The 72,089-nt window shown below is 38.9% G+C and overlaps 1 protein-coding gene and 1 long non-coding RNA gene across 20 annotated transcripts in view; both read right to left on the reverse strand.

The window, feature by feature from the left end:
- Positions 1-32,742: 32,742 nt before the first annotated feature.
- LOC109431094 (uncharacterized) lies at positions 32,743-33,575 on the reverse strand. The gene is made up of 3 exons (XR_003897887.2): positions 33,326-33,575; positions 33,052-33,265; positions 32,743-32,988 (listed from the first exon to the last, which is right to left on the reverse strand). It is a non-coding gene; the product is annotated as an uncharacterized LOC109431094 (long non-coding RNA).
- Positions 33,576-54,289: 20,714 nt separating this feature from the next.
- Positions 54,290-72,089, reverse strand: part of LOC115268722 (voltage-dependent calcium channel type A subunit alpha-1) — a 561,442-nt gene continuing 543,642 nt past the window's right edge. For 17 of the 19 annotated variants that reach the window (XM_062858464.1, XM_029876909.2, XM_029876907.2 and 14 more), the window contains 4 exons: positions 63,933-64,163; positions 63,295-63,449; positions 62,957-63,228; positions 54,290-57,361 (listed from right to left, as the gene is read on the reverse strand). In XM_062858464.1, the coding sequence (XP_062714448.1) occupies positions 57,205-57,361; positions 62,957-63,228; positions 63,295-63,449; positions 63,933-64,163 (815 nt within the window). In that variant the 3' untranslated portion in view covers positions 54,290-57,204. The remainder of the gene's footprint in view (positions 57,362-62,956; positions 63,229-63,294; positions 63,450-63,932; positions 64,164-72,089) is intronic. The other 2 variants (XM_062858471.1, XM_062858470.1) reach the window with 1 other exon arrangement.

Consider the following 72,089-nt stretch of genomic DNA (forward strand, 5'->3'; position numbering starts at 1 on the left):
CACTCATTCTTGGAAATTGTTGAAGCAGGTTTTATGAACGGGCTCCAAAAGGGTCTCTCGGTCGAGCCCATTACATTCTTGAAAGCTTCAGTGTGCTACATTTTGTGATCCAAAGCAAAAAAAACTGATTAAGATTTGGATACGTATATAGGGTATCTTCTTCTTTTTCTTCTTCTGTATGACACAACGTTCCCACTGAAACTTGGCCTGCCTCTTTTTTTCTTTGAGCACTTCAATAGTTATTAATTGAAGGGCTTTCTTTGCCTGTCATTGTATGAATTTAGCCATTCCATAGAAAAACGATATTGTGCAACTCCGATTGTCGTGAACCTTTGTGGGTTTGTAGTCCTTCGAAAATAATTAGACCCGTATTTTTTTTATTTCGTCATTAGGGTGACAAATTTTCAGATAGGGTGGTCCTAAAAATCAAGGTTTTTAAAAACTTTTGAACCAGTTGACCGATTCCAAACTTCTTTTTTTTTGTTTGAAAGCTAATTGTAATTTTCAGCCTAGTGGTTAAGGCGGGTTCCATCCCGATTCCGGTTGGGAAAATTTTTTCGACTCCCTGGGTATAGTGTATCATTGTACTCGCCTCACAATATACAAATTCATGCAATATCAGGCAAAGAAAGCCCTTCAATTAATAACTGTGGAAGTGCTCAAAGAACACTAAGTTGAAGCGAGGCAGGCCAAGTCCTAGTGGGGACGTCGAGTCATAAAGAAGAAGAAGAAGAAAAAGAAGAAGAAGAAGAAGATGATGATGAAGAAGAAGATGAAGAAGAAGAAGAAGAAGAAGAAGAAGAAGAAGAAGAAGAAGAAGAAGAAGAAGAAGAAAAGGAAGAAGAAGAGTTTAGCAGATAATCTTCCTTTCTTTAACAGATTCTATTGTTTGAATGACAACCTTCCATTTGTCCACAGTGTGCCTAGAAAAATCATTCACATTAGGACCGCTATACAGGAGCCAGCTTTCCTGCCTGAAGAAGTAATGGAGTCCCTTCCTTCAGCATCGCTGTATGAGTTCTTCGTGCGGCGATTGAAAGATGCGAAAATGCTGAGAATCCATCCACAGCGGGATCGGAAATCTATTCTACAAAATCTGCATTCTAAATACATTAATTCTGAAGTTCCTTGTGGTATCGCATCGCTCATGAAAAAAATATATCCAATAGTATACTTTTCCATCAACAACGGCGACAGGATCCAAATTGTGAACAATGTAATTTGGAAATCGTCGATACAGAATCTTTAAGTGTTCAACAAGCAGAATATATGGCATTACCAACGACAACTAAACAGCAAAAATTTCTGAAAATTGCACCCGACGTAAAAAAATGGCGTTTAAATTTCTATTCTATTCCACTGAGCTTTACATTAAATAATTTCTTGTATGGAATGTTGAATGCGAGTTTCATACTGAGAGGAAGCTGTAAATTTATAAACTGATGAAAAAATGTGTGCGATATGACGGAGTCTTTTTTATCTGTATTAACGAGATTTTTAGCTCTAGGCTGGTTCATCTTGGGACTTCTTGGGACCCACGTTTTACTTCCCTTCTGAAGGAAGAACCCACGTGAGATTGTCGGGAGTGGGATTCGATCCCAGGTCCTCGGCGTGATAGTCAAGTGTTCTATCCATCACACCAGATCCGCTTCACATGACGGGGTCTTTTTGTTACAGGTTATATGATGTTACACTTTTTAACTGTGTACATAAACATAAAGCTATAAAAAAGAAAAAAACAGGATTTTTCAAAAAAAAAAAAAATGAACCCTCCAAAAGTTTTGTTGAATAACAAAGTTAGATTAAATTTGCACAAGGAAAATTCTTAGATTTTTCCCCAATTTTTTTTTAAATTTGCCAATGTTTTTTTTTTTTTATAATGAAGAAACACTATAAAATTATTCGATTTCTTCCAGGGTTAAGCTGATTCTTTTTTAAGCATTTCTTTCTACAATTTAGACATTAAATAGATATTTAAATGAATTTTATTCCTGCAGCAATTCCAGCAAAAACAAATTTGGAAATTTCATTGAAAAAATGCTTAAAGTAGTTCGCAATGGTATCTCTGGAAAAAAATAAAAAAAAAAAACACTCAGAGGACTTGCTGAAATCCTGGAAAATACTTGCACAGAGGTATTTTTATAGAAACTTTTGAAGAAATCCCTGAAAATATTTTTGGAGTAGTCTCCAGTGAAATTGCCAGGAGAAATATTGTAAAAACTACTTGAAAATCTTCTATAGAAGAGTCGAGAGAAGGATGTGAGGCACTCGTAACAAAATCCTCGAACAATCCTCAGAGAAAATTTCTAAAAACGTCCTCTCAGGAATTCCAGAAAGATCTTCAGAGTAATATAATGGAAAAATCCTTGAATCCACCATAAGGATTTCTTGTGAAATCATCCGAAAAAGTCTCATGTGGAAGTTCTGGGGAAATTTAAGGATGACTCCTCGGGGCAAAATCTGGAGTTCTTTTGGAGGATTTGTTTGAACACTACCAGAAACCTTCGCTTGTCGAACACAGCACGAACACTTGTAGCTACAGCTGTAAAGGTGTGGGTATCCGGAATAACCAGGTGATGGGTTCGATTCTTGGTCGAACCAGGAGCTTTTCGTAAAGGAAATTTTCTTGACTTCCTTCGAGAGATTCTTCGTGTCTGTCACACGATATACACATACAAAACTGCCATTGGAAGAGAAAGCTCTCAGTTAATAAGTGTGGAAGTGCTCGTAGAACATTACGCTGAAAAGCAGGCTTTGTCCTAGTGGGGACGATATGCCAAGGAAAATAAGGAGAAGAAAATGAAGATCGTAACAAAATCTATGAGCAATCCTCAGAGAAATTTCTGGAAAGGTTTTCTTAGAAACTTCAGATGAAAAGTTAGTGTAATCTTCTGGAATAATCTTTGGAATCACCATAAGAATTTCTAAGGGGATCATTGCAAAGTTTCAAGTGGAACTTTGGCAGAAATTTAAGGAGGACTTCTGGGTACAAACAAGTTTTGTGAAATCCTCTGAATAACTTCGGATGGAATTTTAAGGGGAATCCGGGTTTTTGAGTAAATACCATTTGGCCAAATGCTGTTTGATCGAAAGAAGAATGGTGAACTTGATTCAAAGAAGAGAAAATCGCTAGTAAAATATTGACAGTTTAAACGTCGACTAATCTCACCATTGTTAAACTAGGAAAAATAGCCAATAATTAAAAAAAATATGATGATCATATTAGCAGCTAGAATATCATAATGCTCTTCAGAATTCTTTTGAACATAATTTGGCTGAACGACCCATTCCGCCATATGTCATTCGGCGAAATGGCGTTTGGCCAAATAGCCAGATACCCCAGACAACCAGGAATCGCATAAGGATGCACGCTGTACATCGTATAAAGTACTATTTTAAGTCAACATCGCATATATGTACGGCTGAGGGACAACTTTCATCGCATATGATGTTATTTTTTGAACTTACTGCGATGTATCTGGTAAAATCATATAAGAGTACAAATTAACTCTTATAATGCATGACTACATCGTAGTAGACGACATTCCGATGTTTTGTTGCGACAAACTTTGCTTATTCGCAAAAGCGTTCGAGTAAACTCGCAAAGTGTCAATTGAATTCGCATGATTGCGTACTGCGATGATTATACGACTTCACTTGGTGCTTTTCTAATTATGGCAGTTTGACTCGCATTGGTGTACAAATTAAATCGCATAAAAGTGAAAATAAACTCGTTCAAATGTACATACAAACTCGCATAAGCTAGAATCGTTAACGTTAGCATATTGCGATGTGATATGTGATAACAATGAAAGAGGTGCTGTTAGAGTGCCAAAAAGTTAAAAGATAGTGAAAAGTCATCATTATGGTTACAAAACAAGTTACAAAGTCATCATTTTTGTTTTATTGACCTTATAATTAACAATGGGTGGTGCTAGCAAGAGAGGAGTTGTGGTAACTGTGCGGGAAATCATGCTACATCATTTTGATTTCCAAAGAGCCTGCCGCACATGTACAGCGCACGGAAACCAAGTGCATTCCAACAAGCACTGAGGTGAGTTAGAATGTCATGACATTTAATCAGTGTGCTTCATAAGTAGTGTTTGGTGCTAAGTGTGAAGTGCGGCTCGATGATCCAAAGGTTATTAGTTCGATGCTCAGGTGACAAGATTTTTTTATTTCAAATATTTTAAGTCGCTTAAGGTGCTATATTACGTCGCAATAGTGCATACCGTACATCGCATAAGATATCGCTTCTAGCTATATAGCGTCATTATTTTCCCGTCAGTGCACGTATAGCACCTCCACTTTTGTACGCATAAGGCACTTTTACTGCATCTTATGCGATGTAACTTTACCGTATAAAAGTATGTATAACATGAACATAAACTTCATTATACGTGCAAATTGGTTGTCTGGGACCGCTTCTGTAATAATTTCAGGAGGAACCCTCGTTTGAAGATCTGAAGGAGAGATTTTTTATGTGGTTGTCGTAAAAATTTCCTATGTTCGAGAAGTTTCAGGGATGCATTTTTTGATAATTCTTGGAATAAATTTAAGGACGATTTTTTTTAATTGAATTTCTTGGGAAATTCTCAAAAATTGGTGAAGAAATATTTGCAATAATTTTAAGAAAAATCTTCGGAGCTGTGTCTAAAAGAATGTATGGAAGATTTCGCGGAAGTATTTATAAAGATACTCTGTCACAGAATCTTCGCAAGAATTTCTCAAGGAAATTTAAGATGATTTTTTAAGAGAAATCCTCAGATGAATTCTTAGAGAAATTTATAAATGTATATCCTTGGAGAAATTTGTGCAGGGTCCGTTGAAAGAAATTCTGAGCAGATCCCTACAGGAACCTTCTAGGAGGTACGAATCATCACAGAAACATTAAATAGATTCCTAACATTAATTCCATTAACAGAATCTCACATACAATTTAAAAAAGGAATTGTTGAAGAAATCCCTCGGAATATCTGAAGGACAAGGACATTTCTGGAGGATTCTTCGGAGAAACTTATGGAGAATTTTATGAATTTAATGGAGCAATTCTTGAATAAATTTCTGAACGAATTCTTGAAAATTTTTCAGATTAATGTTTGGACAAATACTCGGTGATTTTTTTTTTTTAAATTATTTTGTGGAAGAACTCACGGTGGAATTTCTAAAGAAACCCTATAAATAATTCCTGAAAACATTTCTGGATAGTTCATTGGAAGAACGTCTGAAATAGTTTCTCGAAAAAGCACCAGACAAAGTTCTTACAATACCATCTGGAAGTTTCCGCATATTTTTTTAAGTATATTCCGGAGAAAACCATTTGTTGAGAACAGAGCATGTATGGGCACCGACCTTTTAGCGGGGCAAATAAAACGCTAAGTTGTACCATTTGCCACATGCTACAAAGTTATAATTATGCTTTATTATTATCTAAAAACATAAAAACATTTAAAACACTTACAACTTCGGGGACTTCTCCACATAGCAACTCTAACAATCTATACGCGCCCATTCTGTGCCTTGTTTTCACTGATTCCATTGTGTGACATATCTGACAGAACGGGACTGATAGAAAACACGAAGTATAAAACAATACACATGTATAGACAATCAACTCCGACACTGCACAAGTGCACAGGGGTTCGCAAGCTACATTCTCACGTAACACCATTGATAATTTTTTTTCTGAAATTTTTAGACAAATCTTTGAAGAAACTCGTAAAACAAATCTATAGATAAGTTGCCAAAAATATTTTCTGGACATTTCCTTGCGAAAACCTTAATGTATATTTTCTCGTGACAGTTTCAGGAGACATCTTTAAACGAAATTTGGAAGAATGCGGTTCAAAAGCATGTGGACAAGTTCTTTGAGAATTCTAAACCCTCCTTTGGCATTAGGTTAATTTTTTACCCAAACGATACACTACTTCAGGGATCTGTTGCCAACGTGATGCAAAACAAAGGTTAAAGGAATTGAAAAATAAAAGGCGCGGCCAGAGTATCTTTTAGAGGAATACGTGAATGTGTTCTCGAAGATTTTTTTTTGTAAAAACCTGGTAAGAACCCCGCAGTAATCTGAACAGGCATTCCTGGGCAAATGTTCGGTCGATTTAGCGAGAAATATTGGGTATTTAATTACTCCTGAAATAATTCTTGGAGGGAATCCAGGAGAGTTCCTGATAGAAATTTCAGAAAAAAACCTCTTTGAAAATTTTAAAGAGAACTTCTGTGAATTTCTTGGAAGGATCCTCGAAAAGTTAATGGGAGAATACTCAGACAAATTCCTCTACGAGAACTCAACATTTTTGTTAAGAATGTCTGTAACTAGGTCTGTAATGTTTTTAATGGAATAACAAAGCTTTCACAAAACTTTTAGAATATTTACTTACAAATTGATTCTTAGGTCAATATTATTATTTTCTGAAATATCTTTTCAAATTTTCAGAATTGCTGATGAAAAAAAAAAAATTAAATATTATATTCCAATTGAATTTCCTCAAGATGTTTTTCTTTTAATCCGGGGAAAATCCCTTTGAAAATTAACAATGTTCACGACGTGTTTTGGGCATTTGCTGATATAATTCCCTATTTTTTTACCATTTTACTTGATTTTTGGCATACGCCCAAGTAACACACTTGTCACAGAAGAGTCACGGCGGCGCAGGTTTATGTTTTGCAGAAGTCACTGTGACTAACTTCTAACAAATAAATACTTACTTGCTAGGAGTAAATCACAGTGACTTTTGCGCAACAAAAACCTGCGCCGCCGTGACTTTTCGGTGACAAGTGTGTTACTTGGGCGGCGAGATACGTGCTGTATCTACCTACATATATACAAAAAAAACCTAATTAATCTGCTAGGTGTGGTGGCGCCTTTCTCGTGCTTTCAAAAACCAATTTCAATAAAACTCAAGTGGGCCTTAAACTCTTAAAAAAAGTCGCAATTTTGAATTTAGAGCCGCCATTTTGAATCTTAGGCCGCCATATTGGATACTCTGGTCGCCATTTTTGGACTTCGGACATCTTCCCCATATCAAATATATCCATATTGCATGGTTTTAGAGTCTAAAACGTCATTAAACAGACGCCATCTAGAATTTAGGCCACCATTTTGAATATTCTCGTCGCCATTTTTGACTTCGAACATCTTGCCCATACCAATTATATCCATATTGCATGGTTTTGGAGCAAAAAACTCTATTACACAGCCGCCTATTTTAATTTGGAGCCGCCATCTTGAATATTAGGCTGCCATCTTGAATTTTGGACCGAAATCCTGGAATTTCTGGTCTCCAGTGTTGATTTGCACACAAAATTTGTCAACCATGATAAAGGTTACCAAAATCGCCACAGTTTGATGTGTCACATGATAAGGCTTGATTCAGTTTTATATACGGCTGGTCCGGATCACTGAAACGGCCATAACTCCGGAACGCCTTGACCGATCCGAACCATTTTTAATAGCAAATAATGCGATGAAATTCTGGCTCGATGTGTGCTAAAATTCTAAAAATCGGCCAATCGGAAGTGCTATAAAAGTGAATAAACTTTTTTTTTGTGCACAGACATACATACACACATACACTATACAGTTCCATAACAACATGTTCTGTGAAATGGCGTATACAATTTTCCAATATTATCCGCCCTACTTGTATAGAATAAAAATCTCTCAAAGTTTAATTCAGATTCCTTAATCCTAAATTTGTTGTGTTTGTTCACAAATTTAACTACAGAATCCAACAAGAATAATTTCAAAGGCTAAAACTTTCGTGAAGCAATACAAGCAACGTCATCACATTAACTACACATCACATTCACATCCGTCCGTGATAAACGTACCTATATATCGTGAAAGTCTGCTACCAGGGACGAGAACTGATTCCCATGCCAGTTGTTGTGAAGGTGAAGGTAGAATTGTTTGAAAGTTGCTCCGTCATTGCCGTTAAAGGGAGGGGGAGGTTGGCATTGTTCGTAGACAGACACGGGTTAACACTTATTTTATTGAGGAATGATAAAGCGGTTATTGCTTTTTTCCTGGTCGATGAATATGTGTGCTGCTGGGATGTGGATTATGGGACTTTCACGTTGGGACTGTTCTGTGTATTCATGTCTGTAGAAGAGGTCAACTATGCTTGTAGATTTAATTAAGCATTGTGGTTCTAGTTAAAGCCATGCTAAAGGTAATAAAGCATCTTTTTGTACAGGAAATATTCTAGACTTCTTTGGACATAGAGTAGGGTATCGCGCCACTTGGGCGGTGGCTTCTATATTCGTCTGTTTTCCACTATAACTCAGTCAATTTTGAACCAATTGATTTGAAATGTTGTACACGGGTAGATACTATACCTAGCTCACCACATTCCAAAAGTTGTGTCAATTGGTTCAAATTTGACTGAGTTATAGTGGAAAACAGACGAATATAGAAGCCACCGCCCAAGTGGCGCGATTCCCTATCTTCGTACCTGCCACCACACGTTATACGCAAACAAAATAGTCATTGGCAGACAAAGCTCTCATTCAACAACTGTTGGAAATTTCCAATTGTTAGAAGGATATTTTACCAATAAAAGTAATTACAATTTGATACTTCGAAAGATCAGACCACCAGGAAGGTCATCAATTGAACCACGTCCAAGGTTGAATGAATAGCTACGGCTGTGTACCCGGCACAACTCAACACGATAATCTCACTCTCCATCCGCAATGCTATCGCTTGATTACATCTTGAAGCTCAGCGTATGCTCCCTCCTCTTCTTATCCTCTCACACGTGCAGCAGGAGCAACAGCAGCAACAGATAATCGCTGACCTGCAGATGCCTTTATTGGTGTTAATGATACGGAACGATGATCCACAGGATACAACAGGCAGGCAGCTAGCCGAACCCGCCCGATTGGGGACCCATTAATCATTTGCTCCCTTTGGCACCGCAAAGCTTCGGTTAACGGTTCAAGTTACTCACTCACCGTGCAGTGTGTGGGAGAGAGTGAGGTAAAATGTGCCTATTGCCTGCATATTGCGAAAAATGTACGTCGTTCTGTCCCGTCCATCAAAGACAAATCCTTCAAATACAATTGAGACCACCAGTGCGCGAATATGGCATAGCTCCACTTTCAATGCGTCGTAATAAACGACCGGTGCAAAAATTGGTGGATTGGGGAGCTAGAACTCGATTACCACACATTATTTTTCTTTTTTCTCTTCTTCTCTTTGGCGTAAAGTCCCAAGTGGGGCAAAACCTGCTTCCTAGCTTGGTGTTCTATGAGCACTTCCACAGTTACTACAGTGGTACAAATTCGTTTAAACGCACATACTTCTCAAAACATTATCTTTATGTTACTGCATAATAAAATTTATGATAATGACGCTCTAACTATCACTAGTAATAGTACTTATTGAAATATATATTGATATCAAAAATTGTGAAATAGTTTGCCAATAACGAATATGGAAAAACCGAAAAAAGTGCGTTTAAACGAATTTACCTCCAACAATTAGACAGTTATTCCCTGATAAAAGTAAATCGAATTGAAAAGAATTCTTCGTCGCTAGTGCAGATAGTACATAGCGTGAGTGCCTATCCAAATATATATCAATAAAACACAGATGACCTTAAAGTAAAGTTTTCCGTTCAAAAATCAAGTACGTTTAAACGAACTTGTACCACTGTATATGAGAGCTTCCTCTGCCTACCTTTTTGCATTTGTATATCGTGTATACACTAAGACCGCTCAACACCTAGAATGTGTAAGACCTACTCATAAGTGCATAATTTCCAGACCACACCAAAAATGTGTAACAGTTACACATTCACAAAAACAGCTCGTACACTAGTATGGGACACGCTTGTATGGAAAAATAAATCCTCGCTCCAGTCGACTTTTTAGATCCCATTTAGGTCCCATATGAACTGTACAAAATTTCAGCGCAATCGGCGAAACTATAATTTAGAGCAAGCGGTTCAAAGCTTGTATAGGATTTACTATGGGAAAAGTTACACTTTCAAATAAAAAACCACAGAGCTCGCCCTTTGTCTCCTTAATTCAAATCGATCAACGCTTCTTGTAGAAAAATTATTAATGAAACTTTCCTTCGAAGACCTCAAAGCGATTGGATGCTTGTGGAAAAAGTTATTGATTTATTACCGATTAGTGATCCAACGAACGGCTTTTTGTTTTGTTTTATCAGCAGCACTGCTGCTGCCGTTGTTGCATGGGGTGGCGGGAGGCATCACCACCCCCAGAAACAGCAGCAGCCAAGGCAGCAGCTGCAGTGCTGCTAATTGAACAAAAGAAAAAGCCGTTCGTTGGTTCACTAATCGGTAATAAAAAACATAACTTTTTCCACAAGCATCCAATTGTTTTGCGGTCTTCGAAGGAAAGATTCATAAATGATTAATCTACAAGAAGCGTTGATCGATTTGAATTAAGGAGATAAGGGGCGACCTCTGGGATTTTTAACCTGAAGGAGTAACTTTTCCCATAGTAAATCCTATGCAAACTTTGAACCGCTTGCTCTAAATTATAGTTTCACCGATTGTGCTGAAATTTTGCACAGTTCATATGGGACCTAAATGGAATTCAAAAAGTTGACTGGAGCGAGAATTTGTTGTTTGTCCCATACTACTCGTACACTCTTCTAGATGCGAAACGTCAATATTTTTTGTTTACCAAGGACATTAAGGGGCTGTCCATAAACCACGTGGTCATTGTTTTGGGACTTCAAACCCCCTCCCCCCCCCGTGGTCATTAGTCCATACAAAATTTTTTATTCGTTCATACACAATGGTCATTGGCCGAACACCCCCTCCCCCCTCATGACCACGTGGTTTATGGACAGCCCCTTAGTAAACCGAACATTGCCGAACATTTTTTTACTTCGACTTTCACGGTTTTGTGGACGCAGGAGCTGAGCCTGAAAATTGTGCACTTTACTGCTGAGCGGTTTTAGCGTGTAGTAGGCACGAAGATACTCTATGGTCAAGAAAGTCAAGGTGATTTTCTTTACGAAAATTGTCTGGGCAGACCGGGAATCAAACTAGCACCCCCAGCATGGTCATGCTGTATACCTACGCATTTACAGCTGGTGCTATACGGGCCCTCACTACTTCTAACTTCCAGGAACTTGAAAGTTTCGACAAAATTAAGCCATATTGGCGCTTCTATGAGAAGTTCCTGCAAGGCTTATTGTTGTCATTTTAAGGACAAACGTCTTGAAAACCCGCTCCAACAGCGCATGATAACTTCAAGCGCACAAATCTCAAGAAGCAAGCTTCAAACAGTAGTGCATTTTTATTATGTTCTAGCTCATTTGTAATGAGCTATGTAATAAGAGGAATAGGTGCGCACTGCGCAGGTTTTGATTACGAAGAAATTATTTGCGCTCAAAATCGTGAGTGTGTGCCAAACTTGGCCATTGTAGTAGCCACTTTGTGGTCAGTTGGGAACAGGCCTGCTAAATATCAGTGTCAGTGCCTGTTTTTCAGCCGAAAATGAATGACTGCGGCGGTCGTTTTCAGTTCCTCGATGTGAGAACTGAGAAAGTCCGAGAGCTCCATTCGTGAGCGGCCCAACAACATCAATTCCCAATCATCCACACACTACTCATGCTGACAGGCCATTCGTCTCAAGCGGGAGCTTGTGAGAGTGAGTGCCCTATACGCTACCACGGGTGAAAACACTCAACTACAGAAAATTGAATGGAAATTTAGCCCTGTCAGCTCTCGCTTTCAGCACGCTGCGTGCGAGTGTGAGACCTATTTCATTTCGCTCCCGTGTTGCTGATCGGAAAGCAACAATGACAGGGAAACCAAAAAGGAGAAAATAAAAAAGCAAAATATCGCTATCATAAAGGCCTGTCGTAAAATTGCAGCACTGGTTGGGAGGGTCTTTCAGGAGAGCATCAAGGGACTTGCAGTCCAGAGGGGTTTTAAGGACATAGTTCATTCATCCAAAAAAGGCCGTCATAATGGTTGCCTTTCAAATGCCAAAATCATGAATCTTGAGTTGAAATTTCATGTTAATGCAGTTTGTGGATGGTGAGATCCGTGCTCTAGAAAATGCGAGTCAAATATGCATCTGAACGAGTTCCCATTGCACCCACAGGCGTTTCAATTTATCGGAGAGGTCCTTAGAGTTCCAAAGGGGGTTCCTCATCCCGTTTAAACGAGCCATTCATTATGACTTTAATACTTATAGTGTTAGGGCACCTTTAATGGTTTTCCTTCCGGAATTTCTTCCAGGATGTCCATCTGGATATTCCTCCTAGAACTTTCTTCTGGAGATTCTTGTAGAATTTTAATCTGGGATTTACATTCAGAGATTTCATCTTTCGATCACTTTTTTTCAGTAACTCTTACTGGGGATTCCCCCTTGTACGCCTTCTGTTGTGGGTTTCTTCAGATTTTTCTATGGGTTTCTTCTGAGAACTTCTCTAGGAAATACTGCAGAGACTCCTTTTGCAAGTCGGTTAGGAACTAGTTCCACTAGGGAACAGAAGTTTATTTAGGGATTTCTGCTGAGGCTCTGAAGGATTCCCTGAAGTAACTAAGAATTCCAAGCAGGAACTCCCTAAGAAATCCCATCAATCCTGACAGTTTTCCACAATCAACTCTTGAACAGTTTTTAAAACAACTGCTGCACGATTTCCAACCCTCTTTTGGCATTAGGGTCATTTTTAACCCAAAACATACACTACGTCAGCGAGCTGCTACCAACATGATGCAAGGATAAATTAAGTTTCTGAAGGATTCCCACAGGGAACTTCTCGAGGATTTTCAGAAGAAACTTTTGGTTGATTTCCAGAAATAACTCCTGGAAAATTTTCTCTAAGGAACTCCAGAAGGGCATCTAGAAAAAAAAACTTCTAAGAAATTTGTAGAAGCAACTCGTGGAGGATTCCCAAGTAACCATGCCGTTGAAGCTATACGTATTTCATATTTAAAGTGCATATATACCGTATGCGTGATAATGTTTGCACCATCGTGAAATAAAATTCCAGTTTTACTTGTGAAGACAATGTATTGTTTTTATTTGCAGGCATTTAAGCTATAACTCATATCATAGTAGGCTGTGAATAAAAAGTGTTGATTTTTTTAGTTTAACACTTGCATAATGACTAAGTGGCAACCTAGCTCGTGATTTGTCCACGCGCAAATGTCGAAAAGTATCTGTGGTAGTGTCAAAGTCAAGATTAACAATTTTTGAATTTATTTTTTTATTTTGACATTGCCTAATGGTGTAGACATTGACACACAAACAAAAGTTATAATAACTATTGATTCTGGAATTTGGTACGGATCGATAGTTTTTCGGAAATCGAGAAAAACGGAGGTTGCGTTCGGGCAAATTCAAGACGTTCTTATATGGCGCTACTCGTAGCTCCTGGATGCCATTGGTAATAATGTAAGTTTTTTTTTTCTATGGTCGAAGGATCATAAAGGCCACCGTAATTTTCCTTTTCGATATGCCATGCCGTTAAGTCACTGATTTCGCGTTTCTTTGCCATTTTTCTCATTGAGCGCATATAATTCACCCAAATCTTATTTTTGGTGGCAGCGATAGCTTTCTTAATCCATGTTAACCTTGGACGACCAGTGGACACCTTCGGGAATAGTTACCCTTGCTTTTTTGCGGTCTAAGACTGTTTTGCGGTTCTCCTGAACACTCCTGAAATGTATTTTTTAACATTTGCGCGTGGACAAATCAAGACTTCCGCTGCTACCCCTTCATGGTGCAAATTTTAAACTAAAGAAATCGGATTTTTTTACCCGCAACCTACTGTGATATGAGTTAGAGCTTACGTGCATGCAATAAAAACCAAGACATTGTGTGTACAGGTGATATGGGTACCTTATATGTACGATGGTGCAAACATTATCACGCATACGGTATTGGCATGCATTACCCTACAATAACCATTAAAGTTGAATTAAAGTGTCAAGTGGCGCCACTATTGCTGACTTACGATTATACTGGTATGGGGCTGTCCATAAACCACGTGGTCATAAGGGGGGGGGGGGGGGGGGGTTCGGCCAATGACCATTTTGTATGGACGAAAAAAAAAAATTTGTATGGACTAATGACCACGCAGGGGGGGGGGGGGTTGAGAAGTCCGAAAAAAATGACCACGTGGTTTATGGACAGCCCCTATAATCGTAATTCAACAATAGTGGCGCCACTTCCCACTTTAATTTAACTTTAATGGGTTATATAGAGTAATGCATGTCAACATAAGTGCGTTATTTATGCAATACGTACAGCTTCAACAGTGTGGTTACTTGGGTTCCATCCCCTGCAAAATTTCACTAAGGATCCCCATGTGGGCTCTCAGATGCAACTCCTGAAGGATTACTTAAATAAACTTCTGGAGGATTCCCAAAATGAACTCTCACAGGAAACGCAGTAAGCATGCCTGAAGAAATTTCAAAGAAGATTTAAGCCAGAATCTAGAAAAATCTCTTAATAGTATTGAATCATAGTTGCAGAAGGAGCTCTACAAGGTATTGTTGGAGAAATTTTCGGATGAGTGCAAGAAAGTTTTCCTGAAAAAAAAACCGTAAGAAACTCTTTGAAGAATGCCAGAAGGAACTCACGGATGAATGCTCCTTGAGAAACTTTTGAAGGAATCCTAGAAAAAAAAATTTGGAGGAACCTAAGAAAAAAAAAATCCTGGAGGAAAAATCTGATATGATATGATATGATATGAAGCCACCACCAGTGCAGGACTTGCCATGTCGTACGGCAAGATCAAGATGCTGAGTAATAAAATATTTCAAAACCTTTGAATAGAGGTCCAAACTAGGGAGTCAGTTCCTAAGTACTAGATCTATATACAATCCACTACAAGCAGTGAAACTCCTACAAACTTAGGTTCATATCTTACCCCTCAGCTACTTGCATGCATGTTAAGATTTCCGTCTGGTGGTTTGTGACAAAAGTGTTATTCTATAGGGTGCGTCAAACGTATAGCAGAAGAAAAAAAAATCCTGGAGGAAAAATCTGAGGGATTTAAAAAAAAAAGCTTCGAAGATTTTCCGTGGAAAATTCTGAAGAATCGTAGGAACTCCAGTAGCATTTTCGGAAGAAATATGCTGATGAATCTCAATGGCAATTCTTAGGTGAATTTCAAGAGTATGTCTTGGTTAGAAAGCAGAATAGTTTTCTTAATGAAAGGTACCCCGTGGTAAGTTGAAACAGCGGATGAACATGATGTTATCTAATCAAGACAAACAATTTGAATGTCATAACACATAGTTTGTAAATCAAACAATAATTTAGCTAAGGAAAATTTTCCAAATTATATTGAACTCTTTTTCAAAACTTCGCATTTCATCTTGCCCCACCCGTTTTAACCGGTGTACATAATTGCTGAAAGAATCTTCGAAAAAATACCAGAAGGAATTAAAAAAGAGCCATCTGGGTTAATCCGAGACGGAACTCCTAAAAAAATACCAGAGGCCCAAAAAGTCTTTCTTTTCGAAAAATTCTGATCGTATTTCAAGAGATATGCGATATGGCACAAGATAACCAGGAGGAATCCTAAAGAGAACTTTTTGAGGAAACCTAAATGAAGCTCTGGAGAAGTTCCATATGATTGCATAGAAAAAATCGTTGAAACTTTGAAAAGTATCCCATACGAAACTTGTACAGAAATCTGTGAAGGAATATCTGGAGGATAAGAAGATACTCGTGGAGGAAAGTCTGCTAAGAGGAAGAAAACATATCTTTCTTTAATAAGATATAGAAATCGTGTTCCGGGAGATTAGTCATTTGGGAAAGTATGTATTTCTTGAAAGCGTCGATCCGAGTACTAGAACTGTAATGTGCGTTAATCTGGCGTTCAACAAAAATAGACGGATATATGAATGCAAGCGTGACGTTTGAAAAGGGTCTATCTGCTTTGTCTTTCTCGTACACCGAAGTGTACTGAAAGGCTATATGTTCACTCAAAAATCGAATTTCCGATAGAAAGCTCGGAGGGTCAAGCCACATATACCAATCAACTCAGTTCGACGAAATAAGATGATGTCTGTATGTAAGTATGCCTGTGCGCAAAAAACGTCCACTCACTTTTAAGACACTTCCCATTAGCCGATTTTTCGGATTATAGCTCGAATCGAACCGCATTATTTGCTATTGAAAATGGTCCGGATCGGGTAAGCCGTTCCGAATTTATGACCATTTCAGTGATTCGGACCAGCACCGGTATAACTGGCCGTATACATCTTACGACACATCAAACTGCGGCAATTTCTGTTACCTTTAGCATGGTTGAAGAATTTTGTGCAGAAATCAACACTAGAGACCCGAAATTCCACGATGTCAGCCCGAAATTCAAGATGGCAGTCGAATATTCAAGTTGGCATCTGTTTAATTGAGTTTTAGGTTCTAAAAGCATGTAATATGGGTATATATGGTATAAAGAAGTCTGGACTCCAAAAATGGCGTCCAGAATATCCAAGATGGTGGTCTAAAATCCAAGATGGTGGCTCAAAATTCAAGATGCCGGTTGTTTAATGGACTTTTAGGTTCTTCAATCATGCAATATGGGTATATTTGGTATTGGAAAGATATCTGAAGTTTAAAAATGACGATTAAAAAATCTAAGACGGTGACCAAAATATCCAAGATGGCGTCTTAAAATTCAACATAGCGACTGTTTAATGAAGTTCTAGGACCTAAACCGTGAAATATGGGTATATTTGGTATGGGGAAGAAGCAAGGGAAGAGGTCTAGACTCCAAAAATGGTGACCAGAATAATCAAGATGGCGGTCTAAAATCCAATATGATGGCTTGAAATTCAAGATGATGACTGTTTAATGATGTTATAGGCTCTAAAACCATGTTATATAAACATATATGGTGAAACAACATCCATGAAGGTAGAAACCCAAGATGGCGACTCCAGATTCAAAATGGCGGTTTTTTAGACTCTAAAATCATGCACTATGGGTATATTAGGTATGGGGAAGATGTCTGGATTCCTAAAATGGTGACCAGAATATACAAGATGGTGGTCTAAAATCGAAGATGGCAGATCCTTATTCAAAATGGCGGCTGTTTAATGGAGTTTTAGGCGCTCAAATCATATGGGTATACTTGGTATGAGGAAGAGGAAGATGTCCGGGGCTCAAAAATGGCGACCAGAATATCCAAGATGGTGACAGAAAATCCAAGATGGCGGCTGTTTAGTTTATTCTTTGAAATCATTCAATATGGGTATATTTGGTATTGGGAAGATGTAAGGAGTCCAAAAATTACGATTAAAATATCCAAGATGACGACCAACATATCTAAGATGGCGTCTCAAAATTTAATATGGCGGCTCAATATTCAATATGGCGGCTGTTTAATGGAGAAATAAGCTCTAAAACTAATCAATATAGGTATATTTGGTAGGGGAAAGACAACCGGAGTTCAAAAAGGGCGACCAGAATACTCAAGATGGCGTATCAAAATTCATCATTGCGTCTGTTTAATTGAGTTTTGGGCATCCTAAGCGATCCTAGAGTGATAGATTTTTTTTATTAATTTTTAATTCTATGTATTTTAACTTATGCTAATTCTACACTGTATGAGAAAAAAGTCTGGAGTCCAAAAATGGCGACCAGGATTTCTAAGATGCCGGACTTAAATCCAAAATGGCGGCTCAAAATTCAAGATCGCGCCTTTTTTAAAGAGTTTAAGGCTCAAATATTGAGAACCAGAAAAACGATTTAATTTCTGGTGCCATAAAATGGATATCTGTCAAACGTATTCAACTACATGTCACTTGACTTTTGTTGAAATGGGTTTTCGAAGGCACGAGAAAGGCGCCATCACCGCTAGGTGGATTAATTAGGGTTTTTTAGTAAACAAACATGTTTCTGCATTTGCAGGCCTATATGCATACATCCACTCACGCACATCAACACCTTACATTAACAATCAGATAGATAGCTAGACAAGAAGATTTGTTTGATTTTTCCTTGATGATGGTATCAGCTGATTTTAAGAATTAAAATTTAAACAAGTGACCTCAATCAAACAAGTTTTATCCAAAGCTAGTAAATACAATTTAAAAATTCAAACTGACACTGAGGAAGATTACAAGTGGTAGTCGAAATACGCGTATCTGTCAAAGGATAAACAACATAGGGGGCTGTCCATAAAGCACGTGGTCACTGGGGGGGGGGGGGGGATTCGGCCAATGACCATTGTGTATGGACAAATAAAAGAATTTGTATGGACTAATGACCACGGGGGGGGGGGGGGGGGGGGGGTTGAAAAGTCCCTAAAAAATGACCACGTGGTTTATGGACAGCCCCTAGGGCGGAATTAAAAGGTACGAAACTGATTACACTCATTCGAAGAAAAAGAAACGTATTAGAGGCCAGCGAGGTTGCGACAGTGAAGACCAAACAATCCGGTTCCATAAGGTTAAGTCAATCATTGCTATGATAACCTGGATTTGAGAAAGGTTGCATATATGAAACGTTTGTTTGATAAAGTAAGTACTTGATTTTTAATGTCTTCGTTTATTTCCATCGCATATTAGCTTTACTAATAACCGAATTTCAACACTTCGGGAGAGATTTCTCAGTACCGAAAGTACCGGTACTGAAGTTCAACCAGTACCGGTATTTCGATACCAAAAATTGGTCGGTAATACCAGGATTTTCGGTTCCGGTACTATCGGTACTACATCCCTACTCCAGAGGCAATTTAAGGGATTTTAAGGTTTTTCGAGGGGCTTTGGGGGAGTTGACGAGTTTGCGATTTTTGATGAGTTTCAAGACATTTTAAGGTGTATCAAGGGGCTTCATGAGGTTCCATTGGCATGAGGAAGCTTCAAGTGAAATTTATTTGGATCTTATGGTGGTTTCACAGTGGTTTTAAGTTATTTTAAGTCATAAAAAAATAAAATAAAAAAAAAACAAAGAAACACTTTTAGGCATTTTAAGAGATTTGAAGTGGTTTCAATTAGTGAATTTAGGGGATTCAAGATCAGGAGAGAAGCCATAGGTTGAATCTCAAAATGATTTCAGAGCGGTTTAAATGCCTCCCGTGAGATTTATGGAGTTTCATGGATATCAGGGACCTTCGGAAGATTCTCGAGAGTTGCAGGGGTGGCTTTTGAGGGTTTAAGAGAAGTTGGTATGGGTCTCAAAATGGTTTTAGATGTGTTTCAATGCTTTTGAGATGGTTACGAATTCGAGGGTGTTTTAGCGGGATTCAGGAGAGAAGTCTATGGTGGAGTTATTTGCAGGAATATTTTATGGGGTTATAAAGAGTTTTCTGGGGGGTTCGAAAGTTTTCATAAGGTGTCAGGGAATTTTAGGGTGTTTCAGGGAGGTTTCAGTAAGATGCAAAAGAGTATAAGAGAATTATTGGGGTGTCAAGTGGTTTTAAGCGGTTTCGAATGTTTCGTGGGGAATACAGACATAGTTTCCGATTCAATGTTATACACACTTAATTTGAAATACCGTGTTCGGTAAATTTTTGACGAAAATAGAACAGCTGAATACAGCTATACTGCATTGTTTACCTTTTGCTCCCGGTTTTGACAGGTGGTGTACTGAACCTCAGTAAAATCGATTACCGAAGCTACCAAAATAGTTCTTCTTCTTCTTCTCTGGCTCGACGTTCCAATTGGAACTTGGCCTGCCTCTCTCCAACTTAGTGTTCTTTGAGCACTTCTACAGTTATTAATTGGAGGGCTTTCTTTGTCAGCCATTGCATGAATAAGTATATTGTGATGCAAGCACAATGATACACTATGCCCAGGGAGTCGAGAAAATTTTCCCGACCGGAACGGGAATCGAACCCGCCGTCTCCGGATTGGCGATCCAGAGCCTTAACCACTAGGTTAACTGGAGACCCCACCGAAATAGTTCTTCTAGCATTTTCGTCAAAAGGTGCTGAACAGGCAATTCATGATTGAGTGTGTATATTGCCCTTTACTGGAATTAATCAGATTTGCACATAAATACTGCTAATTGACAAATTAAGGGATGAATGTGTGAAAAATGTCACGTTCTGGAGGGATTTGAACCCTTGACTCCGTATACACTAGACTAGCGCTTTAACCAACTGAGCCACAGAACAGATAACGACTCTACAGAATAGAAAGCCAAACTGACTCCTAGCCAAGACCATGAACACTCATTTTTCACAAATCCATCTCTCTTTTGACTTAAATGCCAATCCACAACACACTCGCGATTGTGCCCACTAACTACAAGTGAGAGCGAATTGTTTTATGAAGCCGAGACTTACTCTCGCGCTCCGCATACCTAGCCACCATTAGCAATCTGTTTGCTGATGCTTGCTGTTTCAAACATAACAGCAAATCTGGTAAATGACAGTAAAGGGTAATTTATAATATTTTACCCTTGCTTGAATTGCATTAGCGTAGTTGGTCGTCAAGCGTGCTCTCATGCCGAGCTCACGACACCAGCAAACATAATATGGATGCTTGGTGGCTATCTAAGCCGAAAAAGATATGCATTTGTGAAAAAGAGATTGTTCATGGTGTGGGCTCAGAGTCAGTTTGGCTTTTTATACCGCAGAATTTGTGCCTGTTATGTGGCTTTAGTTAATTCAAGCGCCAGTCAAGCGAGTACAGAGTCGTTGGTTCGAATCCCACCAGAACGCGCTTTTTTACTAATTCGTCGAGCAATTTGTTAACATTCTATCCCTTCTATTTACAAGTTGGTCTAGAAAACTTGCTGATGTTTATATTCGTGAAGAAATTAACCCTAAAAGGGATACCTGGGGTCCATTGGACCCCAGGCACCATTCAGAGCTCGTCTTTGATGGAACACACTCAGCGAGGTGACGAAACTGAGGCCATGAAGGTATCCCTTTTAGGGTTAAAAATGCTTTATAATTTCATGAGAAAATTATTATAACACTTATATATGTATGAATTAATATAACAATATGTAAATCAGCGTGAGATCTCCAGTTACACTTTTAGATTCGAAGGGGTTACGTAATCTCCAGTAATTATGTAGATTTAAAGTCCTTAAACATTCGATTTCAGTAGAATAGCGTTTTTTGAAATTATGAAATTATCAAAAATTGTAAAAAGTTTAAACAATTGAGGGACCACTTAGTCTTGAGATGCGGATCTAAAATTTTTATATGAGCATTTCTTAGCCAGAACGATCATTTTCCAGCAACGAACTTTTAATATTTCTATTTTTTTTGCAAAATGAGGGACGGCCTAATGAGCACTCTCCAAAATACGAGAAAAAAAAATTATAGAAGAGGACCCTTTTTCGTCCTGATCTTTTTCATGCTTATCAAGGAGAATGAGAGAGGAAAACAAAAAAAGGTGCGCACACCGTATGAGGCTGAATAAGCATAAAAATTGTTCGTAGTGCAATCAGTAGTTATGCTTGTAGTTCTTGGATACTCTTGGACAGTTCAATAAGATCTCCATTTCCTCTACCTCCCTCCATTATAAACTCACCACAAACACGCTTGAACTTTCTTATTCACTCCTTTCTCAGCAACCCTGAGGCTCACACATTTCCCAAATTGAGGAGAACGTGCCTCGACCTACTCTTACCTGAAGTACTCTAACTGTTCTAAACAAAAATCAATTTTACTTAAGTAATATTACCCGTCCCAAACAGAGATTAGGTAGAATTCTCTTAAATGCATTCTAAATAATCTAATGGAAATTCTAGTGTACATCATAACCTCTTCTTTGCCGCTTGCTAAAATAATATTTGAGTGAGTTTTATATGATGGTGCATTTGTTCCAGTTCTCCTACCATATCCCACCAGCTCTAATCGCAATCTCCCTGACAAGCCCTCCCCAGTCGTAGAAATAGAAGAAATAAAATGTGATTGAAGCAGTTACCTTAAACCAGATACACATTCATCTATCAACGGACGAGGATGGAAACTGCAGGCCGTTCGTTGTATCCACAGCCACTACTGCCACTGCTTTCGATATTGTTGATTCGAATCACGATGGGAGATACTCGTCGACGTTCCACTGAACTAGTGCGATCCATTACTAACGGCAGTACCGATGGCGAGGGTGGATGCTGTCATAACGATTATACTACCCATCAACCCCCTAAGTAATTCCGAACTCCACACGTTTCCAATGCTCCTTCGGGCTCTAGCGCTAGGCTGCAGCTGTGGTCATCGATGGCCTGTACTGGAATTATCCTGTATTGCTGGCGAGCAGCCAACTAAAATTAATTTTTAATCCTTTTCTCGCTCTTCGGATAGGTACTCCGGTGCCACTTTTTCTTCTTCCCACGATTGGATAGCACTTCCTCCAAAATGCCGCACTTCCCACCCCCTCCCTCGAGGGCACACGATTGCTCCTATTTTATTAGCACATAACCTTTCTGCTCTCGTGCTCTTTCAAGCCTCTTGGTCTGCCTTCGCCTTCGCTTCAAACAACACAGACGGCACAGCTCAACTCAAACGGAAAGGACTCGACCACGGCAGCACGGCAGCATTCACTTATTTTGTAGGACACACTCACTCACACCGACGCAATTTGGCGTAATACAGCACGACCAGGCACACGTACAGAGACACCACCGTTGTGCTGGGAATGGGAAAATTCTTGAAAATTGGATAATTTTCCCAGGATCCTTTTTTTTCGATTGGACTTGAAGGATTCGTTTCGCGCTTTTCCCTTTTCCTTAGCACTAATTTCACGTAACTAAAGCCAATTATACATCACACGACTGATTACGCTTCGCTTACGCACATCTAACACCCAAAAGAACTCCACAAATCCTTGGAAGAATTTTTCTTCGCCACCTCAACGTTCTGAAGGATCCTAGCGCTTTTCCCTGTTCTGCAGAGATCCTCTTCAAACTCCTTTCCTTTTATTCTGATTTTCTCGTTTTCCACCTCGTTCGCACACGTTCTACTCGATCACGATCGAATCCCGTTCGCTAACGATCCCGTTTTGCACAATTTTCCTCCACATTTCAGGTTTTCCAACTGGGGCAGGAAAATTTTTCTTCACTTCACACTGTGCTGCTGCAGGATCGACCGTCCCGAGTAAAATCAATTCTGCATGTTCCGATGTGTGCCGTGTTCCTGCTAGCTGCTGCTGCTGCTGGCTGGCTGGTGGCCGTTCTGCCGTTTCAGCACTCGCGCTCTCGCTGTGCTGGCCTGACCTGGCTCTGGGATTTCTTGGTCGGTCGCTTGCTGTAGGAAAGGAAAAAATGGGTGAGAATTTTCCAGCCAGCACACGTGTCCCTACCGTGAGCGCGAGTGGGACGACCATACACGGTTGACGGAGTGCTGATGGAGTGCTCCCACACACAAGCCACAGCGCCGGAGCTGGGCTGCTCACCGTGATTCGCTGTGGGGTAGTACCAGCAGCACTCTCCCACTATGGGGCTGGGTGGTTATTATGAGTGGCGTGGTGCAGGTCGGAGGGATGACGGTTGGTCCCTTTCTTCCATTATTCGACGTGGTGGATGTGACTAGACTTGAAAGCTAATTCTTTGTGCTGTTTGGACTTGACTCAAGAACCGCGAAAAGTTTGACCTCACTAGCGAAGTGTTGCCAGAATGTGGGAAAAGCACAATGCAGGTGTTTTTTCTCCAGATTGTTTGCTTTAACTAAGTGTTGTTCATATTAAAGAATGGACACTAGTAAAATTATTATTATTATTAGGCGCCATCCACAAATTACGTAACGCTCTAAGGGGAGGGGGGGAGTACGACCAAGCGTTACGGCCCTTACAAAAATTTAAGGATTTTCATACAAAAAAGCGTTACGGAGGGGGGAGGGGGGGGGGTCAAAAATGTCGATTTTAGCGTTACGTAATAAATGGATGCTGCCTTATCATTATTATCTTTATAAGGGGATTTCAATCCCTAGTATAATTCCATAAAATGAAATATTTACGCAGTTAATTCTAATGAACCTAGCTCATCCATACAGTACAGCTTAACTCTGACAATAATTGTTTTTTTTTTGTAGATATATGATTTTAAGGACAAACGTCTTAAAATCCCGGTTCAACAGTGCATCCAAACTTCAGGCGCACAAATCTCAAGAAGCAAGCTTCAAACAACAATGCATTTTATTATTCTCTTCTTGCTCACCTGTAATAAGCTTAAAATAAGAAGCTCAGGTGCGCTGGTTTTGTTCACGAAGAGATTTATGCCCTCAAAATCATGAGTAGGTGCCAAAGTCGGCCATTGTGGCGGCCATGTTGGGATTCTAACAAGTCTGTCCTTAAAACAACTACTTATTTAACAATAACGAGCTCCACTCAAGTAGACCGTAATGACTTAAACAACAATTATTTTGAGCTGGAGATAGAAAGATGATAGATAGGGTATGTGTTCCATCAGTAATCTCACGCTCCCATGTTCATCCTATTCGAAAACAAGCGATTACGGCACCGATTGATTCCATTCTTTTTGTTTTCATGGGTGCTCACTTCTAACAAAAAATACAAAAAAAGAAACAGAGCAAACAGCGCTTTAATCCTTTGTTTTTCTCTCTCTCTCTTCTTGGCGTAACGTCCTCACTGGGACAAAGCCTGCTTCTCAGCTTAGTGTTCTATGAGCACTTCCACAGTTATTAACTGAGAGCTTCCTCTGCCAATGACCATTTTGCATGTGTATATCGTGTGGCAGGCACGCAGATACTCTATGCCCAAGAAAGTCAAGGAAATTTCCTTTTACGAAAAGATCCTGGACCGACCGGGAATCGAACCCGTCACCCTCAGCATGGTCATGCTGAATACCCGTGCGTTTACCGCCTCGGCTATATGGGCCCTCCTTTGTTTTTCGTAGGATGAAAATGGGAGCCACATGCCTAATAAGGGAACCAATACCCTAGATAGAAAAAAAAAGAAGAAATGAAATCAAATTTCAAATGACACGCTTTTCTTCCAACACTGCACTGGAACGTTCTACTTTTCGTACGAGACAGTAGTGCGGGTGAGTAAAATATCAAATGAGCAGATAGCAATGGGAAGTTCACAGTGAGGGAAAGCCGGAAAAGCATTTTACCTCTGAAGTATGGTGACTATGTACAAGAGATTCTAAGGGACACGTTCACCGAACAACATAAGCAAAACTGTTGAGAGAGCTCCGCGGAGAGATACCCACTATGGGTGGGAGCATTTTAGATAAACTCAATATTTTAATAGTTCTGCTGGATGATTGCCAACCGTCTGCTTCATCGCCAACGACGGATGTTGATGGCGTAGGTGGTTCTGTCTAATTAATCCCCATATCAGAAGAATCAATAGCAGATCTTCTTCTTCTTCTTCTTATTTTTCTTCTTCTTCTTCTTCTTCTTCTCCTTCTTCTTCTTCTTCTTCTTTATGGCTTTACGTTTCCACTGGGACTTCGCCTGCCTTGCTTTAGCACTTCCACAGCACTTCCACAGTTATTAATTGAAGGGCTTTCTTTGCCCTACCGTTGCATGAATTTGTATATTTTTCCGTAAAGTTCAGCGAGTTCATGGTTCAATCTTCTCAGCCACACAACGCCGAAGATCGTCCGGCGCTCCAGCACGCGTTGCGTCCTCGTCGATCAAGGTCCATGTCTCGTGTCCGTAGAGAACCACCGGCCCTTATTAGCGTTTTGTACATGGTGCATTTGGTGCGTGGGTGAATCTTTTTAGACCACAGTTTCTTCTGGAGCCCGTAGTAGGCCTGGCTTTTACTGATGTTGCGCCTTCGAATTTCACAATTCACATTGTTGTCAGCTGTCAGTAAGGATCCGAGGTAGACGAACTCCTCCGCCACCTCGAAGGTATTTCCGTGTATCGTAATATTGGACGCTGTGGCGTAATTTCACCAACAAAAGATGAAAAAAAAAAATCGTAACATTACTGCCCAGACGTATCCGGTGCAACCGCCCCAAATTCAAGCGATTGTACTGAAATATTTAATATACTTTTTTCGGATGTGATATTGTGTGCTGAAAAAAAATTAGGTTATCTTTTAATATTATTATTTTTTTTATACTTAGCTCTAGCCGTGAAGCGATGTCAGTTTCAGGAGAATACAAATTTCTAGTTGGAATTCACAAACACACACTACTTCGCACCCTACTCTACTCTACTGTTCTGCTAACTCCAGCACTACTTACTTTGCTTCACTTCACTTACTCACTCACTAAATAACTTCCCTGAACTCTCGAAATAAATTCCTAATAACTTCTTAATAACTTCTTCATAACTTCTTAATAACTTCTCTCGAATAAATTCCTAAGCAGCACTTCCTCGATCAAGGGTCCGGCAGCGGTTTTTATATCCTGAGATTTCAACCTACACATCAACTCTCATTACAATACATATGCACTACACTTTTCAATCATCCCCACTCTGGAATCAGAAAAGAATCCTGGAGTTCCTGAGCTGGAAAGAGATGTGCATATATCCTTCTTTAATTTGTGCTGTTTCCCCATATGATGTCTTTTTGAATCAAAGAGATTCATTTGACCAATCATATTCATCATATTTCCCCTTTTGGTTGAACTCAAACGGATCATTTGACCAATCGCATTCCAAAATTTCCCCCCCGAACTTGCATGCGTTTCAGCCCCTGCGCCTAGAAAAAATCTTGAGCTCGGGATAAACTTTGATTTTTCATGGCGAGTTAAAAAACAAACATTGAATCTAATGTAAACTTCGATTCTATTGGAACCCAACCCGTTTCTACACACCAAAAGTATATTTTCAAACCGATAGTTTTTCTCGTCCTTAAAAACTAAACATCATTCCATATCAGTTGTGTTCCCATAAAAATCGAACCCATCATTTTATAATTTGAAGGCAAACCATCCTCATGAAGTCCGACCCTAAAGGGGCCTTTTCTATTTTTCAATCTGACCACGTCCGAGATAATTATCCATGACAAAAAAAAGTTTTCGTTCAGCATCGGGATAATTCGGGTCCCTAAAAAAATGGTGGGGAGAGATCGGGTCAACATCGGAATATTTATCCGTGACGAATGGAAGGGAGAGATCGGGTTCATATTCGTTCAACTTCGGAATATTTATCCGTGATAAATGGAAGGGAGAGATCGGATCTGTATTCGTTAAACTTCGGAATATTTATCCGTGATGAATGGATGGGAGACATCGAGTTCATATTCGTTCATGTTCGTTATAGTTATTCATGAAATATGGTGGGGTATTCTAGTCCATATTTGCAACCCCTACCCATAAATAAAATTCCACTACAAATAAAATAAGTGTGGACCCAAACACTATTAATACAAAGTGATGGGGATAAGATCTAATCCGTGATGTAAATGATGTTTCCCAATTGACTGATTCGTATTCAAATATATGAAGAAAATGTCTCGTACTCAAATTCGTTCGAGAACCTCTGTAGCACGAATAGTCATAATCACAGTCGGACCGATTGTTCCTTACCCCAGGTTCTCGCCTTGAACGAGTGGCTAAATCTATGCCTTAAATGAATCAGTAGATGGATTCCTGTCTTTATCCATCGATACATAGGCCACGTTCCGTAAGAGGTAATCTGTTCTAAATGGAAGAAAAAAAAGAAAACCCAAGACGGACTGTCGCTTGCAACACGCATTGCGTTTTGATCGCGCGTCCGATCGATATTTCTCCAAACATAAACAACTCTCAGCTAAACGCCAAACTATCGGTGATCGTTCTAGAGGAAGAGTGTTTATAAATATTGTCGCATAAGGTGTATGCAAAGTTTTCTCCCCTTGAACTTGAAAATTATTCAATGTCAGGGCTATATGTGGCTTGTTATGCTCGCAGTGGCGAGTGGATCTAGGCCAAATCGATTCAATGCTAATTGATTGACCAAAGTTAATTTGGACACTCAAAAACATTCAACTGCTGCTTTTAATCGAATATGCCAACTTGTAACAAACTGCCTTTTTACAATGGGCAGTTTGTTGCATATGTTGTGAATCTTTTTAGACCACAGTTTCTTCTGGAGCCCGTAGCAGGCCTGGCTTTTACTGATGTTGCGCCTTCGAATTTCACAACTCACATTGTTGTCAGCTGTCACTAAGGATCCGAGGTTGACGAACTCCTCCGCCACCTCGAAGGTATTTCCGTGTATCGTAATATTGGACGCTGTGGCGTAATTTCACCAACAAAAGATGAAAAAAAAATCGTAACATTACTGCCCATACGTATCCGGTCTTGTTCGGTTCCGCCTTAAAAGGTACCGTAAACCGGGGTCAAATTGATCTTCGGGTCGAAATTGATCACACGTTTTTCGGTTAGGTTTAGCATATGGGTCATTCCATATGAAGTGACCGAGAAAATGTGAAAACTTGCAACCGACCATCACGGATTTGAACCAAATTTGGTTGAAACATTTGTTTAGATGGAAAAAGAAAAAATCCAAATTTTGGTGCCGATCGGATCACCCCTCGGCCCGTGGCAGCACCCCTCGTTTTGGCCGATATGAAAATTATCCTCTCTTTCTTTTATTTTTATCATTGAAACGATTGCACCTACACATTTTCGACCTTCGGCTTTTTTAAAGGAAATCGTTCAGGAAATCCAGAAAAAATATTATTTTTTTGGTACAGTGTTGCCAGATATCATATTTTCCAATTTTAAAACTAAAAATCGATTTTTCTCAAAATACGTATATTTTGATTTTAAAAATTTTGATTCCATCGTGTTTATCAGACGTTTTTCTATCGAAAAAGCTTAACTCCCCAAAGTAATTTGCGTCGTTCCTGAGATATAGCGTTTTTAAGAAAAAATATTCATTTTTTTCATATAAAGTATCATATAAAATCAGGTGCAGTTTATGAATTTCGCAAAAAAAAAATTGTTCGATGCCATACAAAGACGTTTTGTGTTGATTTGAAAAATATCAAGTATAAAAAGGATTAAAAAATGTTACAGTGTTGCCAGTTCATCAATTATGAGTCTATCGTAATGGACTAGCATAACCTGTTGAACTAAAAAAATGTATCTGAGATTGAGATCATCAATTCTAAACAAATTTCATATATTTTAACATTATCTGAACAGAAGTGCTGCCAAATATGTAATATTTATTGTAGAAATCTTAATTTTACTAGTACATTAGTATGAAATCTAATTAACAAGCCAAAAGTATTTTTTTATTTAGGTTTAGTACATTTGGCAACATCGACGTAAAATATATTCAGGAAAACATTTGATGAGTGTATTTATAAGCAACAGTGCTGAAAATGTAATTTCGAAATAACTACATTCAATGACCCACAGCTAATTTCAGAAGCTGAACCTGAAAATATGGAATATGATAAAATATAAAGTATGATATCCTTTGGAATTAGATAATATTAGATACTACGCATCGTCGCACAACTGGTAGCTCAGACTTCAGTACCCAAGCAACACACATGTTATATATTAGTTACGACAGCGCATGTTTTGGTTGTATAGAAGTTTATTTGACGTTATTCCAACACAATGTTAAAATTACGTAAAATTAACTTCAATACAGCCAAAACTTGCGCTGTCGTAACTCTTATATAACACGTGTGTTGCTTGAGTATTTTTATTTTATATTCGAAGGTCCAACTCCTTATAAAAATCCCTGTAAAAATATCTTTTGATTGATTTTTACGGCAGTGTTGCCAAGTATGCTAGTATTTAGCGGAAACGCAAACAATAGGTGCGGGTGGTGCTCTTACTGGATTGCCGAATAATAGATCATGTCTTTTATTGTCCCAAGCAGAGAAGTGAAGAACAGTGTTGGGTATTGTGTTGTCTATTGATGTGATTGCATATGGTATGAGTTTTTGTTTGTTCTTCGTGGCGAAGAATGAACAACAATTTCTGAGTGAAATGGATTAGTGACGTTTGCTCCCTAGAGCCTACTTTTCCTAGGCTTTTTTTGCATGGAAAAGAGATCGGTTGTACGCGAATGTTAATTCCGATAAATCAAATCGATTGTTCGATCAATTATAGATGACTCCCAGATCGACAATGTATAGTATCATATTAAAGATCGGTATATTCGCCTCACTCCATTCATATTCACTCCTTTTTGCTGAATCGAATCGAGAAAGATGCAGCAAACGGATTGTCGTGATCAAGCACGTAACCCCATCACCAGTGGAAAGCCATGCGCAAGTTGCTTGACATGGATATTCATTGCCGTTCATCGCAGTTTTGATCGCAAGCGAATGAATGAATGGCGAATGGTGAAGAATGCTGGTGAGTGATCGAAGTGGCTGCTGTCGTCGCTGATAAGCAAACACACAAACTAAAGCGACAATCGTTCGCTGCGATTAACCATGGAGTGGCAATTATGAATTGTGTTGCCATCTATGCTCATACTCATGCAGTGTTGCCAAATGTGCTCGTTATGTATAAAAACAGAAATCATTTGTTTTTATTTGATGTTATCTATTTACGAAAGCTTTTGTGTAAATTAGATGTTTACAATAAAAATGACATGTGTGGCAACACTTCCATCTACAACATCGTTGAAATGAATAAAATTACAATTGAAATGAATTTCACAATAGATACATTTTATATTTTTTATAAACCAATTTTTTTTATTGCTAACTATCAAACCAACAATAACTGTCAATTATCGGGTCATTTTGTCAGATTGGATTATAAACAAGAAAACACAGACAAACAGACGTAACATTGGAAAAAATTCCAACGATCACGGTTTTAACGATCTTTTTAAACCTTTATAGTTGCAGCTTTCACAACCAGAGGTGCGCACATCATTTTTCTAAGCGTTAGACGTTTCACCTAGTGTGAACTAGGCGATGGATTTTCGCGAAAATTTTTCTAGGTGTTACGTCTGTTTGTCTGTGAAGAAAAGGTCAACAGCAGGGTCGTTAGAGCAGATGTGTATTGTTTTTATCCTGTTCACACATCTTGCAACAAACATGGTGCGCATTTTCAGAATAACTTGTACATTGTCAAACACTTGAAGGTTAGGTTTCATGGTATAATAAAAAAGGTAAACTGGCAACACTGTCACAATTTTTTTTAATCCTTTTTATACTCGATATTGTTCAAATCAGCACAAAACGTGATTATATGGCATCGAACAATGTTTTTTTTACGAAATTTATAAACTGCACCTGATTTTATATGTACTTTATATGAAAAAAACCCAGATTAATCCACCTAGTGGTGATAGTGCCTTTCTCGTCGAATATGTACTCAAGAGCCATAAGCCGAAGTGTTCCTGAATTCTGAGAATACTCTAGAACGGATCAAATTTCATTTTCTTTTTTGTCACAAGGCTCGTTGACTCATCAATGGGGGAGTAGAGTTGATAAATAATTAATGTATTTGATGAAAAAATACCCAAACAATTGAGCAAATCCGCCGAACTCATCGGATTTGGTAATAAATTTTCTAGAGGACTCTAATTTCACTTTAAAATTTAAAAATTCATTGGTAATGGGTGATTAGGGGCATAATGGACACCCTAAGCAAATGAGTACGTTAGGCTTGTATAACAGAGAAAACCTTAACATATTATCAGTTGGCTTACAACTTCAGTTTGTTTCCTACGTATTTCAATCATTTACAGCAGGTAGAATGTCTTTATTGTGAAGAATAAATGAATTTTAAACCGTGTGTTTTTTAGGGTTGGCAGAGAAAGTACGGGGCGAAATAGACACCCTCTCTCTCTCTCTCTTCTTGGCGTAACGTCCTTAGTGGGACAAAGCCTGCTATGAGCACTTCACAGAAAAAAATATGTAATTAAAATTCAGCGAGAAATCATGCACATAAAGGGAATGCTAGAGTTAATGCACTTTTACATGAGATATAATGTAAATTTACATCACCATCGTGTAAATTTCCACCAACCATCGCGTAAACCATCATGAACTCCAGCCGGTTACGCGACTATTAGCGGAAATTTACACGATCATAACATAATTTTACATGATATCTCATGTAAAAATGCACTAACTCTAGCATTCCCTTTATGTGCATGATTTCTCGCTGAATTTTACATGAATATTTTTTTCTGTGTTCCACAGTTATTAACTGAAAGCTTCCTCTGCCAATGACCATTTTGCATGTGTATATCGTGTGGCAGGCACGAAGATACTCTATGCCCAAGGAAGTCAAGGAAATTTCCTTTACGAAAAGATCCTGGACCGACCGGGAATCGAACCCGTCACCCTCAGCATGGTCATGCTGAATACCCGTGCGTTTACCGCCTCGGCTATATGGGCCCTATAGACACCCATCGGGGCATAATGGACACCCCTGAATATGTTATGCTAATTCTTTGATTACATCAATCAGTTAAGTAATTTGCCCACGGAGATCGATACCACAGATAAAATACTCCATCTTAGACGAGTTTACATTACATCAAAGTTAATAAAATAAACTTCAGGCTAAAATAATCCAATTGATTTTTTTCAAACGCTCTTAAATGCCTAACAGTATGCAATGCGCGTACAAACATTCGTAATTGCCAGTATTCATTTCGCCCCAAATCGACTACAACATTGAAATTTCTATTTTGAGTAAATTCTAATCCCAAATAAAATACTTTATCCATTGCTAAATCTACACTCAGAAAAAAATCTATACTAAATAGTATAAATCCCACGCTATATCCATTTCGCCTGGTTGAGCCCAGACTTGGTATATAGGCAGGCTATACGCCGCAAGTATAACTTTAAATACGCCCACGAGTATAGCTTGGATATATCAATGCTAGTTTACTTGAGGTTTACCTAAAAATGATTAGGAAGTTTGTTGTTTTTGTTGAAAAACAAAAAAAAAACAGAAAAATGAAAAATAAAACTAATGATCAAGTTTATTTAGAAATGACGGATTTAGCAACTAAATGTACATAAAGAAAACAGTAGCTTCCATCAGGATGATCATCACGATACTTCAAAGGGGAATTCCACATCGGTCATGCAATAAATCTCACTCTTGGGTTGGGTTACGGATAGTTCCGAAGGGCGGGTACGCCGGCAGGACGGAAAGAGGTCTTCGAGTGTGTGGGGTTGGTTGGCGTTCCTGGATCGTAACCTGCAACATAGATTCCGTTTGATTCAAACCTTAGATCAGTTCTTTATTTTTACTTCTACTTACATTTTTCTGAGATTCTTCCGGTAATCCGTTAGTAAGACGTGTGGCCTGATAGTTATGTGGATTGCGGAGCTCTATATACTACGGAATCTCCCGGCGGATGAAATGGAACGGCAGCAGGATGATTCTCTCGTTAAACACCCACACTGCAGACAGCTGCGCTCCGCGAGTTCTGCTGCTGGATGCCGTTGGGTTGAAACTTTCTGGATAGAAGGGCCTACAGAAAATGAAAACATTCAATTCTTAGCTGTCGGTATATGTTATCACAATCACCTACCTTTGATGAGCAGCTAAAAGCAGGGTGTTTTCTATGCCCGGTGAGTTAAAAATGGTTCTTGAACAGAAAGCAAAAAAATGAGACTGACTTAAGGGAATGGCGGCAATAGTCACAACAAATTCCAAGAGCGGCCGCACAATAAGGACTGTTCATTTTATAAAGAGGACAACTTTGCAAGGCTATAAAAAGCAAACGCGTAGTTCAAATTTGAGCAGCCTTGGTTAGTTATTCAGTACATTATATTAGCAGATATTAACCATAAATAAATTGGGTTGAAATTATTGAACTTCATAGAAATGTGGCAAAGAGTTTCGAGAGATCAATTTTTCAATTCCCAAAAACTAAAGATTAACACAAAATTTCTGTAAAACATCGGTGTATCGTTTTTAATTGCATAAAAGTGTTTGCCATGCTGCAGCAGTTTGAGTGATACATATTCTGGCAAAATATAAACCTAATCGGAATAATGGTTGTTGAGATATTAAAGTTACAAGTTGGACTCGATTTTCAGAATAAAATTTATTTGTTAAACAAAAATGTATAAAATATTAAATATTAAATTTTGAATGTTTTCAATGGATCCAGTCGAAAGTACTTATAATGTAATTTCAAATGCAGAAAACCGCTTCTTGATAGCATTGTTGGCTTGGTTACTGTGCTTCATGGCAGTTGCCGGAGATAAACCGCTTCGTTCTTTGAAGGTTCTTCTAAATAACGATGTACTTTATTGCAAATACAGCTTAACAATGATGTCGAAAATAAAAATTAACATGTAGTTATTTTCAAATAAGGTATATAATCACATAGGGTCAAACCTTGCTGAAAATAAATAATAATAAGCTTCACTAGAATCAAAAACTTGCATTTATGGAGCAAAAAGTATGCAATTTTTCATTATAGCCATCATTAAGTATTAAATTTTTGATGAAGAATGTACTTTAAAGCATATTTTTCTTCGGTATCATTTAGAATGCGATTCTCTTCTATACTGGACAAATTTTGAACTGAATCCGTAGTGTTATTGCATCACTGGACTTAAAAAAGTATTTTTTATCAATTTCATTGATAACAAGGCAACTCACTATATCAAGCTGTATAATGCTTGGTGCATTATTACTGACCAACTATTACCCTCTACCTTTAGAAGAATAGTATTAGATCCCAACACATTGAAAAGTTCATGAAAATTTTAAAGTTGTGTATGTGGAAAGTTGTGTAGAATTTGGAGAAATGGGGTTTTATTGAGTTTTAACGAAAACCGCTTCAGTTCCATAACTAAAGACAATTTGTATAATGTTATATTTTTCCTACACTGTAGAAAAGCTATGGAAATTTATGCAAAAAACCGATAATGATTTTATTGAAAAATAAAAAAGTTATCACATAAATCAGGCCAAACATGTCTAAAGGTCCTATCTGCAGAAGAGAGGCTCTCTTTGGTTTCCCTCTTTTTCGTTAATATCTCAGCTATTTATTTGTATTATGATTGTCTCCTTGCATTGAACGATGGTCAAAACAATCGTCTTTTGATTTGTACTGCAAACATAGTTTAAAAGTGTGTCATTACATTGCAATAATTGGAAGAGAAAGTGAACAAAGAGAGCCTCTCAAATGCAGATAGGACCTATTGAAATGTTTGGCCTGAAATAAGGTGTCCTCTTTATAAAATGAACAGTCCTTACGCTGGTAAAATATTCTGGCGAAAATCTTGTTCAGTATAACTTTATATGTGAGGACAGTATACTTTGAATACTACGATAAGTTTGAACTTGAAAAAATACAAAAATGAGTACTTTTTAAACTGCTCGTGATTTTTATTATTTCAGAGTGTACGTATACATGTAGATAAGGTAGCAATTCACTTGTTTTTATGGTGGACACACTCAAACACTCGTAATGCCTTATTTGCTGCTGCTTTGAAATTATAAGAATTTCACCATTTGAAAAACATTTTTCAATTTCAATGATATTTTGGTAATTTTGGAGGCATATGAATGGTACTTTTGAAAAATAGAACGATGACTTGTTTCTTTATACTTATGCATTAAAAGTTTAGCATAAAAGTCAACGGTATCGGCAAAAAATGGGGTGTCCATTTCGCCCCGGGTGTTTTCATTCTCCTCCTCGCCCCTTCACCCACCGTTTGGTGGCGCCAACCGATTGCGATCCCCAAGAAACGTCAAAATTCGAATCAGTTGGTTATGCCCGCCGCCGCCATTACCGTTCGCGGATAAGTGGATAAGCAGAGCTGAAAAATATCAAACCTCTTAGTTGACTGTTTGACCACCTTCACTAGCACTGGATGCCGATCATTATCAAGATATTACGGCAAATTTTTTTCTGCACACTTTAGCCTTTATTTTATTATCATTGGTTATAAGATTTATGTAAAATTTGACAAAAAAGGTGCAATCTTGTGAAATTTCTCATAATAAACCCCTTTCAAATTTCAACCGTGTTACAGAGCGTGAAGGCTCAACCAGTTGCATCAAAATTGTGCGTAGTAATTTCAACTGGAAAAGGGGATTGATGCTATAAAATTAAAATTTCCCCATACAACGTTGATTCATCCTGCTGTATAATTACGTCTCAGGAAACTAAAATGGTGTGATTTGACAAGATCGCTTTAATTTTTATTAAGATTTTGTTCTTTTACGCATATTTATCGCTTGCATTGATTTTGTTCACCTTCGTAATTTCAGCGATGTATCCAATCCTGATTCTGCAACACTGCTGGTAATCTTAGGTGTGGTCAGAGACTATTTTTTTGCTGCCCGTTTATCTGGTTATCCAACATTTTTGATGATTTGATGTTTTATATGCATGGGTATCTTTCACTTTTTTAACTGACCACTTCCGGACACCTGGAACCGGTTCCGGAACACAACCGGTTCAGATATGTTATTTGTGGATTGATTGGTAATTATCGGTGACAAATATCGGAAACAGCTTGTTGGGCGTTACGCGTTTCGACCTACTATTCTTCGGTCATCGTCAGACGCATTCAGTTGGATTCACCCCTTTAACTTCGTCAGTTTAATATATAAGCGGTTCAGATATGGTCTAAAACTATTTTCTTGCTTACCGTTCATCTGGTTATCGATAAAACCGCTATTTGGTGTGTCACATGCATAGGTTTGGTTCAGTTTTTTAATTAGTCACTTCCGACGAGATACCTGGAACCTGTTCCGGAACACAACCGGTTCAAATACGGTATGAAACTATTTTCCTGCTAACTATTCATCTGGTTATCGAAAAAGCCGTTCTTTGATGTGTCGCATGCATGGGTTTGGTTCACTTTTTTAAATGGCCACTTACGGCGGGACACATGGAACCGGTTTCGGAACACAACCGGTTAAGATAAGGTATGAAACTATTTTCCTGCTAACCATTCATCTGGTTATCGAAAAAGCAGCTCTTTGATGTGTCGCATGGATGGGTTTGGTTCACTTTTTTAATTGTCCACTTCCGGCGGGACACCTGGAACCGGTATTGGAACACAACCGGTTCAGATACGGTATGAAACTATTTTCCTGCTAAACATTCATCTGGTTATCGAAAAAGCCGCTCATTGATGTGTCGCAAGCATGGGTTTGGTTCAATTTTTTTATTGGCCACTTCCGGCAGGACACCCGGAACCGGTTCAAGAACACTACCGGTTCAAATATGGTCTGAAACTACTTTCCTGCTTACCATTCAACTGATTATCGAAAAATCCGCTCTTTGATGTGTCGTATGCATGGGTTATATTCACTTTTATATTTGGCCACTTCCGGCAGGACACCCGGAACCGGTTCCGGAACGCTACCGGTTCAGATATAATCTGAGACTATTTTCCTACTTCTCGTTCATCAGATAATCGAAAATGCCGTGGTTTGATGGGTCGCATGCATGGGTTTGTTGCATTTTCATATCTGGCCCCTTCCTGGGGTACCGATCCGGAACACCTAAATGGCCATAACTCCGGAACGGCTGGACCGATCCGAACCATTTTCAATAGGAAACAATGGGACCAGATTCTGCGTCGAATGAACCCTCGGTCGTTAAAATCGGTTGGTGTTTACTATCTAAAAGTTAGGTGACCTTTTTTGTACACACACACACACACATACGCACACACATACATACACACACACACACATACACACACACAGACATCATCGGTCGGTATTCGGGAGAACTTCCTACGTCGGGGAACTCTCTGTCGGAGTAGGATAGATCCACTGCCGGGGAGTATCCGAGTAGTGCGCGTAAAGTCATTGTGCTCAATGGCACACGGGCGGTAACGGGAGAACGTCTTTCGTCGGGGACTTCTCTGTCGGAGTAATACAGATCCACCGCCGGGGACTGTCAGAGTAGAGCGATCGGGAAGAAGCACCGGAGCATGGTCGTCAGGGCGCCTGTGAACCGGAAGCCGTCTCCAACCGGAATCGCAGGACTGACCTTGGCATCTGCCCGGGAAGTCGGTTGCGGGAGAAGTTTCAGTGTCGGGAAACTCTTCGTCGGGTAGGATATATCCACCGTCGGGGACTATCCGAGTCGTGCGCGGAAGCCTCGAGTGCTGATTGGCACTCGGGCGGCACCGGGAGGGCATCGTTCTTCGGGGCACATCAGTAGGAGCCGATGAACTCAGCGTGGCTTTAGAATAACAAATTTGTGGTACTAACATAGAGTTTGCCGCTCAATGGCGGTACGCTAAGCAATAACAAGCTAACAGGAGCCGAAAGGCTAAGAACGAATTAGAATAACAAATTTGAAAAATAGCATGCATGTCGCTTAGTGGCGATACTGTAATATTAACAGCATACTAATGAAGCGGTGCGCATAGCATGAAGAAAACTAGGATAACGAATTGGTGATGGTGCACAAGGCACATAACGCCTCCCCTCCGAAGAAATACTGCATGGTGGTACCGGAGGGGAATTTAAGGTGGAGGCGAACTAGGAGAGTGTTTTTAGTGGGTAGGCGCACATTCGAATCCCACACAGCGTCTTTAGAAGATTTTTGGACTCCTAGAATAAAAAAAAAAAAAAAAAAAAAAACAGACATCATCTCAACTCGTTGAGCTGAGTCGATTGGTATATAACACTTGACCCCTCCGGAGGCTCTATCAAATTTTCGTTTTTGGAGTGAACATATAGCCTTTCGGTACACCTTGGTGTACGAGAAAGGCAAAAAATGAATATTTTTTCTTAAAAACGCTATATCTCAGGAACGACGCAAATTACTTTGGGGAGTTAAGCTTTTTCGATAGAAAAACGTCTGATAAACACGATGGAATCAAAATTTTTAAAATCAAAATATACGTATTTTGAGAAAAATCGATTTTTAGTTTTAAAATTGAAAAATATGATATCTGGCAACACTGTACCAAAAAGATAATATTTTTTTCTGGATTCCCTGAACGATTTCCTTTAAAAAAGCCGAAGGTCGAAAATGTGTAGGTGCAATCGTTTCAATGATAAAAATAAAAGAAAGAGAGGATAATTTTCATATCGGCCAAAACGAGGGGTGCTGCCACGGGCCGAGGGGTGATCCGATCGGCACCAAAATTTGGATTTTTTCTTTTTCCATCTAAACAAATGTTTCAGCCAAATTTGGTTCAAATCCGTGATGGTCGATTGCAAGCGGTCGGTCACTTGGCGTGGAATGACCCATATTTTAAATAATTTCCTTTAAACAATCGTGCAGTTGGGAACCGATACTAAACGATATTTGCTTGGAAACTATTTAAAGTATGTTTTATCTAATGGAAAATCGTCTGATCAATTTCGACCCGGAGATCAATTTGACCCCGGTTTACGGTACTCGGATCGCAAACGAAAACACGTCTGATAGTGACTAACGGTACAGACAGAATAAATGCTTTATTGATTTCAAATTCATGGCTTACTATGATACTATAACATCCCCTCCTTAACCGTGAAATTGATGAAGGGTTCCCCCAAACCGAAGCGAATGTCGCCGGCGACAGCGATTTTTCAGGTGAGTGAACATTGAAGTCGTGGTTCGCATTTTCAAAATCACATACACTCCCGTTCAAAAGTTTGGGGTCGCCCCCTCAAAAACATATCATTTTTTAGGCCCATATCTCCGCCAATTTGCGTCCGATTTCAAAACCCTAGGTTTCATTCAAAAGATAATAAGTCAAAGAAACTTTGAACATGATTTAAAAGAAACTTTTTCAAAAAAAATTGTATGTAAACTTAACCCAAAGCTGCCAAATTTTCTAAAAAATGAATATAAACTTACGGCAGTGTCGCTGGAAGTTGGGTCAACCAAATTTTAAGAGGAGAGCGGTAATATGACCCATTTTCTATTAGCTTTCAACTGCTTTTTACAGAACTTAGCTAAAAAATCTAAAAAAAAGTTATTAAGTAAATTAATCCTTGATGTCATCGACCAAAAGTTTGGGGTCATCCCTCAATATGATGTATCGGTCAAAAGTTTGGGGTCACTTTCGTAAAACATGGAAAAGTGATTTGGTGATATCTTCGTCATCTATAGTTCGATTTTAGTTATTTTTGGCTCATTTCAAAGATAATTAACTAAATTTACGTTTGATGTCTTCAACTTAACGTATTTAACGATTTTTGTATATAAAAATGTTATGTAAAGTTAGCACATTTTACCACGCTTCAAAAAATGAGGCAACTTTACGTTAAGTTTTATTATGTAAATTTCAACAAATATGTGTGGTTCAATGTCTATGCAGAAAGTATCATTCATTTTGTTTCAAATAAGCCAAGAAGAATTAAAATTGAATGAAAGATGACAAAGATATCAACAAATCACTTTTCCATGTTTTACGATAGTGACCCCAAACTTTTGGCCGAAACAGCATTTTGAGGGGTGACCCCAAACTTTTGGTCGATGACATCAAGGATTAATTTACTTAATAACTTTTTTTTCTAGATTTTTTAGCTAAGTTCTGTAAGTTTTTTTTGAAAAAGTTTCTTTTAAATCATGTTCAAAGTTACTTTGACTTATTATCTTTTGAATGAAACCTAGGGTTTTGAAATCGGACGCAAATTGGCGGAGATATGGGCCTAAAAAAATGACATGTTTTTGAGGGGGTGACCCCAAACTTTTGAACGGGAGTGTACATATGTATTGGTAAAACCCAACAACGCTTTGCGCTGACATTTTTAACGATTGATTACTCATTGGTGATAATTTACCTATCGATAACATTTTCATCGCGATTCGATGTTTGATTTTTTTCACTTGTGCTTTTGAAAATGCAAGGTTCGGCTTCAATGAACCATCGCCTGAAAAATCGCTGTCGCGGGCAAAAATCGCGATGATTTGGGGGAGCCTTAACTCCTAAATTAAGTACGGTTTCCGTGCAAAGACCACCCGGAATGGGTTTGGTGAGAATATCCGCCTTCTGAAGCTCCGATTTTACATGGTGTAACGCAATTACTTTCTGTTCTAGCTGCTCTCGTACGAAATGTTGCCTCAGATCGATGTGTTTACTTCGAGGCGAATAATCGATCTCTTTTTCCGCCAAACAGATCGCACTTTGATTGTCGCTCAAGATGGGGATCGTCAGCTCCAACTGGAACATCTCGCCAAGGAATCCACGCCACCAGAATGCCTCTTGCGTTGCTACGGACAGAGCCATGTGTGCCGCCTCGGTTGTGGACAACGCCACCATTGCACAATGGTCCACGAAACAGATTTACAAGGAAAGATGCATTCATCGCCTTCAAATGATTTTCTAGATAAATATGGTCTTCTACAAAGTTGTTCCTAAAAATAAGGCCCTCTTTTCAATATACATGAAAATTAGGGTGGTCCATATTTTCAAAAAAGTTGGGAACCAAACTTTTTTATTTGCAAGAATAACTATATACATTCTTCGGAAAAGTTGTAGATCTATCAATTTTGAGCAAGTTTGCTGAAGACACTTTTTATGTAGCTTTAAAATTGACCGATCTAGAGGTATTTTTCTGAATAAGCTTAGGGTGGTTCAAGAAAAACCGGTTTTCTGGCGTTAAGGCCTTTTCTTGTGTCATCACAAAATGGCTTCTTCAGAATCATCATCTAAATTCAACTTTACACAGTATTGCACTAATACATTTACGTAAGAAAATCGACGCTTACCTTTTCTCTAAAATTATCCACTTCACGCAAGATATTTTGAAAAGAAATATAGAACACACTATTCCAATTAAAATTCTCTTTCGAACTAGCTATACCACAAAGAAATATTTTCACTCAAACTTGAAAATTATTCAAATTTTTCTTAACCGCAAAAAGAGTTCGATGGCAATGTTTACCATCCACCACAGTACAACGACGACGGCAGCAGCGCGACGCGACGGTGCCGTCCGGCGCACAATCATCGATCATTGAACGCAGTGATGTCGATCTTGCGGGCCAATTCATCAATAAAATCAATCAAAATCATTGAAATGGTCAACTCAAATTTATCGATTATACGTCGTAAAATCGAAAACTATTCTTCGAATGATTATTGTTGTACTTTGAATCACATATGATAGTAATGAATGCAAATAATTTTTATTTGTGAAATCTCCTCCGCACTGTCCGCCAACACTGCTGCTGCTTGCAAACATCAACAGCGGAAGAGCATACTAAGAGAATTTGATCATTTTTAACTTATTACACATAAAATTCGGTGTTTTTCGTAATATTGAGACATGTTTCATTGTTATTTAGCAAAAGAGAGTAGTCTACTGCTTGAATGGCTTTTAAATGATTAATAATCTTGAAATGTTTACATTGGTGAAAGCGAGACAAAGAGGTGCTATTTTTGTTTGTTTGTTTATAGAACAAATGTAAAAAAGCAACACCACTACTGTTGTGCTCGATGATTGTTAGAAATAAGAATCGAAAAAGAAGTGCTGAAATAGGAGTGATACAGGGAGTCACCTTAACCCTTTCAGTTTCGATTTTTCATCAAAGTGGCCCAAGAAACACTTTTAGAGCATTTGAAGACGCGTCGTTTCGTGCGCTGAGATGATCGTTATCTTTTTTGCTTCAAAAGTTATAGTCATTTTTCTTATAAAATCATAGTTTTTTAAAAAAAAGCGTTATGACGGGTTGGGGCACACATAAAAAATATCTTTTGCCCGCATTCAAAAGAAGAAATGTTGTTATAAAACATATAAAAAAATTAGAGGGGTGTTATTTTTGTAACTCAAGTAAAAAATACTTGAAAAGTGCCTATTTTTTCTAGGAATTCATCAATATCTTTTGAACGGAATGACGTAGCAACATTCTCAGCGCACGAAAATGTGCGTTTTTTAAAGCTCTTAAAATCGTTCTTAGACAACTTTGATGAGAAATTTGAAACAAAAAAGATAAAGTGTTTAAACTGTTTTGACCAAATTTGGAGCATTTTCCCATAGTTTTCATAGGGTGACGCAAGAACAAATCTTCTTTTGAATGCGGTCAAAAGATATTTTTTATGTTTGCCCCAACCCATCAAAAACCCTTTTTAAAAAACTTATTTTTTGAGAATAACGCCTGTAACTTTTGAACCAAAAGAGATAACGACCACCTCAGCGAACGAAACGACGCGTCTTCAAATGCTCTACAAGTGTTTCTTGGGCGACTTTGATGAAAAATCGAAACTGAAAAAGTTAACGCCAGAAAACCGGTTTTTCTTGAACCACCCTAAGCTTATTCATAAAAATACCTGTAGATCGGTCAATTTTAAAGCTACATAAAAAAAGTTTTCAGCAAACTTGCTCAAAATTGATAGATCTACAACTTTCCCGAAGAATGTATACAGTTATTCTTGCAAATAAAAAAGTTTGGTTCCCAATTTCTATGAAAATATGACCCGCCCTAATTTTCATGCACATTTTAAAGAGGGCCTTATTATTTGGGACAACTTTGTAGAAGACCATATCTGCCTTACAACTCATTTGAAGGCGTTGAATGCATCTTTCCTCGTAAATCTGCTTCGTGGACCACTGTGCATTGGTGGACGCCTTCAGCTCCACGCTACCGAACCACTACCGTATTGGAACATACAGGGTGTTAGGTTCCTGAGTGCAAACTTTTTAAAGGGTGATAGAGGACCATAAATGGAGAAAAAAATTGTTCTACGCATATGGTCAAATCTCAACCGTTACGTGGTTATTGAACTTCCCATGTTTATGACTCTTATTGCCTTAACTGGGAATAACTTGAAAATGGTCAAACTTATCGAAGTTTTTTTACCCTTATTCGAAAGATTATTGAATTTTCTAACAAATGACATCTTTGAATCGATTGGTTTAGTTAAATAACTAAGTTTTCTAGAGAAAAATAGCTAAAAATAGTGTATTTTCATTGGTTTTTGTCAATTATCTTTGAAACATGTGTAATAAATTAAAATTCTTTCTTTGGCAAAGTTGTGGCCCCTGTTACACTCTACAATTCGTTCTTTGACACCAAACTTCTAGCTCTTATCGTTTTCTTGCAATTTCGATTTAAATGTGCGGCACATTGCGCAAAAGAGTACTTTCCATGACAGTTGCAAATTTATGATCTGAAATGCGATGTTAAAATCGAAATAGCAACAAAACTATCAGAGATAGAAGTTTGGTGTCAAAGAACGAATTGTAGAGTGTAACAGGGGCCACAACTTTGCCAAAGAAAGAATTTTAATTTATCACACATGTTTCAAAGATAATTGACAAAAACCAATGAAAATACACTATTTTTAGCTATTTTTCTCTAGAAAACTTAGTTATTTAACTAAACCAATCGATTCAAAGATGCCATTTGTTAGAAAATTCAATAATCTTTCGAATAAGGGTAAAAAAACTTCGATAAGTTTGACCATTTTCAAGTTATTGCCAGTTAAGGCAATAAGAGTCATAAACATGGGAAGTTCAATAACTACGTAACGGTTGAGATTTGACCATATGCGCAGAACAATTTTTTTCTCCATTTATGGTCCTCTATCACCCTCTAAAAAGTTTGCACTCAGGAACCTAACACCCTGTATATCCTGTTATGGGCCGGCGGGTTTCGGGGTCATTACCCCAATCTGCGCCGCTGAATCCCTCGAACCATGGTGCAGATTGCTTCCGGGATGTTAGCTTCATGGATTTCGTGCCCATCAAATACCGGAGAATCCTTATCGCCGCTACCCAATGCACCTCGCTTGGATCGCTGCTGAAGCTACTCACCACATTCACAGCGAATGGTATGTCCGGCCGCGTACAGTGTGCCAGAAACTGCAATTTTCCGACCAGCTGCTAAAACGGAATCTTTTCTATGTGCAGCTTCTGATCCTCCGTTTTCGATTCAGTTTTCGTTAAACGCAGATGTGGATTCACAGGAGTCGACACTGTGTTGCAGTTGGTCATCTTGAATCACTCCAGTAGTTCGTCCACATAGCGCTCTTGATCCAGCATTACCAGGCTTGGCAAGCGTCACGAGTCGTCACGTGATTTTTACAGAAGTGCCGCTCTCAATGTCATCGAATCGGGAGACGATGTCTAAGAGAGTCTAACAATATTCGCTCATTTTTCGATCATGACGAAGCGTGACATGATTGTAAACAATGCAATTACTAGCACATCGATAGATTTTGTTATTGTTTGAATCCTTTAAATCATGAATATATGTCCTTTCTATCCATTAAATACAACGACTAGCCTAAATTTGCTTGGACCAGTTGAAAGGACGAAGTGCGCTAGTGCTCGTTTCGTTTTGTGACGATGAAAAGGCCTACTTGTTCATCGTCATGGGATGGTCACGACCAATAACAGCACTGAGCATAACATCGTCGTCACTCCTGGTGATTCTCATACGGAGCACCTGCTTGGCTTCTTCCAGGTCCTTCATGTGGAACAGCGTCATCAGTTTCTTCTTGACATTTTGAATCAACTTCAAATCCATCGAAAACAGTAGGAACGTAGACGGCAATCACCAGTATTGCGGTGTCATCGATTTTAAAATAAACGCAAGGATCAAAGCTGGATCACTTGAAGCCCATGCGCTTGAGTTCCGTGTCCAACTTATTATTCCAGACACGGCTCGCTTGTTTCAAGCCATAAAAAGCTTTCGACAAACGACACACCTTCTTCGGATCCTTCTTGTCGACGAAGCTCTCTGGCTGCTCCATATAGATTTCTTCGCCAGACAAATCTCTTTGAAGAAATGCCGATACCGCATCTATTTGATGTATATGCATGCCCTGCTGCGCCGCTAACGCGAACAAGAAACGGATGCTTACGTATATCACCACCGGCGAATACATCTCGTTGAAATCGACACCCTTAACTTGCGAGAAATCTTTGATGACCAGCCTTGACTTGAATCTTTCCACGGATCCGTCCGGGTTGTGCTTGCGCTTGAAGATCTATTTGCATTTCAATGCCTTTCTTCCCGGCGGTAGCTCCATTTACTTCCACGTCTTGTTGGTCTTCAACGCTTGCATCTCAGCCTCAATGGCCTCACGCCACAGCTCACGATCGTCGTCGTCCATTGCATCCCGGACCGTGGCTCCGTTGCTCGTTCATGCTCGTCAATTTCCTGGTATGCAACAAACGTTTTAGGAAGTACACTATAAGTCATACCAAAATTAAGGTACTTGCCTGGGGAACGGCGCTTCCCGATGCTGCGCCTGACCGCATGTTGCTGCTCTTCTTGTTGCGAGCGAAGCGCAGGCGAACTCACCCGAATTGTCTTGATGGTGTCATTTGCGCTGTCGTAGTCCGTTTCGTCTTCCAACTCGTCATCCGCCAGTGGGTTCTCTGGCACTTTATCGTTGATACCGCCGGAAACCGTTGGCGTTTTAGCAACTTCATTACAATCAACGATTTCATCACTCACTAATTCCATCGTCATTCCAGACACACGTTTCGGCTGCCTCACGGCATTTCCTTTCGAACGTTCGGAACAACCAACAAAGACGTCAGCTTCGGATTTCGGATCCCACTTTAGTCGCTTTGCTTTCGTCACGGCACATCACTTTGGCGCCGAAAACGCGCAGCTTAGACGAGTCTGGCCGCACACCGATGAATCGCTCCTCCGGGGTTTCTGGCAGACTTTTCGTCGGTGATCGGTTGATCAGGAACACAACAATCGAAACAGCTTCTGCCCAAAAATGTTTCTCCAGATTGGAATCGAAAAAAAGACATCGCGCCCGTTCGACTATGGTACGGTTTGCCTGCTCAGCAAGACCATTCTGTTCCGGATTGTACGGCACCGTCACCTCATGAAGGACTCCGGACCTACGAAGAAACTTCTCCATCTCACCATTTATGTTCTGTGCCATTATCGGTCCATAAGCGCTTGATCCGTTTGCCGGTCTGGTTCTTCGCCAGCGATTTGAAGTCTTGAAAACACTCCAGTACTTCCCTTTTCGACTTCAGAAAATAGACGAATATCTTGCGGCTGCTGTCGTCGTTGAACGTTAGGAAATAACGACTGCCACCGATCGACGCATTCTCTATCGGGCCGCACAAATCGCTGTTGGCCAGTTCCAACACTTCTCCTGCGCGATTTCCACTTTTCTTGAAGGATGACGAAATTGCTTACCTTGCAAACACGCAACACAGGGCTTCACTTCCGCTTCTTCGAAATCGATCCCCGTTGCTATGGACCGAAGCGTCTTCTGGCTGTACACATTCAAATGTCCCATCCGTCGCGTCGGTGCTACAACAGCATGCCATTTTCCTCCTTGGCAGCGCATGAAACTTAACTTGTTTCCCGGCCAAGCTCAACCTGTAGAGACAATTACTTGCTCGTCCAATGGCCACTACCTCGTTGGAAGCGGAACGCACCTCGCATGCATCCTTTGTGAACGTGACTATGTGTAGCCATTGTTGCAAACTTTACTCACGGAAATCAAGTTGAGCGCCAGGTCAGGAATGCTCAGCACGTTGGACATAGTAACTTTGCACGTGCCATCCCGGACGTCCGCATCGACACAGCATTGTTCGTCACGCTGATTTGCTGCTGGACCTTCTTCGCATCTTCAAGAGTAACCTCGCCGTTGCTCATGTGCGAAGTGGCACCCGAATCAAAAATCCAACTCACCTCGCGCTTGTTGGAAGATTCTTGAACGATGAAGGCAGCATGCGCGTCAGATTTCGGCTTCCTTTCCTTCTCGTTCTTTATCGGGAATTCCGCCGCGTAGTGCCCCAATCGCTTGCCTCAGACCCCCCAAAAACACCCCTGGAACCTGCTTCGAAAATCAATGTCCCCACATTCTCACATTTCTGGTTTTCGATTTTCACCCCTGAGACCCTGAAGCGCCAGGGAGACCATGGAGTCCATGGAAGGTCATAAAAATAACCTCCATAAAAATGAGTTTTAGTGTACAAAATTATGAAAATTGGTGGGAGGGGGAGGTTACAGCTGGCGAATTGTAGGGCGGTGGGAGGGAATGTGATGCCTCTTGTTAATTTGTTTGGAGTTTGCATCTCTTTTCCAAAAATGTTAAATGTGAACCTCCAATAGCACGTAGTTCATCTTCATTCCATGTCTTAAACAGTTTATATGCAGCTGCTCACTACCGTGTTTGAACCTTTTAGGCAAAAAACGTAAACTCGATAAAACGTTGGATGTCATCATCACTCTGTTAAAAAAACCTCAGTTAAAGAATTCGATTTCGATTTATTGTTTCTTTTCTTCATAAACTTTGCAGAACAAAATAGTACAAAAACGTTTTTTTGATAGATAGATAGATAGCTGAACTTTTTTTTTCTCCCTTCATGCGCTAATTAAATCCTATATGAGAATGCCTTTGAACCGCGATTTCGGATCCATAACCAACAACAATTGTTACTTCGCGAACTAGGATGCTTGGAATGAGCTGTTACCTGTTGTGTGTATTCTTAGACGATGCAGTTTTTTTGTGATCATTTTCGACTTGCCTTGTCGAGCTGGTTTATCTATTTTGTGAGTTTTTTCATACTTTCAATCTTCTCTGATCATGCTTATTGAAAAACTAGTTAAACGCGGTTGATTTGGTTCCTTTCAGAATACTACATATCAATAGAGCAGTATAGCATACCACTAGAAGCAAAGTATTTTTTTTTTATTCTCGTTTGTTTCAAAGCAACCTTCTCCTCGAGACAACAAACGTAAACTTTGTCAAAATAGGATAAGCAACAAAAGTGCCCGTAAGCGTTCCCGTTCGAATTCTTTTTTGCTTCGCTTCCACCAAATCAGAGTAATACTTAGGAGCACGCTTTGCCCTTCCACAATTTGATAATATACTTACCGTATTGTAATTTTTGTATCACAGAAAAATTTATTTACATCTTCCGCTAGAGATTAAAAAGTATTATTTCTTTTTATTAGTTTATGCTACAGTTTGTTCTTGTTTAGTGTTGAAGATCTTCCTCACTTGATTTTGCTCGGATTTTGATACGACCGTTCCGTTTGCGTTCGATTACATATCACCTAGCAATTCGAGAAAACCCGCAAATTCTAACGCAACCTTGTTCCACGGGACTGAATACGCGCCATGTTCGATTGATGTCGATTGGTGAAACAATGCTGCACAGATGGACTTTATGTACATTGGAGTTTGCGTCACGAAGGCTTTTTTTGCCTGCGACCTACTAACTAAATAGAGGATGTACGACGGCTACCCTTAACGCTATCGATAATACACAGTACGTCTCACATTGTGAGAATGACTTTTTTTGTGAGCTTACACATGGCTCTTACGTCTGGTAAACCCACCGATAGGACTGGCTTGTGAAATTGGTGAAACTGGAAACTATTTCGTTTTGGCTATCATAGTGCGGGATTTGCGAGGAATAAATTCCTTGAAATGTCTTGTTGTGTATCAAACCATTAAAAAAGAAAAGGAATTTCGCGTATTCATGGTTGCGGTTTTCTGTATCGTTTAGTACGTTTGTTCAATTGTTTTTTTTTTTAGGTTTGGCAGTTTGGCAATTCAAGGTTGCAAATCTGGTTTGTTTGTGTGATTGAAAAGAATACCACAATTTTGAAGCAAGGACGTTGAACGCAACAGAGATAGTATTCCTTCAAAATTCTTTAATGTATATCATAAAAATTTTCCAAGGAATTTTCAAGAAATTCTGCCATTCTTTCATTCATTGAAGATTTCTATGAGAAATCCTTCAGAAATTCTTTCTTTGTTTGCATTAAGAAATTATCAATTTTCTTTTGAATTTTTTACATTTTTTTCTTGAGATTACCCAGGAATTACTCCAGCATTTTTTTTTTGAAATCATCCCTGGATTTCTCTGATATTGATCCATGGGTTTTTGCTACAAAATTCTCAAGGAAATCCTTCCAGAAAGTCTTTTACAGACCTTTATTGAAAGTGTCTTAGAGCACATTCCATGGATCGCGGCAGAATCTGCTCTAGAATTTCCTTCCGAATTTTCATTAGAAGATCCTCCTAAAATTTCTTCAAAAATTCCTCAAGAAAAGCATACATGGATTACCCATAAAAAATCCATCATTGATTTTTTTTCAGAAATTTGTACAAGAATGTCAGAAAATCATTCCTTCAGGAATCCTTTCATCGATTATAAAAAAAAGGTGTTTCAAGGATATCTTTAGAAAAACTCCCGCAGACTCTTTCAGAAATTATTATTAAATTTCCTTGAGAAATTCTTCCAGAGATACTTTAAGAAATTTCTCTGGAAATTTCTTCAAAAATTCCTCGTTAGATTTATCCGTAAATTTCTCCTTGGATTTCAAGTCCAAAGAAATCTTTATGGCTTTTTTCCAAAATTTATCCATGAACTCCTTCAGAATGGCCGATATTCCGTCATGAATTTGTCCAAAAATTTCTCCAAGAATTCTATGAATTTCTTCTGAAACTCCACCAGGAATTGCTTCAGAAATTCCTCAAGAGATTCGACGCTCAGTAGATTTCTATGGGTTCTTTCTGAAACTTCGTTTAAAAAACTCATCGGAAATTTCCCCATGGATTCCATCAGAATATTCTAGAAGGATTGCTCTAAAAATAATTTCGAAGATTCTTCAATACATTCTTCTCGTGGTTTCTTCAGAAAATTTTCCAGATATTCCTTCGGAAATTCGTTCAAGTATTTTTCAGAAAATTCATCAGCTATTTGTTCTGGAATTGCTCTAAGGATTTCATTGAAAATTCCCACATGAATGTGTACAAAACTTCCTTCTAGGACTAATGCCAAAACTTCTACAGGAATTCCTTCAGATGTTATTGCATTAATATTACTTTCAGTGATTCAGGAAGGAAATTATACAGAGATTTTTGCAAAAGTTCATACAGGAATCACTTCAGGATTTCTTCCAGATCTTCTTCTTCTTTTACAGCGCTACATCCCCACTGTGACTTGGCCTGCCTCGCTTGAACTTAGTGTTTTTTGAGCACTTTAACAGTTAATTATTGAAAGGCATTCATTGCCTGCCAGTAGTGCATGAATTTGTATATTGTGAGGCAAGCACAATGATACTATGTCCAGGGAGTCGAGAATTGTTTTCCTACTGAAACGGGACTCGCTGTCTCTGGATTGGCGATCCATAGCCTTAACCACTAGGCTACCTGAAGACTCAGATATTCTCCAGATATTCTCCAGAAATTTATTCGGCATTTCCTTTAAGGATAACACCAGTAATTTCTCCATTGTTTTTTAGGAAAATCATTAAAAAATCCAAAGAGTTTCTATGAAAATTCATTTAGAACTATCTCACGAATAAGCTTCAGACGTTTATCTATGCGTTTCTCGAGGCATTCAGGATTTTCTTTTTTCAGAATCTCGTCCACAGGTTTCTCAATGGAAATGTCTAGAAAATCATTCCATCCTATGCATCACTTTTGGAAAAGCTCGCTGACGTAGTGCACGGCTTGGGTCAAAAACGACATTAATGCACAAGGTAGGTTAAAGGATTTCCCCATGAATTTCCCTAAAACTTCCTCAGATTTTTTTTAGGAATTTCAAAAAGGATTTTACAAGAAGTTTCGCCAGGTATTTCTTCAGAAACTCCTTCTAAAATTTCTCTGAGATTTCTTCGAATATTCCTCCGGAGATTCATTCAAAGGTGCTTCCTAAGATTTATAAAGGGATTCTACTGAAAATTTCTTCAGAAATCCCTCCATGGTCTCTTCCAGAAATCCCTGGATGGGTTTCTTCTGAAATTCCTTTGCAAAGATATTTTTATCTCTAGCGACTTTGGCCCGGAGAACTGCTCCCTGCCCTCTCCTTAAGTCCGGCAGGTGTCACGTGTTTTCACTATCACACCAGGTCCAATCCACAGAGATTTGTTTTATAAAATTTAGCAAGAGAATTCTTTAAAAGCTTTTTCATGATGTTTTTCAGATATTCTTATAATTTTTTTTACAAAATTTTTTCTCAGCGTTTCTTCAAGTTTTTTTGTGAAATTCTTTCAGTGACTTCTGCAAAAATACATGCAAGTTTTTTTGGAAATTTCTCTTCTGGTTTAATCAAAAGTATCTCCTCGGATTTCTTTAGAGATCATTTCAGAAATTGTCCGGATATTCCTCCGGGAAATTTCCAAAAATTCGTGCAGAAATTGTCTAAAAATATTAAAGAATTCTTCGAGAAATTGCCAAGAGATCCTTGGTGGATCGTCTCAAGAATTCCTTTGAAAAGTAATAGAATTTCTCCTGGAGATACCATTTAAAACTTGAAGAAGAAATTCTTGAAATATTTTTGAAGCAATTTCTGAAGTTATCTCTTTTGCAGTACCTGGATGAATACCATAGCTAATATCTAGGAAAAAAATTGGAAAAACGCCTGAAGATACCTTCTTTATTCCCAGAAAACCAACTTATGGAAGAAGTCTGCAAGTAATTCCAAGAAAAACTGCTTGAGTAAAGGAAAAATCCGTAGAGACATTCCTGAAGGAATATTTTCAAAAACTCTGTCCTCCTGTTCCTGGAGGATTTTCTGCAGGAATCCTTGGAAGAACTCCTGAAGATATCTCGAACAAAATTTTCAGAAAAAAATATTTTTCGATGTACACAAAAATCTAAGATTAGCTACCTGGAAAAATAATAAACTTGAGTAATCACCGTGCAATATATAATTATTGGGTTGCATTGGCTTTTCTCGGTGACAGGTAATATTAAAACGCTGTTTTAATCAGTGTTGCAGTTGAACTGAACGCGAGCCAAAAATGAACTGAACGCGTTCAATTTTTTGAACGTGAACGCAGTAAACATTGAACTTGCGTGTCAGAGCTTTTCACTGCTCAAGAACGCCCGTTCAGATCCCCATTCGGCTCAATGTTCTAATGCACTATGAACTTCTGCACGAATGTTTGCTGGCCTGCTTACACTAACTGAAAATTTGAGCGGAGCGGCACCGCTCAAACGTCAAAATTATCTGTGCGAGTAAGCAGAGTTCCGTAGAAAAAAGACTTCATGGAACATGGCCCTTTACTGTACTACATAATACCATATTAGTAATACGTATATACTATACATTGCATTGTCGGGTTGGGAAGGGAGCGGATCGAATCGTCCGGGGTGACAACGCCTCGGTCCTTATGACGCGTTTTTATGCGAAATAACGTTCAAAAGCTTGGATGCGTCATCATATCCTACATGCCTCCTAGGACTTTGTGACGCATTTGTATACACTCGTTGTTGCACAGAAAAATGCGCCATACAACCTAGGACATTGTGGCATCGGGCATTAAGATTCTGCACCGAAATACGGATTATCCGCAATCCACGGTGACCGGACCGATTCCTCCTCACAATAGAAGGTCAGATTCTGAATCCAATGAGCCCAAGATTGCTAGAATTGGCGAAAAAATGGCAGAAATATGACCATTTCAGTTTAGCGGGTACCAGGGTATCATGTTAGCATGTTGGCATTATACTGGTGCAGTTCTTGCTCATTGTTCAAGGTGCGTTCAATTTCGAGCTCGCTCGCGTTCCAAATTTTGAACTGAACAATGTTCAAATCGTTTTGATCGCAGCGTGCTGAATTTGAACATGAACGCAAATTGATCGCGTTCAAATGCAACACTGGTTTTAATATTACCTGTCACCGAGAAAAGCCAATGCAACCCAATTATTACAGTCATTGCACAATTATGGGTCACACACAATTATTAGTCACTTTTCACTTTAATAGATAAATACTAATTAATTGCAAGCTTTTGTTAGCCATTGTCATTTTTCGTTTATAAGTTGATTTGTTTTGTGTCACTATACGTATCGCACACGGGCTTATACGTCCAAACATACATATTTTCGATATGTTTTTGTTCGGCGCAAAATCATCTGTCAAAGTAACGCTTCGATTGTGAATATCGGAAAGTGCGTGCGCTGCTTTCGTAAGCTCTGTAAAAGCGAGCTTCAGTGATTTTTAAGTGCAAAATGGTATCGTCACCAGAACAAAGGTATAATTAACGTTCTAAATGTAGAAATTCATGTGACTGCAGCTAATTAAAGCTTATTTCAGGCAAAATTTAGGTGACTCATTATTGTGTCAAGCAACACCGAAAATCACACAATTATGGGTCACTTTTTGTGCAGCATAATATTGACAGTTCTGTGTACATGCGCATTGCATACTTTTAGGCGTTTATCGGTGGTTTTGTAGAAGATTTTGTCCCAATTTTTAAAAATTGATTACAAATCGTGAAAACACGCTTCGTTAAGAGGTTTGAGACCAGTTTTAGATTCTACTATAGTTGATCTATCGAGAACATGTGATTATTCAGTGAAAAAAATAGACAAAACATTATTGTTGAGCCGATTTTTCTTGAGTGACCCATAATAGGCAAATTGACCCATAATTGTTACACAGCCAATTTTGACCCATTATTGTGGTTTTCATTATTCACCAACATTTTAGTAATTTTCACCGTCTATAGTTAATTTTACAAGCAAATTTTTATACACAACAATAAAAAGGAGTTTCAATGAAGAGAATATGACATAAGAATAATGAAAGTGCTATTTTTGTATGTAAAACGATTCATATTATGAAATGATTGTTCCTTGAGTGACCCATAATTGTGCTATGAGTGTACCTGGAAAAATGTCTGGAAAAAATTCTGCAGAAATAACCAAACCATCCGAGTGGATTTTTTTAGAAAATCACTTAAAACTTAAAAAAAAATGAAAAAATCTTAGAACTGGAGAATCTTTTGCAAGTATTCCTTGAAAACATTCTTAAACAATTCCTCGAAAAATGCTAAGTAATGGATTCTGGAGTAATTTCTTTAGGAGGTGTTGAGAGAATATTTGGAAAAAATAATTCTAAAAAATACCCTGAAGGAAGTTCTAAATAAATCCATCGCAATGCCTAAAGAAAGACCTGAAGCACGTTCGAGAATTTCCGAAATAATCTCCGAATCTTTATAAAACAATTTCTCCTGAGATTGCATCTATCGAAGAAAGTTTGGAGAAACCCCTGGAAAAGTTCCTAGAAAAAAATCTTGAGATATTTCTAGAAGAGTTTCAGGAGAAATTCTAAAGAAAATCTCCTGGAAAATTTTAATTAATATGTCACGAGGCATTTATTTTTAATGTTTGAGGAAATACATGAAGGAATACAAGCATGAGCTCATGTGGCCATATTTGAATGAATTTCTTTTAGAATCTCTTAAGAAATCGTAGGAGAAATTTCTGAGGAAATCCATGAATCAGTTTCAAGATGAATTTCTTGAGGTATTTCTTGGAAATTGCTGAAGAAGTTTCATTGAAAATTCCTTGAAATATTCCTGTAAAAATCCCTGGAGAAAGGACTGGATAAATTTTCAAAAAAAAAAAAAATAAAAATCTGGACATGGATGTATTTTGAAGGGATACTAAGAAAAATCCTTGCTAAAACTATTTTTAAAATTCCTGAAAATTTTTGATAAATCCTCAAAGAATCCCCAAAGGAATGTCTGGCGGTGTTCCTGGAGGTAATCCTGGAGAAGTTTCTAAAAATTGTAGGATGAATTCTTGCAAAACACAAAAAAAAAAGGAATTCCAGCAATAATGTCCCTTCCGCGAAACTTCGTGAAATAATAATGCATAGAGGAGTTTTTTTTTTCGGAATAAATTAGGCGCAATAGTGATGCAATAGGGTGCTGCAATTTGGAAGCCTTGGGTAATCAACTCTGGTTTTACCATGACATCACTGCTCTGATCACTACTAGTGCACAGGGTCAAATATTTGTCCAAAAAGAAACCAATGCGCAAACATCTTTTTTGATTCGGTTGTTGAAGGTAAAACTGCGCTCCATAATCTCCGTTATCAAGAATTTAAGGTACTGGCGACCGTCTTGAAGCGATCTAGCATATATCCGTTATAAAATCTCCAATCAATGTTATGGGATCAGGGTGAATTGATTGGCAGCTGTCGACAAAACAGTTATAAGTATCGATTGATAGGAGGTAAAAGAGACAGAATAAATAACATACCCCTCAGTGAACATAGAGCCTATCGGTTCTAAGCTTTGGGGTTTATGGAGCTCAAAGGAAGAAGACATACTAAAATGTTGATCTCCCGACCAGACGTTGATCAACATTAACGTCTGAAGAGGTTGCTCACACCACTAAAGCATCCCTATCTCTTATATTATGTCAGCTTTTGAGAAATATCTGAGTGCTTTTCTATCCTAAAAAAAACTGTTGCCTTGTTCAGCCCTTCGGACATCCCAATCCAGCGCCTCTGTCAAATGGTCAATGATTATTCTACTTCTTATCGTTTGCCGAGGTGTGTGAACCTTCAAGCTGAAACTCTTGCTACCTGTGTTTGATGTTCAATCTTGCCTACTTTAAAACCTATAGCTACGTGTATGTTCCCATTAGCTGATGATGATATCGTTTCAATAAAGCTACACTTTCCTCTACGTAAATACGGTTGTATAAAAAGTCTACCCGGTTTTGTCCTACGTACACGGCCCTACGTTTGCCTATCAGTTATCACGCGTTCTAAGTTTGTAATTTTTCTTCAACTAAAATTAAAAACAAATTAATAATCGTTCCACCCCTGCTGTTGGTTGCACGGTTGGGTTATACGATTTCTGAAAGTGAAATACAGTTTAACCCGAAAAAAAAAATCCTTCTATATCCGGATATCTCACTACCTGTCAGGACTTTCTAAACGCCTACCGATTGATATTTTTTGGTTGAAATTCAGTCTTTTCTTCTAGTTGTCGATATTTCCTGTTTGATAAACTGTGGTGCTGTTTGGAATGATGGTGTGCGACTGAATGCTCTCAAAGGGCAGCTCGACTGGGATGTCCGATCGCTTCAATAGTGTGAAACTCTCAAGCAAAATAAACTGTCAGCAATAATGAAGTTGATTTGATTTCGATTGATTTTATACAATTTCTACTTAAATATAGGACGAATAAATGTCGAGAAATGGGATTACTATTTTACAGTAGTGCTTTAGATCCATATTTACAGTACGCTTCAGCTGATCTACGTTTTGTTCTCATTTGTGGCTTTGAAGGCAGGTTCTGTTTGTTCATCATTTGAAATTGAATAACGTTTAACTAGAATTCGGTTTACTGGCGGTACCTTTTTGCAAAAAGGTGTATCGGTTTGATTAATATCTCTAACTCGATCTAACTAAGGCCTTAGACTTTTGGAAAAGAAACAAATATGAGGATAATCTCGTTAAACACTACCAGCTATACCGATGACTAAATTAGTGTCCGCTTGTAGACATTACATAAATCTCACGTGAGTCACCGTGAGCCCGTTAATGAGCAGATACGTCCCTATCCACTTCTACTAATGCTCGCTTGGAATGTGATAGGAGTTGATCTAACGACGACGCTTCCGACTCAGGTGGGTTGTAAAGCTATTGTTTGTTGCCACGCACAGCTTCCCAGCTGCGTAGCCGTTTCTCTACGAGTTCACAGAGAGCGCTGTCGTGTCCGGTTCTTCGCTACACCCATATCTGTTCCCTGCGTTTCCGTTCGCACTGCCGCCGTCTCACCCTATGCTAGCACCAGTCTTCATCGTCCGAGTCCGAGTGTCGGGACGAGTGAAGGCCTCCTTTTGGTTTGTAGCCGTTCAGTATCGGTGATGGAAGAACGCGGCCTCCGGTGCGGCCCATCGCTAACGCCTGCTCGTACGAGAGAGGCATCTGGTGTTCCATACTGGAAAATAGGGAATGGGAAATAGAACACTATCAATATCTGGTAAAACGTTCAACATGAAGATACAATCATTCTGGGGAGGCTCAAGTTATCAAAGTGATAGGTATATACTGCTTCGCATACAGGACCTGATGATTCAGGTTGAGGTGAAAAAGGCAACAAATGTTGTACTTAGCTTTATAAGAGGCAATATTGGCAACACCAACCCTCGGCTTAATTATAATAATAATAATAATAATAAAAAAAAAAAACAATTCGCACTCACTTGTAGTTAGTGGGCACAAACGCGATTGTGTTGTGGAATGGCATCTAAGCCGAAAGAGAGATGGGTTTGTGAAAAAGAAGTGTTCACGATGTGGCTTCAGAGTCAGTTTTGCTTTCTATCTGTGGCTTAGTTGGTTAAAGCGCCGGTTTAGCGAATACGAAGTCGTGGGTTCGAACCCCACTAGAACGCAATTTTTTTTTCACAAATTCATCTCTCAAATTGTCAATTAACCCAACCGATGTTATTCCATGTGTTATAGCTGCAGGACTAGTCAAGTGTGTTTACCCACTAGCGCCTGAAACTCCCATATCTATCCAGTCATAGTCTGGAGACGGCTCTAATATTGGTTCTGATCGAACCGGATTTGCGAGCAGGAATTTACCTCCTGTTACTAAATTAGGGTGGAAGCTCAGGTAAAATATCATCTCCTGGGCGCCCATTAAAAACACCACCCGCGGCGAAAATTGGCGCTTGAGCTTAGCTATTTCGCACCATAGTTGGAGGAAATGCCAATGCAGAATCCGTAGCTTCCGGGAAGATTAGCCCAGCTCCCTGGGTTAGTGGGTTGGTGTCTGGCCCTGCGAGCCAGCCGTAAAAATATTAGCACCGAAAGATCAACAAGAGAAGAATGAAAACCGATACCAAAGGCGACGACCACAGCGACGAAAAGATCTATCAACTTCATCGGGAGCGCCCGCATACTCGCCAATCTACTGAAGGACCGCTGGTTCAGCATCGTAGCGCTTCAGCAGGTGTGGACAGGATCTATGGTGCGAAAGTTTAGAGGTAATTATACCATCTACCAGAGTTGCGGCAACGCACGTGAGCTGGGAACAGCTTTTAGAGTGATGGGCGACATGCAGAGACGCGTGATCAGTTGGTCGCCGATCGACGAAAGAATGTGTATGACTGTGTATGACTGATGATGACAAAAACGCATTTTACAATGATAGACATTCGTTTAGCCGAGACCAAAAAAAGTGTCAGGAAACTCATACAAAACATTTTATGATAAAACTTTTTTATCGTAGTGATAGTATATCTAGTACTGTTTTATAAAAATGTGATACATCACACTTACATATACACTGAAACAAAACCGAGGGTAAAAACCCTTCAAATGTCATTTTTTGCCTAGACATTCGTTTAGCCGAGGTAAATGAAAAAAAGGGGTTTCAATAGATTTTTTGCAATTTCTTGAGTATATTTCGGAATATACTTCAAGGCATTTAGTTTATGACGTGTTAGCAAGATAATTGACCTTAAAAGTTTATTTATTTATGAAATTCAGAAAAATATTGCAAAAGATTGTCCCGATAAGGAGAAGCGACGATAAACAAATTTATTTAAGAAAAATAATTTCTGTAAACACTCAAACGTAAGCTAGATGAGCAGTTCGAAAATATGACACAGAATTATTGTTAGAAATGTTCAAATTATTGCATAAAATGTCATGAAAAAATAGAGTATATTGGTTTTTGGTTGGTTAAACTTTGAAATGGGATTGATAAAAGCTAAAATGAATAGTTCTGTATTGAAATAAAGACGTGCCCTAATGCCTGTGGAGTATACCTGTTTGATACTAGCATTACTAAATGAGTTAGAAGACTGCAAAGTGAAAGAACTGCAAGAAGTGTCAGAATTTTTGTACCCTGTTTATTTAAAAGCAGATGTTCTTACAAAAATGCAAGATATGGTCAAACAATTAGCTTATTTCATCCAATCTGAAGAAATATGTTATAAATGAGTCTTGGTTTTGAATCACATTCATTTTTAACATAATTTATTTGAAAAGAACGTCTAAACTATGAAGCAAGTAGTTCATGCTAGAGATTTGAGTACTTTCGGTGTCATTTCTCGAAATGTGAGCTGTTCAATGTATGTTATTTCAGCCAGAATACAGTCTAGAAGATATTGGGAGCTATTAGAAGACGTAATAGTAGTAAACGCTGGGGCTTATGCAAGTGAAACCATCATATTTCATCAAAACAATACTTAAATACGTGATTTTTAGATGGTTTGCGTTATTTTTTTCTGTTAAAAACATTGTTTTTCGTAAATTTTCAACCTGTTTTGGTCATAAAACTTTCATTAGATTCTTTTGAAACACTTCCGGTAAAAATAACTACATCAAATCGCAATTTGGAAACACTTACAATATTATGACATATTTATATGAGATGCATGCAAAATTAATATGGCAACACTTCCAAAAACGATCTATTTCATGATTTACAAGTCGATCTATAATGTAGATCACCATACAAAATGACTTTGTTAGATATTTTTCGAAATTTGACAGTTTTTTATTATGGAATTCTAAAAATTGTACAATTCGGCTAAACGAATGTCTAGGCAAAAAATGACATTTGAAGGGCTTTTACCCTCGTTTTTGTTTCAGTGTATATGTAAGTGTGATGTATCACATTTTTATAAAACAGTACTAGATATACTATCACTACGATAAAAAAGTTTTATCATAAAATCTTTTGTATGAGTTTCCTGACACTTTTTTGAAAATTTTTTAGCCTCGGCTAAATGAATGTCTATCACTGTATGTGCAACTCGAACGCGAGTACGACCGCTGCCCTAACCACGACGTCAAGACCATCGTAGGAGACCTAAACACTCAGGTAGGCCAGGAGGAGTAATTCAGATCGACGATTGGGAAGCTCAGCGCCCACCAGCTGACGAACGAAAATGGCCTACGCCTCATCGATTTCGCCGCCTCCAAAAACATGGCCATTCGTAGCACCTTCTTCCAGCACAGCCTTCCATTTCATTACACCTGGAGATCACCACAACAAACGGAATCGCAAACCGACAACGTTCTGATTGATGGACGGCACTTCTTCGACATTATCGACGTCAGGACCTATCGTGGCGCTAATATCGACTCTATACACTACCTGGTGATGGTTAAACTACGCCCAAAACTCTCCGTTTTAACAATGTACAGTACCGGCGGTCGCCCCGGTACGATCTAGAGCGACTGAAGCAACCAGGTGTCGCCACCGCAAACGCGCAGAATCTTGAGGCAGCGTTGCCGGACGAGGGTGAGCTGCTGGAGTAAAGCAGCCATCAACAACGCAGCCGAGAGCACTATCAGGTACGAAGAACGGAGTCGACGAAACGATTGGTTCGACGAGGAGTTCAGGAGAAGGACGCAGTGCAAGCGGTAATGCTGCAGCATGGAACCCGACATAGCGATACAGACAGAAGCGGAAGCACCCGAACAGGAGAAAATAGCAGAAGAATACCAAACTCAGAAATGGAAAACCGAATACCTACAACCTGAATAAGGTATTAAGAAGCCCTGCATAAGAGGTAAAATACCTAAAATAATAACTGGTGTGTATTCTGTGCATAACACGTGAATAATGACATCAGGTATGGCAATATCTAAATAATAATCGGCGATTTCTCCTTACAAATAGTGTTTTTTCATAATTGAATGATACCTCAAGCAGTCCTCAACACCAAACCAATAACTCGTTGAGGTATTTTATGAATACAAAATACCAAAATAAGTTATTTTCAATGCCTGGGTAACCGATCAATACCTCGTCTTGGTACGATACTTGACTTTGGTATGCGGCAGTTATGTGTCAGTTATTCGTTCCTGCTCGGGCAGCAGACCCATCTCTTCCGGGAAAAAAAGCGTTGCCTGGAAGAAGCGGAATGCGAGGAAATGGAACTGCTGTACCGTTTACAAAAAAAAAAACAAGCAAAAAACACATCAGTTCTACCTGGAGCTCAACGCATCCCGCAAAGGCTACGTGCCGCAAGACGAAATCTGCAGAGATAAGGACGGGAACATCCTGACGGACAAACGTGAGGTGATCGAAAGGTTGAAGCAGCACTTGGACGAGCACCTGAATGGCGGAGAGAATGTCAGCACGGAGGATCAAGGCAGTGGAGGAAATGACTATGTTGCTGCGGCAGAGGACGGAAACGAACCAACTGCCATGTACCAGCTCAAAACCAACAAAGCAGCTGGTAAGGATGGTATCGCAGCTGAACTCATCAAGATGGGCCCGGAAAAGTTGGCCATCTGTCTACACCGGCTAGTAATCAAGATCTGGGAAACCGAGAAGCTTCCGTAGGGGTGGAAGGGAGGGATAATCGGTCTCATCCACAAGAAGGGCGACCAGTTAATGTATGAGAACTTTCAAGCGATCACCATTTTGAACGCCGCCTACAAAGTGCTATCCCAGATCATCTTCCGTCGTCTTTCACCTAAAGTAAATAAGTTCGTGAGAAGTTACCAAGTCGGTTTCATCGAAGGCTGGTTGACAACGGACCAGATCTTCACCGTACAGCAAATCCTCCAGAAATGTCGTGCATACCAGGTTCCAACGCACCACCTGTTCATCGACTTCAAGGCGGCATACGACAGTATCGACCGCACAGAGCTATGGAAAATCATGGACGAGAACAGCTTTCCCGGGAAGCGTACTAGACTGATAAGAGCAACGATGGACGGTGTGCATAACAGCGTAAGGATTTCGGATGAACTATTCCATTCATTCGAATCTCGACGGAACTACGACAAGGTGATGGACTTTCCTGCCTACTATCCAACATCGTCCTGGAAGGTGTGATGCGCCGAGCCGGGCTCAACAGCCGAGGTACGGTCTTCACGAAATCCGGTCAATTTGTCTGTTTGGATATTATTGCTAGAACATTTGGAACGGTGGCAGAACTGTACAATAACGTGAGCCGTGAAATACGAAGGCGCATCATCAGTGAAAGTCGTGCCTACTGCGGGCTCCAGAAGAAACTGCTGTCAAAAAAGATTCATCCCCGCACCAAATGCACCATGTACAAGACGCTAATATGACCGGTGGTTCTCTACCGACACGAGACGTGGACGATGCTCGAGGGGGACCTGCAAGCACTCGGAGTTTTCGAGCGACGCGTGCTTAGGACGATCTTTGGCGGCGTGCAGGAGAACGGTGTGTGGCGGAGAAGGATGAACCACGAGCTCGCTGCACTCTACGGTGAACCCAACATCCTGAAAGTGGCTAGAGCTGGATGGATACGGTGGGCGTGTTGCAAGAATGTCGGACAACAACCCTTGCAGGGTTGGTGTTTGCTAACCATCCGGTTGGTACAAGAAAGCGTGAAGCGCAGAGAGCACGATGGGCGGACCAGGTGGAGCGTGACCTGGCGAGCGTTGCGCGTGACCGACATTGGAGAGCTGCAGCTGGAAATCGAGTATTATGGCGGCAAATTGTTGATTCAGTGTTATCATGAATTTGATGTTGAACTAAATAAATGAAATGAAGCTAATTTTCAGTTACCACAATCCCTTCAATGATACCCACCGTTCATACTCCCGTTCAAACTCCCGTTCGATCTCCCGCTCGTACAGCTCCCGCTCCCGATCGCGGAACTCGTAGTGCAGCGGTCCGTAGTCTCGAGCTTCCCGCTCGCGGCTGCTGCGGTATCGTTCCCGATCTCGCTCACGATCGCGCTCCCGGTAGTAGAGATCCCGTTCCCGTTCCCGGTCACGCTCACGGTCCCGTTCCCGAAGGAATTCCCGCGTCGGCGGAAGCGAATGTATACTGTGCGGTGTCGTGTGGGTCGAGTGCAGCGTCTGGTTTAAAGAACGGTGATATGGTTGAGAGAGTTATTAAGGAGCATGGTGTTGAGGTTGACTTACGTGAGTTGGGCTGGCGTTCAGCTTGGGGAAGTTGATGTTGGTCTGCTTGAGTTGAAGGGTCGATGGCTTACACGGAGTCGGGGGTAGCCTTCGACCCTGACCTTGTCGACGAGCTACCAGCACCGGATAGCTATGCTGCACGTGACCCGGTGGACCTAATGGTTTCAATGCGATTGAAGGTACGTACATGGGAGAAAATGGATTATTGTAATAGGGGCGTTATGGTAATGTTAGGTAGTGATTTGCACACAAAACGTGTCACACGTCTGGGACAACTATTCACAAAGATTGAAGTAGATACAATACATAGATGATGATTGTGTGGTGAGTTTTGTACACAAAGTTATTGAAGGGACCATGCGATTTGTGTTCGCGAAGTTTCAGACTTGTCACTTCCAGGAAGATCAAGCTTCACGTCGCATTCGTAATGACAATCAATCCACAGAATATACGGGATTGAAAACACTTCTGAGAGGGATAACATTAAAGGGAAGGAGTCGACATAAGAGTGGAATACGAATGAATGATGAATATTGGGGATATTTATAAGAGTTCACATCACATGTAGGGGTCCATATGAAGGAAACAGAAGGACATGACTATAGAGAAAAGAATAACGTAGAGAAAGTGTCCAGTACCCATTCCATTCCTATACTTCCGCCGTGTGGGATCGCGGTCCCGCAGCTCTTGGAGTAAACTGGCAGGACTCGGCGATCGAGACCGCTCGCAAAGGATCGTCGTGTCGTACGTTTGGTGGGCCGGGTGGTTTTTGGAACGATCTTTTCTACTTCGATGCTGGGCACTACTATGTACATCGAAACGATTAGGTGATGGCGAACGGGCGGGGCTGGTTGATGCTGACCAGGAACCTAGATATAATTATATTGGAGAAGAACGGATAATAGCACGAGAACAGATAACGGAGGAGTCACAGTAGGAAGTACATAAGTGTGTAAGACACAGACAGAGTTAACAAGAATGAGAAAGAACACCAGTTCTCGGATATTTCGTTTGAGTTCAATCTCGCATACAGTATTCTATCATCAATGCGTTAATTTTCAATGCAGTTCAAGTTCTAAATTACGGAAAACTATTCCAGAGCTAGTGTATACATGGTCTCCGAATCACACAAGGGGGTTGCATTTGATCAAATAAGCAAACTAGACTTGTTAGTTTCCATCAGAGAAAACACTCCGAGAAAAGCGCTAAAGAAACATAAAACAGAAACGAGTAACATCACTCAGTGGACTAACGAATGACAGGACTACGGAACGCCCATTGAAAGTGGCTAGCGTTCAGAACATTCTATTGATAGAGAGCAGGAGAACTGAAATGATCGATCACTAGATTTTATATTCTCAGCAGCTAGGAACAAGAGAGGCAGATAGATTCTAGAATCTCGTAAAAATCAGCGGGTATGAAATGAAATGGGTACTATGGGGCGGTAAATCATAGCTTGGATGGGAATAGGTTGGTACCATAGTTGAACGGTCTATCGAAACACTCAGAGTGCGCTGGGGATACTTGGCGGTGCGGCATAATTGCTATTTTCTGTTCGCTACTGTGTTTATGCTAAAAAACTCACTAGGGGTGCTGTGGGGTGTCACTATCGCTAAGCGTGATCGCAGGGAAGAACTGAAGCAAGAAAATTATGTACATATGAAAACATTTCACTAGGGTAATTCGCTAATTGTTGAACACTACCCAAATGTTGAACAGTTTCTGAATTTTTTATTATAAATCTTACTTAAGTAATTTTCATCCAACGTAAACGTATGATGTAGATGCATATACATGTGGGTCACGATATTGCTCTAATAAAGTTACAAAATTATACATATTTTTCGTCAAAAAAAATGATTGGAAATTTTGTACCGCTGATGACATGAAAACTGCACAATTCTTAAGATTAATTTTAAGAAATTGCTGTTACGAACTAAGCTTTGCGGGCAAATCGACCACAAATATCAAAGGCACACCATAGTTACAAGAACTGAAAGGATGTCATTAACAGTTTAACATTGTTTAAAATCACATTTTCATTGTAATTTAATTTGAAAAAAATATTTTTCTTGTCACACTATCATTATGCATCCATGATCCAATTGTTGAACACTGGCATAACCTACGATGTTATCATGACTGCTAGATTTTTTTTTTTCAGTTTACCTAACCGTTCATTTCGTGGGGTTTCAAAGGCGTTCCAGGGATGTTCTAGGGGTGTTCCAGTGGGCTTCAGAAAGATTCCAGTGGTTTTCAATGGGTTTCAAGGGCGTTTCAGAGGTGTTCAAGAGGAATTCAGAGTGTTAGGGGGTCCCATGAGTATTTCAAGGCGCTCCAGGAGGCTCAGGGGCAATCCAAAGGTTTTCAAGGGATTTCAGGGTCGTTCCATGAGTGTTCTTGGGAGTTGAGTGGGTCCCATGGGTTTCCAGAAGAGTTTCAGGGGCTTAAAAAGGCGTACTTTTCTTCTGTCGTTTTCGCTTCTAATCAAATCTTTTCAGCCATTTTTGCATCTAGTCATCTTTAAACCGATTTCAGTCCACTAGAGCTCTCTTCGAATGTGCGATTCTTTGTCATTTAAATGAATTGTCACTAGCTCGGACTACCTGGGCACAAAACACAAAAAACTCGGAAAAAATCCGCCAGGGTGAAAAAATATCGGATGTCGGGTCAAAGTCGGGTCAATTTTTATCAAATGTTGGACCACTGTTGGACCCACATCGGGTAACTGTCGTGTCTATGTTGGGTTTGGTGGCCAAAATAAAAACAGGTGAATGATAGGTTGATGTCGGGTTATACGTCATCAATTACGAACAAAGCTTCAACCGTTCAACAATTGGCGAGAACCGTCCAACATTAGGATGAGCTAGCTTAAGGAAGCGTTCAACATTTGGGTTACAGACTTCCCATACAAATGTTCTATTTTCTCTTAGAAAATGGAATTTAAGGGAATACAAATTCAATGGGCAGTATAAGGGATAAGTAGATCTAGACGTTCAGTGGATATTTTTCAACTAAAGTGGAATTATGCACGGAAAAACAAACGAAAATCAAAATGCCGGTACTAACCGTTCAACAATTGGCGAATTACCCAAGCATATTTTTTTCCACGAGGAATTGTGAAAAAATAGATTTTGGTGAGATAAGAGTGATTGTTACATTGTGGACACAAAACTTTTTCAATGCAGTGAGTAATATTATTCAAAGATCAATCGAAGATATGTAGTTAGGATTAGAATTCACAATTAAACTGCTTAAATGATATCAGAAATTCGCTTAAATGACAAATAAGAACACCACAGTGCTTGTGCACGATCGGAAAATCCCTGAAGAAATTCTTGAAATTGCTCCTCGACTCCGTATCCGCTAACCGGGACGTCAGCATGTGTGGAGATGAACATCTAGCATGTTTTACAGAATTCGTCCTCAGATTCCTGCCGGAATTTCTTTTGAAACTTCTTCTGAGGCTTCCAGACGAATTGATGCCAAAATGTAGCCTAAAATTCCTCCAGGAGTATGATTTCATCCGCAAAAACTGCTGAAAGAGCTTTTCGTCAGATTTCTCTTTGTAGATTTTCGGGACTTTCTCAGTGCTTCTTCTAGTATTTCGTCAAGATCTTCCAGAGTTTTTTTTTCAGAAGTTTTTTTTATCTGTATTAACGAGATTTTTAGCGCTAGGCTAGTTCATCTCGGGACCCACGCTTGACTTCCCTTCCGAAGGAAGAACTCACATTTTGCGAGTTTGTCGGGAGTGGGTTTCGATCCCAGGTCCTCGGCGTGATAGTCAACCCAAGTAACACACTTGTCACCGAAGAGTCACGGCGGCGCAGGTTTTTGTTGCGCAGAAGTCACTGTGACTTACTTCTAGCAAGTAAGTGTTTATTTGTTAGAAGTAAGTCACAGTGACTTCTGCGCAACAAAAACCTGCGCCGCCGTGACTCTTCGGTGACAAGTGTGTTACTTGGGAAGTGTTCTAACCATCACACCAGGTTCGCTCCTTTTCAGAAGTTTTCGTGGTTTCTCCTAGAAGAAGTTTGGAAATTGCTGAATGGTTTTTTTCCTGGAATATCTTCCAGAGGTTTACCCAGGATTTTTTGGCGAGATTGCTATCGTAATTTCGATATTTTCTTTCACAATTCAACCCAAGCATTTCTCTTGGATGTCTCAGACTTTGTCTCGGGATTTCTTTATAGTTACTCTCTAAACTTCTGTCAGAGGAACCCATGGAATATCGATTTTTTATTTTTATTTTCAGATTTCTTTTTTTAGATTTCTTTTAGATGTTTCTGCAGGCGTCCCAAATCTCTCTTCAGAGGTTTTCCTGAAATTTCTCGGTTTAACGCATAATTGTCTTTTCTAAATCTTTATTAAACCGCTATTGTTGCATATGTTCACCTAAATTTGCCTAATGGAACATATTCATGCATTTTTCATATAAACAAGTACAAGTTGAGTTTATTTGCAAATTTATCGCAATGTCATCACTAAAATAGTCGTGTAAATCTTGTCTATTAATTTAGTTATTTAAATTAAGTGTATTGGAGATGTAAGCTCAAGATTTAACGTTTTAAACTGATGTAGCATGAACTACTTAAAAAAATGTAGTGTGCTGGAGCTAAAATATAAGACTCATAAACAGTGCCGAAAATTTCATTTCGTCATATCTAAATTCAATTACCTAAAGCTCATTTTAGAAGCTGAGTCATAACAAAGTAGAAGAAGACCTTATTCTAAACCATATACTGTTTTTGAACCATGCCCCCGACCTCTCATAATTCCTGCACTGCTTTTTTCTGTTTGAAGTCCTCAAAGAAAATTGCTCCAGCAACTCTTTTGGTAATTCTCTTTGCAATTATTTAGGCCATTTTATTTTTGGAATTTACCCAGAAATTTCTTGTGTAATCCGTTTGAGAGCTGTTTTGGAAATGCTTTTAGTTATTATTTTGCCAATGTTTTTAAGTACTTCACAAATTCATTAGGACTTTTTTACCATGCCTTTGAATTCCCTATGCATTTTTTCGGCCATGTTTTCTGTAAATATTTTGGGAATTTCTACATCAATGCCTTTCGGAATTCTATTGGAATGTTTTTAGGCGTCTTTCGGAAATCCCTTTAAAAACTCATTGTCACAGGATTCAACAAAATTCATTTGTGAATGCTTCTGCAATTTCCATGACTTTTTCAGACGATTTCTTCGTAAATTAGTTTGGCTATTCCTCTGTAAGGCTTTTGAAGTAAATTCGCCAATTTTTTTTTTCGGAAATGCCTTCCTTAGAAAAGTCCTTCAGCAATTCTTTTAGGATTTTTTCCTGACAATGTCTTTGAAAAACACTGTTTTGAAATTACTTTTAAATTCTCCGAATAAATCTTTTGGGAATCCTTTCCGAAATTTTTCCATCAAAGGGGTCCCCTGATTCTATATATTTAAAAAACAATTCAGGAAATTTGGCGTAACACATCAAAAAATTAGAGACGTATGTTTTTTAGTTTTTAAAATATGATTTTTTGAAAACAAAAGGCCAAAATTTCCCATACATAACATTTTTTTTAATTTTTTTAAAAGACAATTCACATAGTCTTCAGTAAATGTATATTTTTTGCACCAAAACACAGTCTGGAACCTTCTACGTTTTTTCCTTAAACTACAATTTGATAGCTTTCCAACAAAAAAAAAACGATATTTAATGAAACTTAACATATGTGTGAAAAAGATGGATTATGATTAGTGAAATTCCGAAAAAATCCACAGCTCAGGTGAGATTTGAACTCATGACCCTTATTCGCTAGACAAGTGCTTTTCTAACTAAGCTACCGATCCAATTAATGACACGACATTTTATGGTTATCATAAGGTAATCTTATCGATCATGTTTCATCCTTTCCTTAACTTGCACTGCAAATATATCCATCTCTTATGATCATGAAGAGCGAGAGCAATTTATTTAGTGTTGAAACTGTTGCCTATCTTACAGGCGTCTCTTCTCCATCCATTTGATGAGGAAGAATGGAGCGATCCAAGCAACAGCATCAAAATTAATGAAATTTTTTAATTCATGATTTTCTATTGAACTGAAACTTTGCACAGTTTTTCAGTTCCATCTAAATCGCCATTTTCCGATATCAAATTTTTATTTTGAATCACGACTAACTTTTCAAAAGGGTGTATGTGAAAATGGTTCAAAAATATTCAAAAATCTGCACAGCCGAAATGGTTCGTTCGATTGCTATGAATTTTTCAGCAAAGTTAGATAACTAAATGGTGATTCCTAAGAAAATATACACTGTGAAAAAAAATCTTTTTTGACATTAAAAAATATCATTTTTGTCACAAAAACTCAAATATCTCAGAACCCTATCTTTTTACCAACGTATTTTTTTTAGAAAAGACGGTCCATTGTATTAGCAATCTACCATAAAAATTTGGTGATGGTAAACTAATAAACAAAAAAGTTATAACATTTCAAACATTTCACAATTTTCACATTTGGTAAATATTTTTTTCTGTCTAAATTATTTCGGCCGGAAATCGCAGTTTGATGCTAATTTTATTGTTCAGCAAAGTTAGATAACTAAATGGTGATTCCTAAGAAAATATACACTGTGAAAAAAAATCTTTTTTTAACATTAAAAAATATAATTTTTGTCACAAAAACTTAAATATCTCAAAACCCTATTTTTTACCAACGTATTTTTTTCAGGGAAGACGGTCCATTGTATTAGCAATCTACCATAAAAATTTGGTGATGATAAACTAATACACAAAAAAGTTATGACAATTCAAACATTTCACAATTTTCACATTTAGTAATAATTTTTTTTTAGTGTAAATTATTTCGGCCGGAAATCGCAGTTTGATGCTGATTTTATTGTTAATGGCCTTACGTGAGTAAACCAAGCTGTTTTTATTATGTATTATGTATATTATATGTACAGTAATGTTCCGATTTTATCACGCCCTCCGCGCATTAGTCGTTTATTCATTAGTTTGCTGTTACATTTGAGGACAAGTGTTTTCCCTCTCCTTCAACATGAATGTTGAAAGCGTGTTTTGCAACGTTAAACATATTGAAATGGGTATAGATGTTGAAGTATATTTCAAAGCATTTTTGAAAAGGGGCGTGATTAAATTGTTTAAACAGATGTCGCTGATGGTACGGTAGCATGACTCTCTGCACTTAGCACTTCTGGCAATTTCTCAGTTGTTGTCGTTTTCGAACTTTCTGCGCCCTGCTTTACCGATGATATACAGATGGCTCATTTGTCGAAGTCTAGACGGCAGGACGTGCAAATGCGTAAATTTGTATTCAATTTGGGCTTAACCAGTCTCTTTCAGTTTATCTATGGTGCTTTCGGTGAGATTTCGTAACTCTTTTGGACAATTTTTTTTCATCAAACGGTCTACAAGAGAGCGTTGAGTTAAAGACCTTTGAGAAAGCGACTGTTCATGTTGTTCGTTAGATTATAATAAACAAAATCACTTATTACTTTTAACTGCCTAGTTTGGTGTTGTTTGCTTGGCTGAAGAAAAAATTTACTATAATTTTTTTAATATCCATAGCGATAGCATTTTTTTGCTTTTTCGTGAGCATTGTCATGGTATGTATACAGACAAACAAACGTAACACTGACGAAATTTTCATTCACCACGCCTTTAACGATCATCTTGAATCTTGGTTGTGGCTTTCATAACCAGAAGAGCGCCCATCGTTTTTCTTTGCGTTTGACGTTTCACACTAGCGCCTTCTGATGACGATATTGCATAACGCAATGTTTCGTGAAACATTTCCACCAGGTGGTGGTAGTGTGAACTGGGCGATGGATTATCACGAAAATTGTTCTAGGCGTTTCGTCTGTTTGTCTGTGGTATGTACCTCTCATGCATTTGTTGTTGTTGAAGTTACTCGCATTCTTCCGATCATAAAGTCTGTTCTCTAAGAGATATTTTTTTTTTTGCAGATCAACTAGACGTATACGCGTATATATAAAACTTTTAATATGCAGCTTACGTCCTAAAAATAAGTTTAATTCCATTTTTCTTATGATCAACAGCTTTTCAACACTATCAAGGGATTTTTCACCAGTCAGGTACAATAAAAAGTATGACACTCTAAATATTTTTGATCACAACACTGGATCGCGTCTTAGTTTCAAATAGATACTATAGTAATTATGAAATATCAAACACAAATATCATGAAAACAACTTGTTTAATTCAGGCGATAGCCTTTACAATAAAATCAGCATCAAAATATAATTCTCGAAATAATTTACACAGAAAAAAAATTTTTTTTTGTTACTAAATGTAAAAATTGTGAAATGTTTGAAATGTCATAACTTTTTTGTTTATCAGTTTACCATCACCAAAATTTTATGGTAGATAGCTGATATAATGGGCCATTTTCCCTAAAAAATTGACGTTGGTAAAAAGATAGGGTTTTGAGATATTTGAGTTTTTGTGACAAAGATCATATTTTTTTAAAGTAAAAAAAGAAATTTTTTACAGTGTATATTTTCTAAGGAATCATCATTTAGTTATCTAACTTTGCTGAAAAATTCATAACAATCGAACAATGCGTTTTTGCTGTACAGCTTTTTGAATATTTTTGAACTATTTTCGCATACACCCTTTTGAAAAGTTAGTCGTGAGTGAATATGAAGGTTTGATATCGAAAAATGGCGATTTAGATGAAATTGAAAAACTGTGCAAAGTTTCAGATATTTTTGAAATGGTCGCTCAGGATCGACTGACATGACTCCGTGGAATTCCTCTAATCGAAAGTTTAATAATATAATCA

This window comes from Aedes albopictus, chromosome 3 (assembly GCF_035046485.1).
Source record: "Aedes albopictus strain Foshan chromosome 3, AalbF5, whole genome shotgun sequence".
Lineage (NCBI taxonomy): Eukaryota > Metazoa > Arthropoda > Insecta > Diptera > Culicidae > Aedes > Aedes albopictus.